This window comes from Symphalangus syndactylus, chromosome 4 (genome assembly GCF_028878055.3).
Source record: "Symphalangus syndactylus isolate Jambi chromosome 4, NHGRI_mSymSyn1-v2.1_pri, whole genome shotgun sequence".
In the NCBI taxonomy this organism is placed as follows: domain Eukaryota; kingdom Metazoa; phylum Chordata; class Mammalia; order Primates; family Hylobatidae; genus Symphalangus; species Symphalangus syndactylus.
This window is the reverse complement of record NC_072426.2, coordinates 80,069,875-80,120,693: the sequence shown is the minus strand read 5'-3', so window position 1 is coordinate 80,120,693 and position 50,819 is coordinate 80,069,875. Positions and strand designations below refer to the sequence as shown.

The window sequence follows — 50,819 nt, the reverse complement described above, 5'->3', positions numbered from 1 at the left end:
AGTAGAAATCATAAAGAAAAAAGATAGTCACAATAAAGTTAGTTTTTTATTCATCAAAAAGTACCATCAAAAATGGGAAAAGACAAACCACACTGGTCTTGATGGGAGAAGATACTGCAAACATTAAACCAATAAGAACTGGTATCCGGAATATGTGAAGAATCCCTATGAACTGGTAAAAATGAACAAAAAGACTGGAGATAAATCATAACTACAGTTCATGTCTAAAGCCCACTAAATTGGCAAGAATTAATAAGCCCGACAAAATTAAGTACTGTCAAGGATGCAAAATGAACTCACCCAGTGGTGGAAGGTGGTCCACTTTGGAAAGTTAAACATGTGCACAACCGATGGCTCAGCATTTTTACTCCTGGAGGAATTCTGGAATACTTACAAGAGATGTTCACAACAACACGCATGTAACAGCAAAAGCAAACCACAAAAATCTACACACAACCCAAACAGTTACCAACAAGAGAATATAAAAACAACTTGGAAACAACCGAAGTATCTACTAACAGTAGCATAAGTATAGTAGTACATTCATACTGAAGGGGTTAAAATATGCCATTCCGGCATACTATTTAAATTAAAGACACATGAAAAACAGCAGGTGCAAAAAGGTGATTGACCTTTGTGCTGTTTCTTAAGAGCAGGAGATGGATTTCAGTGTGAAAGACACTCTCTGTACTAGAAGGAAAGGCAACAAACATCTTTATCTTCAATGACAAGAAGTTTGAGACCAGGAGAATATTGTACAGACCTTGTTAGAATAACTATTTTTTAAGCCTCCCACAAAATATAGTCACATTTTCACAGTTTACTAGTCTTTGTCCAATCCAGTATGTAAGTAACTGACTCTACTTCTTTTGGTTTTATTTCTTTATAAGGGCTCCTGCGCCACATAAAATTTGTATTACATAAATTTATATGCTTCTCTCTTGTTAATCTATTCTATGCCAATTTAATCTTCAAGCCCAGCTGGGACCCTGAGAAGATGGGAGGGAGTTTTTCCCCTCCCTACAGTACAATGAAATACTATTCAATAATAAAAATGAACTAACTTTGAGAATAATATGAGTGAACCTCAAAAACACTGAATGAAAGAGAATATATAATGAAATAATAACGTATATAAATTCAAAGCCAGGCAAAACAGTCTATTGGGAGATATGTAGCTGGGAAAACTAAGAAGAAAAACAAGTAAAAACGATCATAAAAATCAGAGCGTGACTGTTATGGAGAGGGTGAGCACAGGTGATCAAGAAGGGGCACAAAGGGCCTGTCCCCTGGTAATGCCCCATATTTTAACCTGAACAGCTGCGGCACTGGTCATTTTTAAAGTACACAATTACATGTTATACGTAATGTTCTGTCTTTATGATACTTTACAACAGAAATAAATTTATCACATTTTCACTTAACTTTTGGTAATAAAATACTTTATTGGTACCATTTAATAAATGTCAAAAACGTATAACATTTCCATTGCTTAGCTTCCATCTCTAAACTTAAAGCTAGTTTAAAAACAACAACAGGAACAAAAGTAAACTCATTTGATTCTCTCAAAAAACAACCTGTAACTTACCTCTGCAAATAATTAAGTTCTCTCACTTTAAATATCATAATTCACTGGTCTTCATAATAAATAATTATAATAATATATAAAAGGAGACAGTGGCCTGAATTATTTTGCAGAGAACATTTCACACATCTTTTAAAAAAATCACTAAAATACCACAACTTAAAACTTGTAAGAATAATTAGGTAAGAGTTATTGTAATATTGAATATAGCACCTAGAAATTTGAAATTTGTAATATTTCAGATGATATGATTTACTGAGAAAAAGAGTAATGATTTTTCTTCAGTGAATTTTCAGGGATTTTCAACATAGGTCTCTTTGAAAAGGGTTAAAAAATTTATGCATACTAGGAATTGACCTGATGGTAACAGATCCATGTATGACAAATAATGTAGTGCAGTCCTATCTGAATATAATTTCTTCTTCACTTTGTCTCATTAATTTATACCTCAATTAAAACATTCTATATGCAAATGATACATTTCTCTAAAACATTCCGTATTTCAGATTTCCATTCAGACTATCTTCCCCTCCTCCCTTTTCTCAAATCAGAGTGATCTTGTGGCATACCATTTGCTTTTTCTCTCCATAATGAAACTCTTTTTCAACTCAAAGTATTATAGTAATGCAAATACGAATGTAGCATATATTAATATATTAGAAAAAAGGATAGTAAATACATATGGATCCATGCCAAATGAGAAAACTGAAAGCAAAAACAAACAAAACCATGCTATGCTCATCTATTCTGAACCACCATGGGAAGACCCTGATAGAGCTGGCTCACATAAACTAATGTTCCCAGACAGAGCTAGGATCCTGTACTCCAACATAATTAAATGTTCTGTTAAAAATGTTTCTGTGTTCTTTTCTGTTTGTTCAAAATAGTTTACAGCAACTGACTACTAATCCTAATCCTGAACATGATAATGTAATAACATTATATTTTAAATCAAGCCATAGATTCTAACCTATTTTCTACTATTACCCATTTGCTTAAAAACAGACTTTCAGGGGTGTAAGCAACAGTAAGTTAAGGAGTTTTTATTTCTACCTTTCTCTTGCTTGATTGGGGATTTCAGATGTGTCAATTAATTATCCTCTACTTCAGTGGAAAAAGATTCTTCAGGCTATCAAATCAAGGAGGCTGACTCAGGGGCAGGCAGGTGAAGATACCCGTCCACACACTATGCTCATAACACTCCATCGCCTCTGTAAGAATATGCTGCTCTCCACCCAACAGTGGCCCAGCACATTCCATCTGCTCCACCTAGATGCAATCAGGACACCATGCAATCCCACACACAATCAGAACATGGGCACCAGGTAGAACTAACTCAAAACAACTTTTGGGACAAACACAAGATTTCAACTTGTCAATTATTCCATAGTGCAGTATTCTCACAAAACAGAGACTTCGTGTTGAAACATTTGTTTTTTCTTCTCACATCAAGTTGAATTGCTAAAGTAATGTCAGAAAGAACATGAAAAATAAACATGTCTTCTCCAAAAGAGGCACTGCATCTGGAAGTAGAAGTAAGGCTAAATAAATAGTGCTGGTTTGTGATTCACACAGTAACGCATTAATTATGATTTCAACCAACAGCTTCGCTGTTTGTCCTGTATGCCTGTTTATGAAGATGCGTCTCTATTTCCTCCCTGAAGACCAGCATTCCCAGGTGGGAGTGAGAGGCCTCATTCATGGCTTTAGACTGGATGCACATGCGGTACTGCTCGGGGGTCAGCTCATCAGCACAGCGCTTTTCATGCCAGAGGTGGAAAAGACCAGGAACCGGAGTCCGAATCACAATAAGGTCACCATGTAAGTATTTTCGATAAAGATGAACATCTTCTCCACCCCAACCTTTCACTTCCATGTCAAATCCACCTGTAAGATCAAAATTCACACTATAAATAACTGCCTATTATTAGCCAGAGCACAGGGAATATATAAAGGTTTAAATGTTCTGCTTCAAAAGGGATGGGATGGTTCAGCACAAAGATAGCACGAGACACGTGGCATGGAGGAGTGACTTCCAGTCACTGGAAGTCCAGTTTTGAGCTGACACTTGGATTCAAGGAGCTCAAGGTTGGTTGTTGACAGTATCAAAATGGGGTTAAATATTTAAGAACACTTTGTAAATTTCAAGGTCCTGTAGAAAATCTACAGAAAGTCAAATAAAGGAGAAGAAAATACAAGTCACCTATAATCTCACCACCATTAACTTTTTATGTTTTCTTTCTTTCTTTTTTTTTTTTTGGAGACAGGGTCTCACTCTGTCACCCAGGCTGGAATGCAGTGGTGTGATCATGGCTCACTGCAGCATCGACCTCCGTGGCTCAGGTGATCCTCCCATCTCAGCCCCCTGAGTAGCTGGGACCACAGGCGCATGTCACCATACTCGGCTTTTTTTTTTTTTTTTGGTGGAGATGGGGTATCACCATGTTGCTCAGGCTGGTCTTGAACTTTGGGTTCAAATGATCCACCCACTTGGCCTCCCAAAGTGCTGGATCACAGGCATTAGCCACTGCGACCAGCCACATTTTCTATCCTTTGAGACACATGCTTTTCTGGGCTATAGAAAAACTCCCCAGAGGGGAAAAAGAAGAAAGGGCCAAGCTGGAGATATAAATTTGAGAATGGGTCCATAGATTATTTAAAGCTACAGGAATGAATGAAATTACTGAAGGAATTTGGAAGGAAAACAGGGCCTAGGTCTAAACACTAAGAAATGCCAATTTCTAGAGGTTAAATAGAGGTAGAGAAAGTTAAGTCAGGAAATGAGATTGAGAAGTGGCCCTAGGTGAGGGAGAAAATTCTGGAAAAGGTGCCATCGTAGTAGCCATGTGAAGGAAGTGTCTTGAGGAAGAAGTTGTCAAGTATGTGCTATTCAGTGAAGAATTTAAAAAGAACAGACTGGACCTGGCAGCATAAATGTTACTTATAAACTTACCCAGAACAATTCTGATAGAGTGATGAGGCAGAAGGCTAACTGGAGTGGGCTGTTGCGGGAAGTCAGGGACCCCGAATAGAGGGACCGGCTGAAGCCATGGCAGAAGAACATAAATTGTGAAGATTTCATGGACATTTATTAGTTCCCCAAATTAATACTTTTATAACTTCTTACTCCTGTCTTTACTGCAATCTCTGAACATAAATTGTGAAGATTTCATGGACATTTATCACTTCCCCAATCAATACCCTGGTGATTGCCTGTCTTTACTTTAGTCTCTTAATCCCGTCATCTTCGTAAGTTGAGGAGGACATATGTTGCCTCAGGACGCTGTGATGATTGCATTAACTGCACAAACTGTTTGTAGAGCATGTGTGTTTGAACAACATCAAACCTGGGCACCTCAAGAACAGGATAACAGCAATGTTCAGGGAACGAGGGAGATAACCTTAAACTCTGGCTGCCTGTGAGCCGGGCAGAACAGAGCCATATTTCTCTTCTTTGAAAAGCAAATAGGAGAAATATCGCTGAATTCTTTTTCTCAGCAAGGAACATCCCTGAGAAAGAGAATGTGTCCCTAAGGGGAGGCCTCTGAAATGGCCGCTTTGGGGACGGCTGTCTTTTATGGTCATAAATAGGGGATGAAATAAGCCACGGTCTCCCGTAGCACTCCTAGGCTTATTAGGACGAGGAAATTCCCGGCTAATAAATTTTGGTCAGACCAGTTGTCTGCTCTCAAACCCTGTCTCCTAATAAGATGTTATCAATGACAATGCGTGCCCGAAACTTCATTAGCAATTCTAATTTCGCCCCAGTCCTGTGGTCCTGTGATCTCGCCCTCCCTCTATTTGCCTTGTAATATTTTATTACCTTGTGAAGCATGTGATCTCTGTGACCCACACTCTATTCGTACACTCCCTCCCCTTTTGAAAATCACTAATAAAAACTTGCTGGTTTTGTGGCTTGGGGGGCATCACGGAACCTGCCAACATATGATGTCTCCCCTAGACACCCAGCTTTAAAATTTCTCTCTTTTGTACTCTGTCCCTTTATTTCTCAGACCAGTCGACACTTAGGGAAAATAGAAAAGAACCTATGTGAAATATCGGGGGTGAATTTCCCCCAATAGTAGGCAGACCCATAAAACGGGAGATAAAGTCAAGACTATTTTCAAGCCAGGTTCAAGCTAAACAACTAACATTTTAAAGACGCAGGGAGAATGCAAACCAGATATTTTTGAAGAGCTAGAAAACTGATTCTTAAAAACCTAGAAAAAAATTCTTTAATTAAGAGTGAGGCTTCCAAATTAATTCTATTTTTTTAGAGACAAGCTCTCTGTCACCCAAGCTGGAGTGAAGTAGGATGATCATAGCTCACTGCAACCTCAAACTCCTGGGCTTAAGCAATCCTCCTGCCTCAGCCTCCTCAGTAGCTAGAACTACAGGTGTATGCCACCACACCTGGCCAATTAAAAAAAATTTTTGTAGAGACAGGGTTGCACTATGTTGCCCAGGCTAGTCTCAAACTCCTGGCCTTAAGCCCTTCTGTCTTGGCCTCTGAAAGCATTGAGACTACAAGTGTTAGTCACTGTGCCCAACCATCTGTTAAACAATTTTCTTTTTTTTTTTTTTTTTTTTTTGAGCCTCCCAAGTAGCTGGGATTACAGGCATGCACCACCATGCTCAGCCAATTTTTGGTATTTTTAGCAGAGATGGGGTTTCACTATGTTGGTCAGGCTGGTCTTGAACTCCTGACCTCAGATGATCCACTCACTTCGGCCTCCCAAAGTGCTGGGATTACAGGTGTGAGCCACCGTGCCTGGCCCGCCAAATAATTTTTATTTTTCAGAGATGTGGTCTCACTCTGTTGCGCAGGCTGGAGTGCAGAGGTACAATCATAGCTCACTGCAGCCTCCATCTCCTGGGCTCAAGTGATCCTTCTGCCTTAGCCTCTTTAGTAAGTGGAACCACAAGTTTGAGCCACCATGCCCGGCTCCTGTCAAATAATTCTATCCCACTTAATTTCACATTAACAGGATGGACAATAAACTGAAGATCTCTGAAAAGTATTAAACAATCAGAGCTTTACTAAATGCTATGTCTGATACATATCAGCTTTTCTTCCTTGTAGATATAAGCTCTTAGAATATTAGAGATGGTACATATACTTAAAACAAATGGGGCATTCCCAGTTTCTGGTCTGGCATGTCTGGAGCTAGGAAGTCATCACTCCATCCTAACAAGTCAAAAGCTGAACACTGAAAAAGCAACAAGTCCTCTTAGGTCTCTCACAGAGAAGTGAGGTCACAGGGTAAACCACCGCCCTCAAAACTGGTGAGACAGATAGGCAGATACAAAGAATTCCAACTTACTGGAGCAGAAATCTCTGTGGGAACCAGTACCCAGGTAGGAAAACCTGAACTGTAATTGACAAATTGCTGGAGGCTCAGGGGAGGCAAGTCTGAGCGTTAAAAATTCCAGGGGGACCCGGTCATATTGGGACCCCCATACTCATGTGAGTTTTACCTCTAGGAGCTCTATCAGGTCCTTGGTGGTGAAGATCAGAGAAAAAATCTCTTAATGGGTCCAGCAGTGGGGAAGGGGAAAAGGTAATCATTTTAAAGTATGCTACAGCATGTTGTCATTATTAACAAAGCCTGTCCTTAGGAGAACTTATTTAACCGGAGCCTAACCTGCTGGGGTTTTATCAGTGCCTAACTGACTTGGAGGAAGAAATCTACCCAACTCCAGCCCCTTCTAGTCATCCTGTCCAGGAGAGGAGGGGAGATTGAGAAGCATGTGTGAAATTCAGAGTCTGGGATACAGGATCACTAAGAGACTGAGACTTACTTATGGGACTACAGAAGACTTCCGCTCCCTCCACACTTCACCACCACATCATCAAAGGCCTATTTATTGCAGTTCCTTTTACCCAGTATATCAAGTCCAACTTTCAACAGAAAACATGATAAAGTATACTAAGAGATAAGAAAAACACAGTATGAACAGACAGAGCATGTACCAGATCCAGATTCAGATACAGCAGGGATGTTGGAATTATCAGGCTGGGAATTTAAAACAACTATGATTAATACGCTAAGGGCTCTAATGGAAAGAGCAGATAACACATAAGATGTGTAATATAAGCAGTGAGATGGAAATTCTAAGGAATTTAAAAAAATGCTAGAGATCAAAAACACTGCGAAATAAATGAATGCCTTAGATGGGTTCATTAGTAGACCGGACTTAGCTTAAGAAACAATCTCTGAGCTTAAGGATATGACAATAAAAATTTCCAAAACAGAAAATCAAAGAAAAAAAATGACTGAAAATAAAATGAACAAAATATCCAAGAACTGTGGGACAACTACAAAAGATGTAACATATGTATAATGGGAATACCAGGAGGAAAGGAAACAGAGAAAGGAACAGAAGCTCCAAATAAAGAGTCTAAGTTCCAAACAGGTGCAGCTCTTTTTCACCCAGCCTACAGCAACAGGGTGGAGGCTCCACTTCCAGGTGTGGCCAGCTGAGAATACTGGGGGTCCTCCTGCCCCTACCCAGTGTCCTGCTCATAGGGCAGAGGTGGTCACTCTGCTTAATGATAAGTGTGTCACTGTCCCCATCCTCAGGGCAAAACCTCATGGATTTTTTCCCAGGGGGAGAGGCAGTCCATAAGAACAAAGTGCTCCAAAGTTCTTCCCTAAGGAACTGACTTTATTTAAAATAGAATGTAGAGAAGTTCAGAGTTTAGAGAAATTCCAGCCTCTTGAAAATAATGGATATTTTGGTAGTAAGCAATTAAGAGGAGGCTGGTAACTCCAGGAGGGCAACAGCTAAACTGTAGGCCAGCTAATTTACTAGAGAGAACCACAGAGAGAGATAGTAAGAATATACCTCCTGGGGTCTGAACAAATTTCAAAGACTTGCTGCAAAAACTATCCCTGCAAAAGGGCCCAATTTAGTAGGGACAGATTATGGAGCAATTTATGTCCCAGAGCATTGTCAAAAACAAGACAGCGATTAGTGAACAGTCAGTGGAGTCTAATAGGAGTGATACCAATGGAGGCACGGAAAGAGATAAAGACAGCCCTGCTAAATCCAATGCCATCCTAGGATAACTGCACAGGCCCTGAGGAACAACAGCAGAGGCTTCATATTGCCAAAAGGTTGGGGGAGGAGGATGAAATAATTTGTTAAAATAGTCCAGCCATGTCAATAAATAAATAAACAAGGAAAAAAAAATCAAGCTGTGGTGGTGGAGGGAAATCAGTATCCAGAGTTGCCACAGTATATTACCTAAAATGTCTAGTTTTCAAAAAAGAAATAATGAGGAATGCAAAGAAACAAGATGTGACATACGCTTAAAAAAAAAAAAACCCAGCAAGCAACAGAAACTGCCTGTGTTAGGGCCCAGACGTTAGTTTTAACACACAAAAATTCCAAAGCAGCCATTATAAGTATGTTCAAAGAATTAAAAGAAGTCACACTTAAAGAAGTAACAGAAGATGACAATGTTTCATCACATAGAGAGTATTAATAAAGAAATTATATATATCAAAAGAACCACACAGAAATTCTGAAGTTAAAAACTATAGTAACTGAAATAAAAATTCATTAGAGTAGCTCAACAGTAGATCTAACAGAAAAAAGAATTAGGGAACTTGGATAGATCAATAGAAATTATGCAATCCGAAGAACAGAGGGAAAAAAGAATGAAGAGAAATGAACAGAGCCTAAGAAAAATGTGGGATACCATTAAATGTACCAACATACATACAGTGAGTGTCAAAGGAGAAAACTGTAAGAATGGAGCAGAAAAAGTATTCAAAGAAATACAGTCAGCCCTCCATATGCATGAGTTCCACATCCCATAGAATCAACCAACATGGTTCAAAAATATCAGGGAAAAAAAAGTAAAAAATAACAATAAATATAAAATTTTAAATACAGTATAACAACTATTTACATAGTATTTACATTGTATTAGGTGTTTTTTTTTTTTTTCTTTTTTTTGAGACGAGTCTCGCTCTGTTGCCCAGGCTGGAGTGCAGTGGCGCAATCTTGGCTCACTGCAAACTCCGCCTCCCAGGTTCATGCCATTCTCCTGCCTCAGCCTCCTGAGTAGCTGGGACTACAGGCGCCCGCCACCACACCTGGCTAATTTTTGTATTTTTAGTACAGACGGGGTTTCACCTTGTTAGCCAGGATGGTCTTGATCTCCTGACCTCATGATCTGCCCGCCTCAGCCTCCCAAAGTGCTGGGATTACAGGCATGAGCCACCGTGCCCGGCCTGTATTAGGTATTATAAGCAATCTAGAGGCGGTTTAAAGTATATGGGCAGATGTGCACAGGTAATATTCAAATATGTATATTTACATAAGGGACTTGATCGACCATGGATTTTGGTTCCACATGGTATCCTGGATCCAATCCCATGCAGGTACTGAGAGATGACTATAATGGCTGAAACTTCCTAAATTTGATGAAAAACGTTAATGTACATATTCAAGAAGCCCAAGAAACTCCATAACCCAATTAAAATGGGCAAAGGATCTGAACAGACATTTCACTAAAGATATACAAATGGCCAATAAACACATTAAGAGATGCTCAACAACATTAATCATAAGAAAAATTATAATCAGTCACAATCAATACCACATCCACTATCATGGGTGATACTAGAAACAAAAAAGACAGATAATAACATGTATTAATGAGGATGTGGGGAAACTGGAACTCTTAAACACTGCTGGTGGGAATGTAAAATGATGCAGCCATTTGGAAAACGGTGTGGCAATTTCTCAAAAGGTCAAACACAGGGTTACCATATGACCCAGCAACTCTACTCCTGGGCATATGTCCAAGAGAACTGAAAATCTATGTTCACCCAAAAAGTTAAACACAAATGTTCACAGCAGCAGTATTTATAATAGCCAAAAAGTAGAAACAACTCAAATGCATATAAACTGACAAATGGAGAAACAAAATGTGGTATAACCACACAATAGAACATTTTTTGGCTATAAAAAGGAACGAAGTACCTAACACATGTCACAACATGGATGAACTTTGAAAACATTATGTGAGTGAAAGAAGCCAGTCATAAAAGGCCACATATTGTACAATTTGCTTTCTATTAAATTCCCAGAAGAGGCAAATCTATAGGAAGTAGACTAGTAGATGCCTAGGTTTGGGTGGAAAGAGGGTTGGTAGGATGTGAGGAGTGATTGTTAATGGGTATGGGGTTTCTTTTTGGGGTGATAATGCTCTAAATTTGATGATGGTGATAGCTACATGACTTGGTTAACCATACACTTTAAATTAATAAATTTTATGATATATAAATCATCTCTCAATAAAATTGTCATAAAAAAGAGATAAGGAACTCAAAGCACTCAAGACACTGAAAAAAATGTACACAAATCTATTTTTGAGGAATAGTGAAATGCTTCTTGCTTAACTAAGCAAGAAATCAAGGAAAAGAGCATCGGTTTAATTTAACGCTCCTTTTATTGTTATTTCCTGATTTTCCATTATTCAAGTGTTACAATGATAAGGAGACAAGGTGGCGGGATTTCCAAAACAAAAGGCTGATTATAAAAATGAATGTGATATGGACCTAGAATGTATATAAAATATATTCTATGACTTCTATGCTGTAGAAAGGTAGCTAGCCCTAAATGAATCAGAAGACATGGAATTAGGTTTTAGCCTGCTTTATTAAACTATTCTTTGCTTTATATTTTGCTGGGTAAGACTGAAGCTGGGGGCTGGGCATGGTGGCTCACGCCTGTAATCCCAGCACTTTGGGAGGCCGAGGTGGGCAGATCGCTTGAGCCCAGGAGTTCAAGACCAGCCTAGGCAATATAATGAAGCTCTGCCTCTACAAAACAAATACAAAAATTAACTGGGTGTGGTGGTGCATGCCTGTGGTCACAGCTACTTGGGGATTGAGGTAGGAGGATCGCTTGAGCCTGGGAGGCAGAGGCTGCAGTGAGCCAAGATCGTGCCACTGCATTTCAGCCTGGACATCAGAGCAGCACCCTGTCTCAAGAAGAAAAAAAAAAGACTGAAGCTGGCGTGGAGAAGGATAGTTAGAACAAATTATTCATGGGCCCTCTTTAGGCTTAGGGGAATGCATGACTAAGGTGTGATTCCAAGATGTGCTAGAAAGGGCAGATCTTCTTTCATTTGTATTAAATACTGGGATTTTGTGTAACAGTTCACCAGACAAGTAAAGGAGGTTTCATCTCAAAAAAATGTGAAAGTCCTTGGTCTAGATAACCAAGATTACTCCCAGCTGTAAAAACCCATGGGCAGAACAGTAAAGTTATAGAGAAAGCTTTTGTAAGAGTACTCTAAACACCTGCAAATATGGGTAACAAGTTAAACAGGTATTTTTAAGAACAGGTGTTTTGATTTTAAAGGAACAAGTAAATATTATACTTTATGACCTCTTTTTTCCTATTCAAAACATTAATTATAAACTTACTTTGCCTTTTGTATATCCAGTTTCTCTTTTTAGCTAACCTTAGACACTCATAATTTAGTAGGAAAACACTCAAATCTGAGACCTTTTAGCAAAATACCATTAAGTCTGGAGTAAATAAAGTCCTATCCTTAAATGTAAAGTATACTTACCAATGGTCAGGAAATCTGAACGATACTGACAAGTCATTCCAAAGCCAAAATCTCGCCAAAAGCCAGAATCCTTTTTGTGAACCTTAGTTAAAAAAAAAAATTTAATTCCATAAGAAGCAGAAGTTTTAATCAACGATGAAACAAATTATTTTCTAATGTATACTTTTTTCCTGTCATTTATGTGACTGATTAAGGATCACATGCATTTATGTTATTAAATCCTTACAAAACAAATAAAAATAGAACTCAAAGCCTGTACAAGGTGCAAGCTGAGGTTACTAATAATCATTGTGGTGCCTGACTTCAAGGGGCTTACATTCTAGGACAACAGTTGCATAAACAAACTGTAACACACAGGATCAACCTTACACAGTAGACTTTATCTGGTGCCTACTCAGCATCCATTCCCCCAACCCCCTTCCTGATTGGTACAGTTTTGTTCTGGTAATTACCTGGCCCTGGGCAGCCCATGAATTCTGGGAAGCTGCTGTCACCAGCAGATTCAGAGTGGACCATGAGTCTCTATACTAGTGAGACAGTCTCACCCCACTTACCATAGGAACTGGCTCACTAATAGGTATTTGAAAAAAATCAGGCCAAGTAGGTAAACCAGGGAGGTTGTTGGGAACTTTGGAAAACAAAGCTCCCTCGTTCTTCTAAGAGACTCACTAGAAAGGACACTTGGTCGTAGGGGAGGGTGAGCAAACGATGGCCTCTGGCTAAATCTGGCCTGCTGCCTGCTTTTGTAAATAATTTTAGTGGAACGTAGTTGTGTTGATCTGTTTACAAATTGTCTATGGGTGCTTTCACAGTGCAGTGGCAGAGCTGAGTAGTTGCAGCAGAACTGTATGGCCTATAAAGATTAAAATATTTCTTATCTGGCTCTCTACAGAAAACATTTGTTGACCTCTAGTGCAGGATGCAGCTATGAAAGCTTGGAACTGCCAAAGTCCTTTTCTACCATGTGAGAAACCAAGCTTTAATATGAGGCTGTCACCACTGAAGTCTAAGTAGAGAAAGAAATATAAAACCAGGGCATTGATGACACTGAGTCCTTGGAATCACTTCTGCTTACAAGTTGAAGCCTGATAAACCTCTTTCATTTTATTCATACTTTCAACAAGTGTTTAATCTTTTGGATATGGTTCTAGTAACTGGGGCTTAGCAGTAAACAGAGGTGACAAAGTCCCTGCCATCAAAGCGCCTTTGTTTGGGTGGGAAAATAGTAAATAAATAAATACACATTTTAGGTGGTGATACATGCTACAAAGAAAAGAGGCAACAGCTATAACTAGGGATGGGAAGCTGCTAGTGTGTGCTACTGTGGTATGTACAGAAAGCAAGAGTGTATGGATGTGGAATGTGGAAAAGATTTAGGTCAGAGACTTCACAGAAGTCAGCAAGTGATTGAATGGGCAGGAGTGGGGAGTGAAGGAGAAGGATCAACCAAGATGACAGCAGGCTTCTGTCCTAAACAGTGGGTATGTAATTGTGCCATCCCCAAGATGAAGCCCAGAGGAAGGGCCAGCCCAGAGAGGAACAACATGGAGTTGGTTCTGGCCATAATGAATCTGAGTGATCTGTAAGGCACCTACACAGAAATTCCTGCAGATAGCAGGAATATCAAGGTCTGCAGAGGGGACAAATTTTGAGAAGAGTGGGCACAGTCTGAAATTGCTGCTGTACAGAATAGGAGAATCAACAGGAAAACACATAATGAACCAGGCAGCCCTGAGGGCTCAGCTCAGATTGGAGCTGATGGATGAGGTTAGCATTTTTCTTTTCCATTTTTTTTTTTTTTTTGAGCTGAGGGGGAGAACTTCTTCCCCTTCTAGAATGTAAAGCTCCCTGAGGGGAGGACTTGTGGATTCTGTTCACTGCTATATTCCTAGCACCTAGAACAATGCCAGGCACATGGCAAGCCTTCAATAAATACGTGTTGAATAAAGAAATATATATAGAGACATAATTTTAGTGGCAAAATGAATACTAGACTCTATTATCCTTATTATTTTGAGACAGAGTCTCACTCTGTTGCACAGACTGGACTGCAGTGGCACAATCTTGGCTCACTGCAACCTCCACCTCCCGGGTTCAAGCAACTTCCGTGCCTCAGTCTGCTGAACAGCTTGGATTACAGGTGTGCACCACCACACCCGGCTAATTTTGGTATTTATAGTAGCGACGGGGTTTCACCATGTTGGCCAGGCTGGTATTGAACTCTTGACCTCTGGTGATCCACCCACCTCAGCTTCCCAAAGTGCTGGGATTACAGGTGTGAGCCACCACTCCTGTCTCTAATATTCTTATCTCTTTGTTAAAATATAACCCTGATACAAAGTATTAAAAAGCAAAACACCCACTCTGACATCTCTACACCATGCCAATTCTGATTACATAAGTACTATAACTTTGTAACTTAGTTTCTCTAAAAATTCTTCAAATATTATCAGACTTGGAGAAAGGAATCATTGGTTTTGTTTGATTTTTAAAGCAACACATTTTCACAGAGGAAAGTAGAAGGAAAATCAAATTGTCCATAATCCTCATTGTTAATATTTTCTTGCACTGTTTTATCTGGCCTCCTAAGCATGTGGGAGATGCAGTTATCCACACATAACTTATATACCCAAGCCTTGGCCTCTCACAGAATGCCAGATCCCTGTAGCCAACTAGCAACTTGGCACCTCCCCTTGGATGTCTGATAAACAACACATGCCTACTATGGCTCCAGCTGAATCCCGATCTCTCCTCTCCCATTCCTTTCCTTTGCTAATTTCCTATATCTAATCCAACAGCAAGCTCTGTCAGCCCTATCTCTGAATCATATCCATACTTTTCTCCGTAATTATAATACACTGTCACCCAAGCCACAATCATCTCCCCTTGTCTACTGTGAAAGCCTAACTGGCTGCTGCCAGCTAGAGCCACACACAATCCATTCTCCCTCCAAAGGCTTTCCAACACACTTAGCATAAAATCCCAATGCCTTCCAGAGGCTTAAAAAGCTCTACATGCCCTGGCCCAGCTATGTGCCCCTCACCGGCTGTGCTCCAAACACCCTAGGAAACCCAGTAGCTGTTCTTTCTGCCTAAACCACTATCCCCCAATCATGGCCTAGCTGGTTCTTTCCTGTTCTTTAGACAGCTCTGCTCAACTTCATCTCAGAAACACCTTTCTGACCAAACAAGCCACAGAAACCACGTAGTCACTCTTTGCAACTCAGTCTGTTTTAATAATCCACGTGGCATGTATTATCTGATTTTACTTTCTGTCACCTCCTAATAAATAAAGATCCTCACGAGCAATAGCCATATCTGTTAGGGTCTAAATGTCAGGGTGCCAGTGGTGGATAGTGCCTGGCATCAAAGGGACTCTCAATATTTGATGAATATAACAGAGGCAGTGTGTGCAGTGGACAGGGGTGGAGGCTGTGGAGCCACATCACCTGGCCTCCTGGGCCTACTCAGGCCAGTGTGTACTTGGACAGGCACTCAACTGCAGCACAGCTGTGAAAAATGGAGCAGTAACAGTATATACCTCAGAGGTTGTTAGGAGGATTAAATGAATTAATGTGTCAGCAAAACAGAACAAGTACCCTGCACATAGTAAGGGGTTCATAAAAATATTAGTTATTATCATCATTCAAATGTTACCTAAAATATAGATACGCTATTTCCCGCTTTTTAGCTTTACATTTTCCTCTTCATTTACACTGCTGTATTTACATTTCACACTTTCCTTGATATGCAATATTCACCACAGAATGTACCATAATTCAATTTATCCTTTTATTATTAGAGTTTTGCTTGCTTTTAATGTTATCAATTTATGCATATTACCATCATGTGCTCGATTACTTCCCCAGGAAAGACTGCTGGGGGTGGAAATTACTGGATTGGAGGGGTGAATCTGTTTAGAACTCGACCCAGAGAACGGGCCTGAATCCCCAACAGGAGCGACAGAGGAGCTCCCATCCCCCAGTCTTGCTCACATGGCTTTGCTTTTTAAAAGCAGTGACCTAACAGCAGAAACAAAGCATTATACTGCTGTTTTATTTCTAGTAAGGCTATTTAAATATGTGAATTATCAACTGTCTTACCCATTTTTTCCTTCTCATTTACTTCTAATATAGCTTTAAACATCAAGGAAAACAAGATTTTGTCTTTTAAGTGAGGAGACTGAAGCTTAGAAAAGTTAAGCAACTTGCAAAGGTTACAAGTGGTGAAACTAGAACTTGAAGTGCTTAAACTTAAGTTGCTATGCAACACCTAGAATGAATCAGCATTCAAATCGTTCTTCCCCTATAACCCTCCAAACCAGGCAAGAATATTAGCATGCTTTGGCCGGGTGCGGTGGCTCATGCCTATAATCCCAACGCTTTGGGAGGCTGAGGCCAGCGGATCACAAGGTCAGGAGTTCGAGACGAGTCTGGCCAACATGGTGAAACTCCGTCTCTACTAAAAATACAAAAATTAGCTGGGCGTGGTGGTGTGTGCCTGTAATCCCAGCTACTTGGGAGGCTGAGGCAGGAGAATCGCTTGAAACCGGAAGGTGGAGTTTGCAGTGAGCCGAGATCATGCCACTGCACTCCAGGCTGGGCAACAAGAGCAAAACTCCGTCTCAAAAAAAAAAAAAAAAAAAAAAAAGAATATTAGCATGCTTTTACCTTCCCTTCACGCTTATATGTTGACTTTATTTACCTCTTCTTTTTGTTTGCTTTGAATTAATTTTAATATACAACCTTTTATTTTGGAATAATTTTCGATTTACAGAGAAGTTGCAAAACAGTAAAGAGAGTTCCTGTATACCCCTCATCCAGTTTTAGCTTCCCCTAATGTTATCATCTTACATTGTTGTGGTACGTTTGTCAAAACTAAGGAACCATCATTGCTATATTACTATTTAACTCAACTCCAGACTTTATTTGGATTTCACCAGCTTTCCCTTTACTGTCTTTTTTTTTTCTATTCCATGACCTAGTCCAGGGCACCACATTGCATTTAGTTGTCATGTCTCCTTAGTCTCCTCTTGGCTATGATGGTTTCTCAGTCTTCCTTGTTTTTGATGAGCCTGACAGTTTTGAGGAAGAATGGTCAGGTATTTTGTACAATGCTCCTCAATGTGGGCTTGCTGCAGCTTTCCCTGTGACTGGACTGGGGTTCTATGTTTTTGGAAGAGGACTGTGAGCTAAAGTGTCCTTCTCATTATGTCATGTCAGGGGTACATGGTATCCTTTGGTTAAGGTGTCTGCTGGGTTTCTCCTGTGAAAAGTTTGGTTTTTCTTTCCATACTATGTTCTTTGAAAGTGAGTCCCCTAGTTCCACCTACTGGAAGAGGGAGTATCTACATAAGTTATCTGGAATTCTGTAAGGAAGATTTGTCTTTTCTTTCCTATCTAGTCACTCGGTATTTATCTGCTCATTCACTCACTCATTTATATCAGTATAGACTCATGGCTATTTATTTGATGCTTTGGGTTATAATCCAGGTTTAAGTTATTTATTTCATTGCTCAGGTTGTTCCAGCTTGGGCACTGGGAGCTCTTTCTGTTGGCTCCTGTGCCCCTTTGACACATTCCCCCTATCTTTTCGTTGAGTGCTTTCTTACTTTCTGGCACTGTAAGATGCTCCAGGGTCTTCTTGTATACTTTTTGCCCCTGCCCTGGAATCAACCATTTCTCCGTGGACCTCTGGCTCCTTTGATTGGAGAATAGTATTAGAAACTAAGATTTGGAAGCTGAGTGTACTTGTTACTGTTAGGGTGTTACTGGTTCTAGGCCCTCTCAGTTGACAGCTAGGTAATACACATAAGTATACCATGTACATAACCCTCTGACATCTTAATCTCAAATTGGTATTAATTGGTTTTTATTATGTCAACATAACTATTTACACTAGTACATCAACAAATGTTTAGACTTAATTTTTTTTTTTTTTTTGAGGCGGAGTCCTGCTCTGCCGCCCAGGCTGGAGTGCAGTGGCGCAATCTCGGCTCACTGCAAGCTCCGCCTCCCGGGTTCACGCCATTCTCCTGCCTCAGCCTCTCCGAGTAGCTGGGACTACAGGTGCCCGCCACCACGCCCGGCTAATTTTTTGTATTTTTAGTAGAGACGGGGTTTCACCGTGGTCTCGATCTCCTGACCTCGTGATCCGCCTGCCTCGGCCTCCCAAAGTGCTGGGATTACAAGCGTGAGCCACCGCGCCCAGCCTAGACTTAATTTTTTTGGTTGTTCACCACTATTTACTCTCAGGTCCTCCTCTCTCAATGTATACATTTATCATTTTGCTGGACTTGATTACAAAGGTCTGTGAGAAATAAATTCTGAGTCCTTGAAAGCTCAAAAATGTCTATTTTGTCCTAAAATAGTAGGTTGAATATGAAATCAAAGTTACTTTTCTTCAGAATTTTCATAGTATTACTTTATTGTTTTCTAACACCAGTGTTTTCAAAAAGAAGGCGAATGCCAATCTGATTGTCACTCCTTTGTGAACAAGCTGGGTTTTGCTATTTTTAGTGTCTCTGGAAGCTATTAGAATTGTGCCTTTACTGTTGTTCTCCAAACAACAGAAGATTGGTTTCTGCTTAGCTCTGGAAACTTTTCTTCCATTTCCTCCACTCAATATTCTCTCTTTTCTGAACTCCTATTAATAATTTGGGAGCTTCTGGCTTGATTTTCCTTGTCTCAATCTTTCTCTCATGTTATCTCGTGAACTTCACGTGTCCAGCTGGCTTGTCTTCCAGCTTAAAAATCTGATTCAACTGTAACCATTCTGCTATTCAGACCATTTACTGATTTTAAAAATATTTTCACAATTCCCAAGTTCTTATTTTTTAAAGCAACAAATCCTGTTTTATGAATTTAACATTTTCTCTAATCTCCCCAAAGATATATTTTAAAATTACTTTCTATCTGTATTCATATACTCATGTGTTAATTTTTCTGTGTATTAACACTTGGTGCCTCTTTCATAGTACTGTTTTTCCTCAAATGTTTGGTTAGTCTTGGTTAATTGCTACTCATTTTTGTTTCAAGTATTGTTCAGAAGTCCATGGCTGTTAGCTAAGATTACAATGGCCTATCTCCAGTCACAGTCAAGGAGGTTAGAACAGGGTCTCAGGGGGAAATTGCTAACAGTAGCTCACTTCTGTAGTCTAGGGGCTCCCTAGCCACCCCGACCAGCCTCTCCAGCTCCAGGGACCACACACACTGCCTTAGACTGAGGGTCAATCCCTGTGATGACTGCTTCTCAGCACACCTATAGAAGCATGTTTATTCCAGGCTCCCTCCATTCTGTCTGCTATGAGCTCAGAGGATGCAAAGCAGCCCCATCTTCACTCACTGTTCTCTTGAACACGTTCTAGTCTGTTCTCTCCTTCAGAAATCTTATGCTAACTGCTATCGTCTTATAGAATGTTCTCAAAACTTATGGCTGCTAACACCTTCTCTCATTTTCCAGTACTAATGTACCCTTTTCTTTAGAATAATTCACTGTCAGATATGGCAGATGTGGGTGCTCAGTTTGCCATTTTGAACCTAGTTGTATTTATATTCATAATACTGGCCTACAGATAAGGTAGAGGCGTGTGTGTGTGTGTGTGTGTGTGTGTACTATGCCAAGTGTTGATATCAAGATAATGGTGGCCTCATAAAATACGTTAAGTACATCATATGGTGCTAATATTACCTGCTCTTTGAGAGTTTGGAAAAGCTCATAAATTAAAACATTGTATTTATGTACCTACAGGGTAACTTTTTGATAACTTTTTTAAATGGCTCTTAATTTCTTCAGAGCTTCCACCTTTTTTTTTTTGTTTTTTTGAGACGGAGTCTCGCTCTGTCACCCAGGCTGGAGTGCAGTGGCATGATCTTGGCTCAATGCAATCTCCGCCTCCCAGGTTCAAGTGATTCTATTGCCTCAGCCTCCCGAGTAGGTGGGACTACAGGCTCGTGCCACCATGCCTGGCTAATTTTTGTATTTTTAATAGAGATGGGGTTTTACCATATTGGCCACGCTGGTCTCGAACTCCTGACCTTGTGATCCACCCGCCTTGGCCTCCCAAAGTGCTGGGATTATAGGCATGAGCCACCATGCCTGGTCCACTTGCACCTCTTTTATTCATAAAATACTAACGTGAACTTGGCCTGTGTTCATATTTTATAAATTCTCAAATCTTTCATTTTATTTATAATTTAGAAAACTTACCCTATAAAATTGATCTATCTCAATGTTTTCATATTCTAATTTCCAATGTTTTCCTTTTTACCAGAAATGTGTCTACTTTATGATTAAATTTTTTGTACATAAACATAAGCTTCTATATTTCTCAATCTATTGTTTTATTAACTTCTGCCTTTATTACTTTCTTTGAAGTTATTTTTTATTTTTTTAAACATCTTAAAGTGACTTCTTAATCATTTCTTTTTCTTAGTATTAACAATAAACAATTAAATTAACAATAAAAGATTATGTTAAAAGCAATTTGGTATTCTGAACTCAATTCTGAAACAGGACATTAGTAGAAAAACTGGTGTAATCCTAATAAATCTGTAGTGTACTTAGCAGTAACTTACCAATATGAATTTCTTCACTTTGACAAATGTACCATGGTTACATAAGATGTTAGCATTAGAGGAAACTGGGTGAAGTATGGAACTCTCTGTACTGTCTTTGCAACTTCTCTAAATCTAAATTATTATAAAATAATGTTTATTTAAAAATTTTAAAAAGCTTACATAAAATTAGCTTTGGCAATAACTGTAGGTTTTGATATATGGCATTTATATTCCATGACTTTCCAGGTAATTTACCAGAGTATACTATTCCCTCTTATTTAGCAGAGTAGATTTAATTTCTAGTTAGTAGGGTTTTTAAAATCAAATTTTTAGTATTAGTAAAAATAAGCCGGTAGAAATGACTGTACAATTTCCACATTCTGGGACATGAGGTTTTCCTTTATGACCTAAACTCTGCTCCCCCTACATTTAATTCTGAAGCAATAAATGTGAAAAGCATTTTATTGGGGGTATAAAGAGGAACTATGGAAATGTGTTTACAACAACTATAGTTTAACACTTTGCTCTGGAAATAACAGTTTTTTATTGAAACTTTGTTTTCCACTTACACAACAAACATCTAGAAAAGATCTTTAGAGTCTTTCATAACTGAAAATGTGAAAGTCTCACCAGCTGCTGCTCCACAGGTGGTGGCACTTCCTGGTTGGCATAAACAATGGCAGGATTGTAAAGACTGAACACCACAGGGTAAAACACCTTCTTACCTACAAATTAAAATATAGGTTTGTAACATACAAAGAAGTTATGAAGAACTGTTCTTTATTGCAGTATCTATTAAGTTTTATCAAAGTCTTTCTTATTATACATGATTTTATCTATATTTTTTAATATTCAGGCTACAGAACATCATGTTAATTTGATGAATATGATGATTTTGTAACATATCAGTAGGTTAACTATAACCTTGCAAAAGAAGAGAGGAAAAAACAAACTAAAGGGTGCTTCACGTTTATTCCCTTTGACTTTGGGGAGATATGTATTCATTACATGAGTCATTTATTACTCATTATTTCATTTAATCAGTAGTAATAAATGTAGATTAACCTCTGATAATCACTATGAAACTTAGAAACATCTGTTAAATCCACCCATCAAAAATGAATCATTAGAAAGAGTAAATTCAAAGAATACTGTACAATGAATAGATATGCAGAGAATAATGAAAATATAGAATAAATCTGAACCAAAATCTGGAAAAGTCAGGAAGATAAGGGTTAAAATTACCCGATATAATAGCCCTTGGAGAAGACCTTGTCATCAGCATTCAAACTGACTGATCTAAAAGGACCATAAAGGCTAACTAGCCCATCTCCCCTCAGGAGAGGGAACCCTTGCTATAGCTGGCTTCAATCAGATATGATCACATGAAGTGTTCAGTGATTGTCAAGAAGTGTAGGAGTAACATGGCAACCTTTTTATTACAAGATCCCTAGCAGATGCTCATTCTACCTTTGTTCAAATACATTTAGGGATGGGGAGCTCAATTTTTCCAGAGGCAAATCTATTTCTGGATATAAAATATTTCTTTTAAATTAAGCAAATATGTCTCCATCAACTTTCACATTTTGCATTTCATGCTGTAAAATAAACCTAACCTTCATTTATTCATTAGGTTTTCAAAGAGTTCCTGAAAACTATCTCTAACCTAATTAATAAGAAGACAATCATTTGCATATGAATAGTTCTACATAAAAAAAAAAAACCATTTGCTATTAGATTCTTTAAAAAATTTTTATTTTTATTTTTTGAGACAGAGTCTTGCTCTGTTGCCCAGGCTGGCGATCTCAGCTCATTGCAACCTCCGCCTCCCAGGTTCAAGCAATTCTTCTGCCTCAGCCTCAAAAGTAGCTGGGATTACAGGAACAAGCTACCACGCCCGGCTAATTTTTAGTAGAGATGGGGTTTCAACATGTTGGCCAGGCTGGTATCGAACTCCTGACGTGAGGTGATCCACCCGCCTCGGCCTCCCAAAGTGCTGGGATTACAGGCATGAGCCACCATGCCCGGCCTCTTTAATACTTTTAATTCTTTTAAATGAGCTAAAAAGCATTCAGCCACCATGCCCGGCCAAAAATTTCATTTTTAAAGACTAGGTCTCACTATGTTGCCCAGGCTGGTCTTGAACTCCTATGCTCAAGTGCTCCTCCTGTCTCAGACTCCCAAGGTGCTGGGATTAAGGTGTGAGCTACTGTGCTCAGCAGCGCCCCCCAGTGTTTTTCTAATTGACTAATAAAAATGGTGTACAACATGATGTTTTGCTACATTCATACACTATGAAATGACTAAATCAAGCTAATAACCATATCCACCACCTCACATAATTAACATTTTTTTTTGATGGTAAGAACATTTTTTAATGCTACTATTGGCTTAGCAATTTGTAAGTATACAATATATTGTTATTAACTATAGTCACCATGTTTGTATAACAGATTTCCTGAACTTACTCATCCTGTTGAGATTCTTTAATACTTTTTTTTGAGACGGAGTGTCGCCCTGTCGCCCAGGCTGGAATGCAGTGGCGCGATCTTGGCTCACTGCAAGCTCCGCCTCCTGGGCTCACGCCATTCTCCTGCCTCAGTCTCCTGAGGAGCTGGGACTACAGGCGCCCACCACCATGACCGGATAATTTTTTTTGTATTTTTAGTAGAGACAGGGTTTCACCGTGTTAGCCAGGATGGTCTCCATCTCCTGACCTCATGATCCGCCCACCTCGGCCTCCCAAAGTGCTGGGATTACAGGCGTGAGCCACCACCCCTGGCCTCTTTAACACTTTTAATTCTTTTAAATGAACTAAAAAGCATTTAAAATTTGATTTCAAAAAATGTCATCTTTTCATTAATTTTTTTTTTTTTTTTTTTGAGACGGAGTCTCACTCTGTCACCAGGCTGGAGTGCAGTGGCACGATCTTGGCTTACTGCAACCTCTGCCTCCCAGGTTCAAGCAGTTCTTCTGCCTCAGCCTCCTGAGTAGCTGGGACTACAGGCGTGCGCCACCATGCCCAGCTAATTTTTGTATTTTTAGTAGAGATGGGGTTTCGCCATGTTGGCCAGGATGGTCTCAATCTCTTGACCTCATGATCTGCCCGCCTCAGCCTCCCGAAGTACTGGGATTATAGGCGTGAGCCCCTGCACCTGGCTATCTCATTAATTTTCAAAAAATATCTACAACTTAAAGCAAAGTATAGTAAATCACCCCAAAATGCACAGTCTGGAGATCAAGCACTATCTGCATCTAGACTTCCATGTGAGTGTGTGTGCACACATGCATGGGGGTATGTTTGCAGATGTGGACGCTATATGCCCAAAGCTGAGTGCTTCAGACTCTCACACACATCTCCATACCATCTGCTTGGCTCTTTTTCTGATCTGCACTGCTCCCGCCTCATCAATTTGTAGATATCCTGTTCCTCTGCATTTCTATATTTGGCTTCAAATGTAGTCACGGAAGTTGGACCCAAGAGAACAAGGGATATGAATTTCAAAGGGTCAAATTTTCAATTTCCTATTTAGTATTCCAGTTAAATTATGCCTAATATAACTTAAAAAAAAATACTGGGGTTTAACTAAAACTTCTCCCTCAAAATCACTTGATTCAAACTATAGGACATGCTGACAACGTTCTAAATTCTATAGTCAGCTCATCTACCAACATTTTACGCACCTGGCTCAGCATTTAACCGGCAGCTGTTAAGGAATTCGGCTGAGAAATAGATATCAACATCACAGAAAAACATCAAGACCTCTCCCTTGTCCCAAGCTCGGGCACCCACATTTAGTCCTCGTCCACGATTAAATTCTTCATTCAATGAGACCAAGGTGTAATTGTGAAAATTAGACTCACTATGAGGAAAGCACACACAACAAATGGTAAGTCCCACTTAAAGTTATCTTCCTTCGACACAGCTTACAAAATATGTTTTACACTTCAAATATTTGATTATATTGGTTCTACATTCACACAGGGAAAGAAAAATCACAGCTTCACGTGTATGATTATCATCAGGGAGAGATATTCACCAAATGCCCACATTTGAGGCACATGTTGGTGGTATGAGGCTCCAAAAGTGTTAAAGTGGCCACTGACCTTTGGAATCTTAAACACCTTTTGGGGTGATGAAAAATACACAAATGGAAAAATAGCTGTAATGTCTGTTAATAAATAATGCATTCTAAATGGATAACACACACAAAGATCACTCTCCTCTTGCATCCATTAGGTCTTTGCACACATGTCCCCTTATCAGAGGGATCCTCCCTGATACTACTTGAGAAGCAGCTGCGACCTCCCACTCCTTCGTCTCCATCCTCTTCCTCAGGCTGTTTTCCTTTATATTGCCAGACATGTTTGTTCCAGTGTCTCTCCCACTCTGTGGGAGCAGGGATTTCGTTTTGTTCATTACTATGGACACAGTGTCCCCTGATGGAGTAGGAGTTCAATAAATATTTGCTGAATGAATGAATGAACAGCAGTTCTGAAAAATACATCGCTCATGTCTGGAGTAGTTAGAGAAGATGTTAGAAGTGGAACGTGAGTTATGCCTTGGTTAAAATGTTGAATTCAGTGGTGAGTGTAAAGGTCATTCAAAATAATTATTCTCAAAGGCAAAGAGGTAAGAATGTAGAAAGCATTTTAGAGAAAAGGGATCAGACAAATCAGATTGGTAGAAAAGGACCCTAAAATGGGAACAGTGAGATAAGAGTCAAAGGAATCCTAAAATGGGAACAGTGAGATAAGAGTCAAAGGAATCCTAAAATGGGAACAATGAGAGAAGGGTCAGACTGAAGAGTACCTCCCATGCAAGGTTAAAGAAATCGGTCAGTATCCTAAAGGCAAAGAGAATCAGCAGGGCTTTTCTGCTAGGGCAGTGTTTCTCACAGTGAGGCCCCCAAACCCACAGCATCAGCTTCCTGTGTTAACGTGTCAGAGAAGCAAACTCTCAGACTACACCCAGACCCACTGAATCAGATGCTAGGGCTGGAGCCAAGCCTCTACATTTTCACAAGTCCTCCTGGTGATTCTGGCACTGAAGTTGGAGAATCACTCACTGCACTAGGGTGCAGCCTAATTTAAAAAGTAACATTTTAGGAGGATTATGCTTACAGCAGTACAGAATGGGTAATGGAGAGATGGAACAAAGGCTCAAATAGTGCATGGAGTGGACTCCAAGTGCTCCGAGTGCTTAGGACTCTTCTCCCCGTCTTAAGGAATATAAATCTCTCCTCTGTTGGGGGAAAACTGCCCATTGCCACCCCACATACTCAGCATCAAGTGGAGGCACTGATCACAGAATACCCCTCACTCTCTGCCCACCCCAACCACAGTAATTTCTTACGGGTGGAGACCAGGCTTAAGCTGGGCCAGTCCCAATACCCCCACCCCACCTGGCCATAGTGATTGGCTCAAGAGTGGGCAACATGTCCTTCCCTGGGATTTTCTCAACTGGAGCTGGGAGAAAGCTCTTTCCTCTCTGATGGCAAAGCTGAGAAGATGTGAGCCCAGAGCCGCCAACAGTCATATCCCTCACCATGTGGAAGAAGCCAATCTGCAACAGGAGAATGAAGTCAACATGCAGAGAAAAACAGACAAGGAGACGAGAATTTTGATGGTATTTAAGTCTCTGGTTCCAATCCCTGAGAAACCAGAGTTGTTTTGATTTTCTTCTCCAAATTTGGTTGTAACAATCCCTTTATTTCTGGGAGGTATCCAAGATTCTTCAATACTGCTCCTATTTTCCTCAAGCAAGCTCAAGGTAGGTTTACACCATTTGCCACAGAAGTGTCTTGACAATACTTCAGTATTACCAGTGTGAGCTCGTGGCACTTAGTAGGTGATCTAAAAACACTAAGGAGGGACAGGAAGGGAAGAAATGGAGGGAGGGGGAACCAGGGTTAGGGTGGTGGCAGTAGCAAGGAAGAGATAGAGAAGAGGTCCTGTGAATTAAGTAGGAACTAACTAATTAGAGGTAACTGGAGGCAAAGAATAAGTAAAAGACTGTGGCTCTCAGAAGTCATGCCCAGATGGTGAAAATGGTTTTACTCTGAACTGAAAGAGGGCTATCAGGAGGAGGAGCTGGTGTAGGGAAGGGGAAGACAGTGAGTCGTGTCTATATACATCAAGACTCTTGAGAATCCCTGCAGGTCAGGGACTCAGATTCACTCATCTATGCCCACTCTTCTTCCAACTACCCCAGTCAGACTCCCAAGCAGTGTACCTGGAACACAGTAGGTAGGACTCAATGAATGTTAGTTGAATGATTTGAGAAGAATGGCTGATCAAATGTAGGCTCTTGGCAAATGGCCGCAACTGGCAGAAAGGTAAAGAAGCAAGTAAAGGATATAGAGCTGGTGTGGTTAGAGATGATAATCAACCTAATAGTTTACATTACATCATACTTACATTTACAAAATAGTTACATTTTACAAACACAAGAAGAACATTTTGAGACAGAAATACTGGTTAGGTTGTCCAAGGTAAAAAAGCAATGAAAAAGAATAACAGAAAAGAATTTGGTGGTTAAGTCATATCTTTGGGCCCATGATTTAGAAAGAAAAAGGCTGAGAAGCTAAAGAATTAATAATTAAGTACTAAGGGATTACTAATTCATCCATTCAAACCTCTGAGCATCTACTATGTGCCAGGTACTATATGACTTGCTTAGTTATGAACTACTGTCTCGTGATATTGAGCTGTGAAAGGACAGAAACATAACATTAGCGGCTGGGCACTTCAGAGTTGAGTGGGAGTTTCTTAAGCATATGGGAGACCTCAGCATTGTTAGCAAGGGGAGAAGAAGGAGCCTGAGGAAATGGAAGGAAAGAAAGGTGACAAAAAAGAGACAAGTTCAGAAGATGATTATGTCAAAGTGAAGGAATTAGATTTTAAAAAAAGGAAAGAGCAGCAAATACACAGAGGGTGAGTGGGCCACAGAGAGAGCATCATGCCAGGCTGCCTGCTAAGCAGTGAAGGGAAGTTGAGTCATGTAGGGTTGCATGTGAAATGAGGAACTTATCATCACCACCACCACCCACATGCTCAGCCAATTTTAAAATTATAGTTACTAAAAATTATTAACTCATTACATATCTGAAATTCTCTGTTAGCAATGTTATATATCAAGGACTTCGCTGTAGATGTGGTTCACCAACCTTGTGACAGATTCTAGGATAGACTTGACTTTAGACAGTCCTTCTTTACCAAAATATACCACTGTGAGATGAATCTTCTTGTCTTGATGAATACAAACATCCCTAACAAAAATGAAAAATAAAAATTTATTCAAGAAAACATGAGGCACTATTCATTCAGAAAGCAACCACAGGAAGCTTTAACAAGAAAATGAGGCATTACTGACACAGCAGTAAACATAAAAGTGGCAATACTGATGAATTATGGAAGGCACAAGGTCTATGCCTGAATGAGTGCACCCCTTGGAGGGCCATGGAAGCAGTCTGACATCGTTGCCATATTTCAAAACATTTTTTGAACTTTTGCTTTTGGATTGCTTTCAGAAGCAAATCACAAGCTATTCAAGGAAATAAACTCAATTGGTTCAGAACCAAATAAATAAATACTGACCTTTTGGATTAAGAGTTATTTTGTCTTCAGACTGGCTAATTCCAAAAATTGTAACTATCATTAAGGAATAAATATTTGCCATGACTGAGATTACTTACTGTAAATAGTAATGTGGCCTTTGAAAGTAATTCCAAGAAAGGCAATAAAAAAATGCTTTAGGAAATCAGATCTCAAGTGAGCTATTTGGAACAGTAAATCTCACTTGGAAGTATGACTGCCAGACATTCAGCTGCAGGACAGTTTTAATTAACTTTTTAAATCCAACAATTTCAATATGAGAATAAAGACTAGGATCACAAAGCATTAAACTAGTATATCAAAGTATCTAAAACATTAAAAATATTAAAAGTATTAAAAACATGGAAACTGTTAAATCAAAAAGCATCATTTTCCACAAATAGTTTTCATAATGTGTAGATAATTATTTAACACTTCAGCATTTTAAAATAACCAAATTTGACAACATAAAAAAACTTTACAAATTCTCTGCTTTGCAAGATGAAATAACTTTCTCCAATTTTTAGTTTAATGTTTGTATGTCTAAATGTATTTCAATTAAAAAACTCAAATCATTCTCTCAAGGGGATTTTCTTGTGAGACACAAGTATTCTGTATCTTGATTGGGGTTGTGGTTTGTGAGTGTATACATTTGTCAAAAGACATTAAATCCTAGCCTGGACAACATGGCAAGACCCCCTCTCTACAAAGAATAAAAAAGATGGCATGCACCTGTGGTCCCAGCTACTTGGGAGTCTGAGGCAGGAGGATCACTTGAGCCCAGGAGGTTGAGGCTGCAGTGAACTGTGCTCACTCCACTGCATTCTAGCCTGGGTGACAGAGTGAGACCCTGTCTCCAAAAAAAAAAACAAAAAACAAAAAACAACCAGTCATGATACCTACATCCTTAAAATATGTGGATTTTACTGCATGTAAATTATTCCTTAGTAAAGTTGATTTTTTAAAAATTCAACTTGTCTTAAAATGAATTTACAAACAATTATCAAGGCCATCAAATTTAGTTTCTAATAGGTGTCACTCTCAATTTATTTCATAGTTCAAATTGTCTATAACACAATATACTACACATGCTTTAAAAAAAGAGAGAATATAAAAAAAAAGTTCCCCTAAAGCCTATAAAATTATTCTAAGGAATTATAATCAGGGAAGATAAATTAAGGAAATCTGAGTAAAACGTGATTTTTTTTTAGGAGAATGTAGCTTAATCATTAAGCCCTGACAGTTACCTGAAGTTCTGCATAAACTGTACAAATGCTTCAGTTCTTTCAGCAAGTGGCACAATGATATTAATAATTGATCTAGTGATGTCAATCATCTCACTCTTCACTTTCATGAGAGGTCCAAAAGGGCGGAAGAGGGTCACATGTCTATATTCCATAAGGTCTGCTTTCTTAAAAAACAGTTCATATTGCGTGCCCTTATCTCTCTCAGTGCGATAATAACCTAAAGGAAAGAGTTAGGAACAAAGACATCTCCATGTCAAAGTTTACAAATTCAATGAGAAGACAGATTTTACTCACTTAAATGTAAAGGGTATTAAACCAGACCTGCAGGATTTTTACCTATTTGTAAAAATATTTATCCCCACTGCACAGTAACAATTACTCACTTAAAAGAAAAGGTTAAAAAAAAATGTTCACTGTTCTTTTATTCAATCTATAAAATATACTACAAATGACAATTATTCCTTTTTACATATGACTTTTTAAAAATACTAGAGCCTATCAATATGGTAACCATGATAAATAAAGAAATTACTTCTAGCAATATTAAAATCTAGACCCAAGAGCCAAAATTTCTATTGGTTTAGGTCAACTAAAAGAAATCGAGTGCCTTCATGTCAGTTATGTGATACAAAGAGTGCCACGTGGTCTCAATTTTGAGGATAGGGCCAGTCTAGTGAAGGAGACAGAAAAATAGACAAATAATAACAATATAGTGCTATGTGATATATATATATATGTGTATATATGTGTATATACATACATACATATAAAATCACTGACTAGAGTGAAGTCAGACAAAGAAAAATTGGTACAGATTTAAACACAGTGATTTGAGATGCCTTTGAGAGAAAAGCATGAGCATCTACGAGGCAATCTGATTTTTTTTTTTTTAGACAGTCTCTCACTCTGTCACCAGGCTGGAGTGCGGTGGTGCAATCTTGGCTCACTGCAACCTCCGCCTCCCGGGTTCAAGCAATTCTTCTGCCTCAGCCTCCTGAGTAGCTGGGACTACAGGCATGTGCCACCACGCCCAGCTAATTTTTGTATTTTTAGTAGAGACGGGGTTTCACCATGTTGGCCAGGATGGTCTTGATCTCTTGACCTCATAATCTGCCCACCTTGGCCTCCCAAAGTGCTGGGATCACGGGAGTGAGCCACTGCGCCCAGCAGCAATCTGATTTTTAAGTATGGCGCTCAGGAGAGAGAAGGTTAGACCTACAGATGTGTGAGTCACTCAGTCAATATCTGGGTATAAAATGGTGAATAAAATAGACTTGGTTCCGACTCTCCTAAGGCTTACAGTTTAGTAGGAAGCACAAGCCAGGAAATGGGCAACGCCACATACTGTGACAAGCAGTATGAATGTACAGGTGACAAGAGCACACAGAAGTATGCTGTCTTAGACTTGAGGTTGTAGATGCCTTCTCAGAAGAGCTGAAGTTTAGCTAAAGTTTAGAAGAGGGATAGGAATTAGTTGTCATTACTAATTATTAGTAATTATTCTCCCTGCAGTGGGCAGACAGTGGCATAGTAGAGGAAAAGTGAGGAACAGAATATGTTCCATTTAGAGAAAAATCCTGAAGTATCAGAATCCAAGGAGAGTTATAAGACAAAAGCAGGAGCTGCAGAATATAAAACTGGCACAGGTCCCTTTCTTTTTAGGTAGAGCTGATGTGAGGACATTTTACACACGTTACTTAGTTATCTTATTTCCTCTGCAGCTTCCAATTCTGCCATAAGCTACAAACATACAGTTAGAAGACAAAAAAGCTGAGCTTGCAGAAAAATCAGAAGAGTTTTGAGAAAAATAATCCATCAAAAATGGCAGGAAGTGACAGCAGAAAAAAGAGGAGGCCACAAGGAAAGGCGGCTGCAATGCCACTGCAAAGCATTAATGCCCTCCCTGATGGCCTCCAAAGGCCTCAGTGTATTATAATAATGCTACAGTGCAGCAAGTGATGGCCATGATGATTTGCAGTCAAAAAGTCTACATGTGCTATACCAGGGGTCCCTAACCTCCAGGCCACAGACCGCTACTGGTCCGTGGCCTGTTGGGACTAGGCGGCACAGCAAAAGGTGAGTGATAGGAGCCTGGCAAGCATTACTGCCTGAGCTCCGCCTCCTGTCAGATCAGCGGCTGCACTGGATTCTCAAAGTACAGCAAACTCTGTTGTGAACTGCGCATGCGAGGAATCTACACTGCACGCTCTTTATGAGAATCTAACTAATGCCAGATGATCTGAGGTGGAACAGTTTCATCCCAAAACCATCCTCACCATCCCATGGAAAAATTGTCACCCATGAAACCAGTCCCTGGTGCCAAAAAGGCTGGGGACCACTGTGATACAGTTTATAGAATCAAGCAAAGAGAACTTTCAAGAAACATTTATTTTTATAATGGTTTAAGTCAGCAATTAAATGTTTAGCAGTGAATGTAAAGGAGATGGGTAGGGATCTAGAATTATTACTGTTAAGATCAATCAATAAGTATCTTAAATTTTATAGCAGTGTTCTTCAACCTCTGAGTCATATCCCATCTTGATACATAAAAATTCCATACCCTTTCTGAAATATGTATTAGGAAAACAGGTATTTCCTTACTTTTCCAAATGCCAAATATACTTTTTAAACTATGTATAACCCCTTGTTCAGACATGCGCTTCTCCTTCCTCCAATACGAAAAATAGCTAAGAGTCTACTAATTTTTTCTTTCCTTTATCAAATGGTTTTCAAGTTTTGAGTTTTAGTTTACACATTTTTAAAAACATAAAAAAGAACACCAAGATCAGATAAGTGAGGAATATAAACATACACATGCAACAAGAGCTGTTTTATTCTATTTCCCCAGTCCTTATTCTCCATTTTTATTATGATCTCATACCTTTTTCCAGAAGGCCACTTAAAATTCTTGGTGCAATGAAGTGCGAAAACCTTAAGTGTTTTAATACTGTAGATAATGACTGACTTATATTACCAGCATACAATACTAGCATTTGTCTTACTAACATAATATTGACCAACATATTTTTCACATTACCTTCTACGAAGTCATTTTCATTAAATATCAGTTTCTCTCCAAGGGGACCCTCCTCATCTTCTTGTTCATCATCTTCATCAGGATTATTAATGACCTCCAAGCCCGCTTCAATAACTTCCACCAATTCATCTCGTTTGTCTTTTCTAACTGGCTTTTCTTCAGGATGGCGAGTGAGACCCATTTCCAATTGAAATACTTTCATTAAGGTAAAACTTTCAAAGGGAATGACCCCATACTCACTCGGTAGTTTGGCCCCTATGCTAACTTCAGCTTTGTCAATTTGGGAATGAAGAAACTCTAAAAGATCACTAGGTGCTTGCTCTTTGTTGCTCTGATAGCCTATGCCATTAGCCCCTACATTCTTTCTTTCTTGCAATGACTTCATCTTCTCACTCATTTCTTGTAATTCTTGTTTTAGTTGGGCAATTTGGCGTTTCAGACTGGTTGCCCTGGTTTGATAATGTTCTTCTTGTTCCTGTAGGAGGGCTTGATAATACTCTTTACCATAATTTTCCCCAACAACACCAGGAAGAGATGCATTTCCATCAGTCTGGGGGGCACATTCCAGGAGGTACATAAATAATACCAAACTGCAGAGCAAAGCGAGGCCCAACAGCAACCAGTGGGTCCGGGTGTGAAGAATCAGTCCTCTTCTAGGCATTCTTATTAATGTGTATTTGCCTAACAAAATAAGCTCTTTGTGTGTTCATACCTTTAGTAAAAAGTTATCAAAAATTAAAAACAAAATCAGAATTTCCATAAAAGTTACCCAAATAATTCTGCCGTAGCTTTAAGTTTTTCTTTCTTCAGCAGTCATGACTACTTGCAGAAATGGGAAATTATGTATACTTTCTGTATTGTTACCATGATATCCAGAATAAAGCAATCTGATATATAAAATCCATTATATTGGTAGTGATTTTTCTGAAAGACACAGATCAGAATCAATCAGAATTTTGTTCCCTTAAGGATATCAAATTTGTTTGTGGCTTGAGTAAACTTAGCTACGTGACTACTATATGCAGAGAACTATGAGAGGTACTAATATAATTTAGAATATTCAGTAAATACTTGGAGAATTTTTTCTTTTTTGAGATGGAGTCTCACTCTATCACCCAGGCTGGAGCGCTGTGGCACAATCTTGGCTTACTGCAACCTCTGCCTCCTGGGTTCAAGTGTTCCTTCCATCTCAGCTTCCTGAGTAGCTGGGACTACAGGCACCTGCCTACCACGCCCAGTTAATTTTTGTATTTTTAGTAGAGACAAGGTTTCACCATGTTAACCAGGCTGGTCCTGACCTCAGGTGATCTGCCCGTCTTGGCCTCCCAAAGTGCTGGGATTACAGGTGTGGGCCACTGAGCCTGGCCTGGGAGAATTTTTAAAAATAGCTTACAAAACAATAAATTATGTATAATACTTTTAACTAATGTCTACACGGCTATAACTTGAATCAAAGAAACATTAAAATTACATTCAGCATAGTCTGTATTACATATATTCTACTGTTCTCTAATTATTTGAAAATTATATTGCCTATAACTCTTTATTAACATAGTATTTCAATTACCGCACCATTTCCCAACTAAAGCTTATGACCATTTGGGAACTGAGTTTATAGAAATTGTTTCTGTTATAGCAATAAAGGTTTACTGGAGAGAGAGATTTTCTTCCAGTTTATTCAACTCAAGCATTCTACCTCATTAATTTCTACTGCTCAGCTCAGCCAATCTAGGAGCCTTAAAATTGTGGGGGAAAGAACAACTTCAAAAGCTCACAGACATCTGAAAAACACATTAGGAAAACATTTTTATATCCAATGTCCTCCAGTAGATTATTTGCACATTAGATCACATAATTCTTTCCACTGTATTACGCATCAACAGATTTCCTACAAGTCTACAAAGGTTTGGAGTCTATATAAAGAAAAAACATGAAGAATTTAATCATCCTTATCAGCAGAGAAAAAAATTCAAAAACCATTTATACATTTATAAAATTACATGCTATCGTTCATGCCACAACCAGTTGTGCGAACTCTTCCATGTCTTTAATGATTCTTAACTCTAAAAATAGAGGTTTAACTCAGGACAAGGGAGGCAAGGAGACCTCCACTGCAAAGAGAACTTCCGTTGTAACAAAGTGCTTGTTGAGAAGGATAATGTGATACAACAGCAGGCTTTTAACAGTAATGGTTTTCTCACTGCAGCAAAACCTGGAAGATCACTACAGGTTATCAGTCCTAGCCACTTTTTTAATGAGTACAAAAACCTGGATGCTTTCTGTGGCAAATGCTGCAATGCGTATTTTTTTTTTTTTGTAACATGTCTGTATAAAACATAGGACAAATGAAAACTTCTTATGGCCAATATACCACAATTAATGGTCTTAACTCTCCTTATTTATTATTTTAGTAAACGAAATGATAACCAAGTATCTTGAAAAATTTAATTCACTACAAGGGAGTCTTTTTTGTTTGTTTGTTTGAGACGCAGTCTCGCTCTGTCACCCAGGCTGCAATGCAGTGGCGCGATCTTGGCTCACTGCAAGCTCTGCCTCCCGGGTTCGTGCCATTCTCCTGCCTCAGCCTCCCGGGTAGCTGGGACTACAGGCGCCGGCCACCACGCCCGGCTAATTTTTGTATTTTTAGTAGAGACAGGGTTTCACCGTGGTCTCATCTCCTGACCTCATGATCCGCCCGCCTCATCTCCTGACCTCATGATCCGCCCGCCTCGGCCTCCCAAAGTGCTGGGATTAGCCACCGCGCCTGGCCAAGGGAGTCTTTTACTATTACAGCATCTCTCTTACTGATTATAAATCTTGTTTGAGTGATGTAGAAAAAAACAAAAAAACAGTTGGCTTTAAGAAATACCATCTAATTAAAAAATAAGAATACAAAACTAGTATTATTTCCAGGACTTAACCATACCTCAAAACCATAATCCCTAACATAAGAAAACACTTGAATTTCATTATTTAAAAGATAAACCTAGCGGTATCTGTTTTAACTATTACTAGCCCATTTATTAGGAAAAAGAACTGAAAATGTGGAGACATAATCTTGTATAATAAAGATATACATACATACTTTAATAAAGCTACACATACTTAAGCATATTATACTCAAAACTGAAGTGAAACTGGGTAACAGAACTACCACTATCTTTTATTAATATGGTACCTCATATGTTTTCTTTATATACACAATGTATTTTAGACTATGAGCTATAACTCAGACAATAGGTCACTACTGAAGTTTTACTTTTCAATAAAATAGAATGGAAAATATCAGTGGCAGTGTTAAAGCTAAGGTCATCTTTCTTCCTCTTCCCTTTAAGGGAAATACAGGTTTTGAGATATCCTACTTAATATTACAGTTGAATATTTTCTGATAAAATGAAAGAAAGGATAGTGTAATTACTTCAGAATGTAAATGTTAGTTGCATAATTCTGTGGTTATTAAAAACGAAAGATTTCAATAAAAATCTTGTTTGCCTAGTTCCCGAAAGAAACTCTTAGGCCATAACCTAGAAGATTACATTATAACTGTTCTATCATATAAATATATTAAGAATATTATAGAAAACATTTTTCTGTTGTTACATCTTGATTGTCATCATTCTATGAAATGTGTTTGTATCATGAGTACGGTTCATTCACAGCCCAGAGTTAATCCCAACAAGCCTTCTAAGCACAAATGCAGATAGTTAAGTGTTTTGAGGAGAGAAAAGGATAATGTGAAGATGGGAAAATAAGCTGTTAAAGGTATGTAACATGAAGCCAAAGATATCAGGATTGAAAGAAACCTTACAAGCCATCAATTCTAACTCTCTAAAACTGATTAAAAAACTGACTTCTTTTACAACCAAGATGAAGTAACGGGTCAGATTTACTCTCAGATTTGCTCTCTTTGGTTGTCTTGAAACAACCAAAAACAAACAAACAACTTTTCCTGCCAACAAACCCAAAATATGAAACAATGATTTTCAAGATATTTAACATCAGGTAACAAAGGACAGTGATCCCCAGAGAAACAAGTGGTTGCCAGCTTACTGCCTTAGTTTCTGAGCCACACAAGGAGGGGAACCTAAGCAGAGCCCAGCAGATTCCCTGAGTTGATGGGATGCAGCTCACGGTCTGAGGAGACCAAGGTATCTAGGATTAAAGCATATAGTACCAGAGTGGATACAGCTGCACACAGAGAGAACTCCAGAAATCTGAATAGGATATCCCATGGGTATTTGGCAGAGCACTGATCAGTGAAGGCTTATGAGGCAACTAACGGGCTAAGGAAAGGACCACACACAAAAGTAGAGGACACAGAACCCAGCATTCATACAGGGCCAGGATTAGTGCATGTTCCCAACAGACAGACTGGAAAACCTCAAAATTCCCAGGGCACTGGGTAGAGCACTCAAAAAAGTCTTGTCTCAGTAGTGGGAAATAATTAGCTCTAGACTAAACATGGCACTAATCCTGCCAATACATCTTAAAAGCAAGACTTGAAAGGATCACATTATTTCCAAGTAATAGCGCAACAAGCCTTAAGAATATTTATAAGAATATAGAAATATCCTGTACTCAACAAAATAAAATTCACAATATCTGGCATCTCAACAAAAATTACCAGGCATAAAAAAATATGATCCATAATGAAAAAAATCAACAACTAAAACTGACCAATGATTAGAACTGACAGATATGGGAATCTGCAGAAAAAGGACACCAAAACAGCTATCATAACTGTATTTTAAAAATGATGTTTATGTTCAAAAATTTAAGTAGAGATATGAATGACATAAAAGAGATCCAAGTTAAACTTCAGGAGATGAAAATTTCAGTGTCTGAGATGAAAAATACACTGAATGGGATTAATGGCAGATTAGATATTTTAGAAGAAAATATTAGTAAACTAAAGATGTAGCAACAGAAACTATGCAACATACAGAAAGAAAAAAAAAAGAAAAATATAAACAAAGCATTGATAAGCTCTGGGACAACTTCAAACAGCCTAATATACATGTAATTGGAGTCCCCAAAGAAGGGGGAAGGAGTCAGGAGAAATACTTAAATAAATAAGGCTGAAAATTTCCCAAATTTGATGGAAACTATAAACACACATAAGAAGCTCAACCAATCCCAAATAGCCATAAAGAAAATTATAGCAAGGTACATGATAATCAAATTGCTCAAATCCAATGTAAAGAGAAAATCTTTAAACTGGCCACATGAAAAATGCACATCACATACAAGGAACAAAAGATAATAATGACAGATTACTCTTTAAAAACTGCAAGTAATTAGACAGTGGAACAATTATCTTTAAAGAACTAAAAAGAAAAATATGCCAGCCTACAATTCTATACCCAGAAAAATTATCTTTGAAAAAGGCAAAATACTTTCTCTACATAAAAAGCTAAAGGAATTCATCACCATCATACCTGTACTAGTCTTTTAGGCAGAGGAACATAATACCAGAAAGGAATATGGATTTATACAAAGCAATGAAAAACATCATTAATGTTAACTACATTGGTAACATAAGATTTTTGCTCATTATTATCTAAATCTCTTCAAAAGATAACTGAATAAAAGGGACAAAATCCTAGAAAGATAGAAACTAACAAAACTGATTTAAGAAGGAATATCAGATATGAATAGACTTATATGACAAAAGATTGAATTAATAATAACAAAAAAACTACTCACAATGAAAAGTCCAGGCCCAGAGGCTTCACTGGTGGAATCTACCAAACATTTATTTATTATTACTATTATTTTTTTGAGATGGAGTCTCGCTCTTGTTGCCCAGGCTGGAGTGCAATGGCGCGATCTCAGCTCACCGCAACCTCCGCCTCCCACGTTCAAGGGATTCTCCTGCCTCAGCCTCCCGAGTAGCTGGGATTACAGGCATGCACCACCACGCCTGGCTAATTCTGTATTCTTAGTAGAGATGGGGTTTCTCCATGTTGGTCAGGTTGGTCTTGAACTCCCGACCTCAGGTGATCCACCTGCCTCAGCCTCGAAAAGTGCTGGGATCACAGGCGTGAGCCACCACACCCAGCCTAGCAAACATTTAAATAAGAATTATTATTATTAAATAAGAATTATCTTCACAGACTCTTCCAAAAAATAGAAGAGGAAGCATTCTATAAGGTCAGTATCATCCTGCTACCAAATCCAAAGACATTAAAAGAAAACCATAGGCCAATATCCTATATGAATATAAATACAAAAATCCTCAACAAAATACTAGCAAAATGAACCCAGCAATATATAAAAGGAATCATACATCATGGCCAAATAAGATTTATCCCAGGACTGCAAGGTTGGTTTAACATCTGAAAATCAACTAATGCAATATACTGTATCAATAGAAGACAAAATTCACTTGATCGTCTCAACAGACATGGAAAAAGCATTTGACAAAATCCAACACCATTTCCTAATAAAAATCATTCAATAGGGGCTGGGCACGGTGGCTCACACCCGTAATTCCAGCACTTTGGAAGGCCGAGGTGGGCAGATCACAAGGTCAGGAGATAGAGACCATCCTGGCTAGCACAATGAAACCCCACCTCTACTAAAAATACCAAAAATTAGCCGGGTGTGGTGGTGGCATGCACCTGCAGTCCCAGCTACTCAGGAGGCTGAGTCAGGAGAATCACATGAACCTGGGAGGCGGAGGTTGCAGTGAGCCGAGACTGCGCCACTGCACTGCAGCCTGGGCAACAGAGCGAGACTCCATCTCAAAAAACCAAACCAAACCAAACCACACATCATTCAATAAACTAGAAGAGACCTTCTTAATCTAAGAAAAGGGACCCACAAAAAACCCATAGCTGATGTTGTATTTAATGATGAAAGACTGCATGCCTTCCCCCAAGATCAGGAATAAGACAAGGATGTCTGTTCTTGTCACTTCTATTTATATTGTACTAGAGGAGGTTCTAGCCAAGGCAATTAGGCAAGAAAATGAAATAAAAGGCATCCAGATTGGAAAGGAAGAAGTAAAACTATCCTTATTTGCAGATGATATGATCTGTATGCAGAAAATCCTAAGGAATTCACTAAAAATCTATTATAACTAATAAATGAGTTCAGCCAGTTGTAGAATACAATATCAATATACAAAAATCAATTGTATTTCTATATATTAGCAACAAGCAATCTGAAAATGAAATTTAAAAAAATCCTGTATACAATATGGCATCAAAAAGAATAAAATAGGAATAATGTTAACAAAAGAACTGCAAGACTTGTATTCATAGAAACTACAAAACATTGTTGGAAGAAATTTAAGATTTAAATAAACAGAAAGACACCACACTCATGATTGGAAGGCTTAATATTGCTAAAATGGTAATATTCCCCAATTAATGCACAGATTAAACACAATCCTCTTCAAGAATCCCAGTGGACTTCTTGCAGAAATTGGCAAGCTGATCTTAAAATTTATACAAATTCAAGAAACCCAGAATAACCCAAATAATATTGAACAAGAAAAATGAAATTGGAGGAAAACACTTCCCAATTCCAAAAATTACTACAGAGCCACAGGTAATTAAGACAATGTGGTATGGCATAAAAATAGACATACAGTCAATGGAATGGAACTTAAAGCCCAAAAATAAATCGTCACATTTATGGTTAGTTGATTTTCAACAAGAGTAGCAAGGCAGTTCAATGGGAGAAAGAATAGTTTTTTTCAATAAATAGTACTGGGACAACTGGATATTCACAGGCAAAAGAATGAAACTAGACTCCTACTTCACACCACATTCAAAAATTATCTCAAAATGGGTCAAATATCTGAATGTAAGAGTCAAAACTAGAAAACTCTTAGAACAAAACCTATGTGTAAATATTTGTGACCTTGGATCAGGCAACAGCTTCTTAGATATGACACCAAAGACAAAACAAATATTACTTGGACTTCATCAAAATAAAAAAACTTGTGTTGCAAAGGACATCATCAACAAAGTGAAGAAATAACCCACACAATTAGAGAACATTTGTAAATCATTTGTCTTACTTTAAAAAGCAAAAAAAAAAAAAAAAAGATAACTCGACAAGCAAAAGATCTGAATAGACACTTCTCTAAAGAAGATATATAAATGGCCTATATAAGTACATGAAAAGATGCTCAACACCATTAGCCAAAAAGGAAATGAAAATCAAAAGCACAATTAGACACCACTCCACATCCACTAGCATGTAATTCAAAGTGAATCACAGACCTAAATGGAAAACCTAAAACTATAAAACTAAAAGCAAGCATAGGATAAAATCTTTGTCACTCTGAATTAGGCAAAGATTTCTTAGATATGATATTTAATAGCATAAATGATAAACTGAATTTCATCAAAATTAGTAATCTGTGCTCTTTCAAAGACATTGTTAAGAGAATGAGAGGACAAGTGATGGACCTGGAGAAAATATGGGCAAAGCATGCATCTTATAAATGACTTGTACCAAGAATATATTTTAAAATGATCAAAATGAAATAATAACAAACACAACTCAATTAAAATGTGGGAAAAGGCCTGAACCCTTCAAATAAACACTTGAAAAAGATGCTCAACATTGTTAGTCATTAGGGAAATGCAAATCAAACCATAATGAGACACTACTACACAGAAGGGCTAAAAATAGAATGGCTAACATTAAAAAGAATGACAACAAGTGTTGTTAACGTGGAAGGAGTAGAACTTTCATACACTGCTGATGGGAATATAAAGTAGTTTTGTTAATAAGTTACGAGCTTAACAAGTTAGATTATTTTCTTATTAAAAAAAAAAAAAGACAGGATCTTGCTCTGTTACCAGAGCTGTAGCGCAGTGCCTCTATCATATTATAGCTCAATGCAGCCTAACTCCTGGGCTCAAGTGATCCTCTTGCCTCAGCCTTCCGAGAGTACCTGGGGCTACAGGTGGGAGCCACTACACCTGGTGGGATGGCTAATATTGAGTGTCAACTTGACTGAACTGAAGGATACAAAGTATTGTTCATGGGTGTGTCTGTGAGGGTGTTGCCAAAGGAAATTAACATTTGAGTCAGTGGACTGGGAGGGGTAGACCCACCCTCAATCTGGGTGGGCACCATCTAATCAGCTGCCAGCGAGGGCAGAATAAAGCAGCAGGAGAAGATGGAAGAGCTGACTTGCTGGTTCTTACGGACTTCATCTTTCTCCCGTGCTGGATGCTTCCTGCCCTGGAACACCAGACTCCAAGTTCTTTAGCTTTTGGACTCTTGGACTTACACCAGTGGTTTTCCAGGGGCTCTTGGGCCTTTGGCTGCACAGACTGAAGGCTGCATTGTTAGCTTCCCTACTTTTGAGACTCGGACTGATCCACCACTGGCTTCCTTGCTCCTCAACTTGCTGATGACTTATCATGGGACTTCACCTTGTGATGGTGTGAGTCAATTCTCCTTAATAAACTCCCTTTCATATATACATATATCCTCTTAGTTCTGTTCCTCTAGAGAACCCTAAGACACTTGGCTAATTAAAAAAAAAGATTTTTTTTTTTAGAGAGAGTCTTGCTATGTAGTCCAGGCCAAGTTTCTTAATAAGTTAGTAAGCCTACTCATATGATCCAGCCATTCCATTCCTAGATATTTACCTAAAAGAAATGAAAGCACATATTCATACTATTAAAATAAGATGGAGACCAGGTCTGTAAATCCCCTGAACAGACAAAGCCAGTTAAGCCATTAAAACAACCTTGACCTTGCAAATATAAGCAATAGAAGCAAAACTTAATTTGGGCTGTTTGCAAATGTAAACTTTGGTTATTTTTTGTCTATGCCTATATTAAAGAAAAATTAGGCTTGGGCATGGTGGCTCATGCCTGTAAGCACCTTGGGAGGCTGAAGCAGGAGGATCACTTGAGGCCAGAATTTGAGATCAGCCTGGGCAATATAGCTAGCGAGACCTTGCCTCTATAAGAAATTAAAAAATTAGCCAGGCATGGCGGTGCATGTCTGTAGTTCATGTTGTCCTGGTTACTTGAGAGGCCGAGGTGGGAGGATCACTTGAGCCCAGGAGTTAAAAGCTGCAGTGAGCTACGATTGCACCAAAGCACTCTAGCCCGGTCTCTTAAAAAACAAACAAACAAACAAACAAAGGCTATGCCAATTAGAAGCCATCAACTAACTTATATAACTAGGGACTTTCCAATAGGATGGACTAAACAAGGCAACTATATAAATACAATTAATCAAATTTTTTTTTGCCTTGCTTCCTTGTTCATCCTATAGAAGTCTTCCACTTGCATTCCTTTGGTGGAGTCCCAAATCACTTTTGATTTGTTGCTGTCTGATTCATGAATTGCTGTTTGCTCAGACAAACTCTTTAAAATTTTATTCTACCTCAGTTTATACTTTAACAATACCAAAACCTGTACACAAATGTTCATAGCAGCTTATATATGTAGAGCCCAAAACCAGGAACAACCCAGTGTCCACCAACAGGTGAATGGACAAACTGTAAAACAGACACACAATGGAACACTGCTTAGCAATAAAAAGGAATAAACTCTGACACATGCTTCACCATGGATAAATATCAACAATTACTCTGAGTAATAGGAGCCAGGCAACAGAAGTACTTACTATATGATTCTATTTATATAAAATTTTAGAAAATGTAAGGTAATTTGTAGTTAACTGAAAGTAAATCAGTCAATGATTGCCTGTGGGAGGTGGTACCAGGAAGGAATTATAAAAAGGGATGAAAAAACTTTTGGGAGTAATTGATTTGCTCATTACTTTGGTTGTAGTGATGATTTCACCAGGTGTACACATATGTTAAAACTTATCAAATTGCACACTTTAAATATGTGTAGTTTATTTTATGTCAATTATACCTCAATGAAGCTGTTTAAAAAATAAAGCCAAGTCAGATTCAGTAGTGGTGCCAAAAAGGCATTTGTAAACAAACAAACAAACAAACAAACAAACCCTCCAGTTTGTTTAGTGAAGTATAAAGATTTGTTGATTACGAGTTTGCATTTAAAAAACAAAACTAAGCCCCTCATCTCCCCAAAAATAGAGTACTACATATTTACATATCCCTCTAAAGGTCTTACCATATCTTTTCTCTTTGCCTTGTGACTTGGAGACAACAGAAGTGTTAAAGATAGTTAATTCTACAGCACTGGTCCCTTACATAATAATATGACCCTTAAAGAGTTTCTACTCAATCTTGATTATACACAATTTTTGGTACTACGAACACAAATGTTATGCATCATTTCCAGGACATGTACATTGCATGCAGTATGTCAAGCTAACCTGCAAGACTAATCTACTGCCCTCTGAAAGATATAATCCATTTGAGTCTATTATAAAACATATTCCGTATAATCTCCCTAAATTTTCTGCACAGAACAATTTCTCATTAAAGTTTTCAAAAACTAAATTTATAATTTTGAGTTCATTTTTTACAAAGCAAAAACAAAGCCATGCAATTATTTGGAAAACATAACCAGTCAGAAAACTAAACCATTATGAAGTGTAAATATCTAGGAAGGAGGAGATCAGAACGTTTTATTTCTTGATAAGTTCTTGATTACTTGATGAGTATTGCAGTGATGCATGGGTTGTCAACATGCTATTGAATAAGTGGTCTGTAAGTACTGATCATCTGAAAGCAGCACTTTTTCAACAAATACTTGATTACCTACTGTGTGTCAGGCACTGTGCTGAGTACCAAGGACAAGTAATATCAAATGGATCCTTTTGACAGGGTGTTTCTGGAGAAAACTATAATCATGGTACCTGGATTTCAGCAAGACAAAGGAGAAAACAAGTTAAAGAGTCAAATGTAACAGCTACTTAATAGCTATGTAATCTTGGGCGTAACACTTCACCTCCCAGGGCTTCCTCTAAAAAATGAGGCAGTTTTGCCTGACGGTCAATGTTCCTTCCAAGATACTATGATTCCTTTAGTTAAACCAGACACACACACACACACACACACACACACACACACACACACACACACACACATTTTTGGAGAGCAAACTTGATTTAAATGCACAGGCCATTTAATCCAACAATTCACAATTCCACTTTCCTGATTCTATACTACAGAAGTATCCATTCTACTATATAAAGTCACATACATAGGATGTTTATCAGTGTTATACGTAACAGCAAAATAAAAGTATAAGCAACTTAATGTTCATCAGTAGAGGAAAGGTTAAATTAACTGAAGACATTTATACAACAGAATATTTTAAAGGAATTAGGTACATCTTTATGTGCTGATGTAGATAATACCTACAAAATGGTGTTACCATGTTGCAAATATTTTTTCTCAGTTTGTCTTGTCCACAATAGGCTTGGGAGCCAGATGGCCTGAATTCAAAGATCTGCATCATGGTTTCCTACTCTTCATTACAGACAAATTCCGTAATATATGCAAACTTCAGTTTCCTCCTCTGTTAAGTGGGAATAATTACAGAAACTACCTTAGAGTATAATTATAACACTTATTCAAGTAAAACATGACAAGCATAAGTGCTCAGTAAGTGTTAGATATTATTTCCTATTAAGCAAAGTTTTGTTGTTGTTGGTGGTGGTGGTAATAGACTTTATCAATCTTTTCCTACTTCTTGATTTTAGCTTCCCTACCTGAACTAATCCTAATAAAAGTAATTTTTCCCTCAAATAGATAGCTAATTCTTGCCATTTATCATGCAATCCATGCTCTTGTCACTAGTTTGAAATGCCACCTTTATCATTAGCAAAATTCCTATATATGCATAAGTCCATTTCTGACCTCTAAACCAGGAATCAGCAAATATTTTAGGTCAGAGAGTAAATGTCACAACCAGTTGATTCTGCCTTTGTGGCACAAAAGCAGTCACAGATGATATGTAAGTGAATGAGTATAGTTGTGTTCCAAGAGACATTGAAATTTGAACTTCATATAATTTTCATGGGTCATGAAGCATTATTTTCTTTTTCTCCCCAAAGCATTAAAAAGTGTAGGGCTGGGCACGGTGGCTCACGCGTGTAATCCCAGCACTTTGGGAGGCTGAGGCAGGCGGATTACGAGGTCAGGAGTTTGAGACCAGCCTGAGGAACATGGTGAAACCCCCGTCTCTACTAAAAATACAAAAATTAGCCGGGCATGGTGGCATGTACCTGTAATCCCAGCTACTCAGGAGGCTGAGGCAGGAGAATCACTTGAACCCAGGAAACGGGGGTTGCAGTGAGCCAAGATCGCGCCACTGCACTCCAGCCTGGGCGACAGAGTGAGACTCTGTCTCAAAAATAAATAAATAAATAAACAAATAAATAAATACAAAATAAAAAAATAAAAAGTGTAAAAGCCAGTCTTATACTAAAATACTAAAATAGGCAGCCAGCCATACTGGCAACCCCTGCTTTAACTTCTAAAAAATTTTTACACTTTAAAAATTTCACAAAATAAATACATGTGATAAAAAGGTTAAACATCATATAAGGGCACACAACCCCAATCCCTGCTGTGAGCTGGTAGGGAAGAAGAGTGGGGAACAGTCAGCAAACCTAACACATCTTTCCATAAGCTCTCAGAAAAGGCATACTTCTTGTTCATCCGCACTGTACAGACAAAGAAACAGACCAGAGAGGGAAGGGTTGATCTATATTTGCCTGTCCTTTGTCCTCTGATACTTATTTCTCCCTGGCTCAGGCTGCCCAAGACTCTGCCTGGACATTCCTACCTTCAGGATCTCTGTTATCTCTGTGGTTATTTCTTCTTTTCCTATTTCTAATGCCTCCTGGAACTCCTATTAGATGTATATTGACTTTTCTAGATCCACTTTGCATGTCATGGCTAGTCTTTCCCACTTTCTTTTTCTTTCTTTCTTTCTTTTTTTTCTTTTTTGAGACAGTTTCACTGTCAGCCAGGCTGAAGTGCAGTGGCAGCCTCCACTGCCTGAACAGCTGGGACGACAGGTGTGCACTACCATACTGCTAATTTTAAAAATTATTTGTGGCAGGGTGCGGTGGCTCACGCCTGTAATCCCAGCACTTTGGGAGGCCGAGGCAGGTGGATCATAAGGTCAGGAGATCGAGACCATCCTGGCTAACACGGTGAAACCCCGTCTCTACTAAAAATACAAAAATTAGCCGGGCATGGTGGCGGGCGCCTGTAGTCTCAGATACTCGGGAGGCTGAGGCAGGAGAATGGCATGAACCTGGGAGGCGGAGCTCGCAGTAAGCTGAGATCGCAACACTGCACTCCAGCCTGGACAACAGAGCCAGACTCCTTCTCAAAAAAAAAAATTATTTGTAGAGACAGGGTCTCATTATGTTGCCTAGGCTGCTCTCAAACTCCTGGAATCCAGCAATCCTCCTGCCTCGGCCTTCCAAAGTGTTGGAATTACAGGCATGAGCCACCACACCTGGCCCTTTCCTACTTTCCATGTTTAAATATTCAAGAATCAATTGCTTTTTTTCATGGCAGCCTGTATGTGTTCGGTAGGCATAATACCTTAACAAATTTGAAGATACTAATACTTACTTTAAAGTTTTCTTTTGTCTTACATTAGCTCCACTGCTTCAGTGCCTAGCTTTTTTATTTGTTTGGTCTGAAGCTTCTCTTAGATGCTACCGATTTCCCACAAATATTTAGTGATTTTTGTTCACATTATAAATGTGCTAGTAGTATCTCAGTCCATATGAAAATCACTGTACTCCTGCTGTGAATTCACATTTGTAACTAGCCCTATAATTCAATTTTACACTTATACCTAGTGCTTTGTAGCATGACAATAACAATGTAAGTTCTTTGACTTGCAGTCCCATGATTCTTCAATCCACTTTCAGTCATATCCTTTTGGTATTTCATTTCCTCTAAAAAACCACTAACTTGAGTAACACAGTTCTTAAGTAAATGTTATGCTCAACTTCAGAGTCAGATCCTCACCAGCTCTAACAGACTTGTCTTAACAGTTAAACAAACAATGACAGTCCGACAGAAGACGGTCAGAAATGTGCAATTCAACGGGTAAATAACATGTTAATGAATCAATCACTTACGTCTTGAACTCATAATAGTTATGCTTTTTTTTAAACCAAACTTGAATGTTATATTAGTTAAAATAACAAATTCTATTACATTAAAAAAAAATGACTCCATGTTGGTTAAATTTTCTGCCTTTGGTTGGTAATGGTATGGTTGGTAATGACTCCATGTTGGTAATTTTCTGCTTATGCCATGACTCAGTCATTCTATAGCTGACAGAAATGTATACAGATGCTCACCAAGACATTTAGTTTACAAGAATGTCCTCAGTACTCTTTTTTTTTTTTCTTTTTGAGACCGAGTCAGGCTCTGTCGCCCAGGCTGGAGTGCAGTGGCATGATCTCGGCTCACTGCAACCTCCACCTCCTGCCTCAGCCTCCCGAGTAGCTGGGCTTACAGATGCCCGCCAGCTCGCCTGGCTAATTTTTGTATTTTTAGTAGAGATGGGGTTTCACCATGTTTGCCAGGCTGGTCTCTAACTCCTAACCAAGCGATCCACCCGCCTTGGCCTCCCCAAGCGCTGGGATAACAGGCCTGAGCCACCACGCCGGGCCCACAGTATTCTTAATATCCAAAATACATCATATACAAAAATTGGGAACATAAATGGCCATCAACTGAAGCGTAGTCACATATTATTCAACAGACTATTACACAGTAATAATACAATACCATGAAATAGCATGGGTGTGTCCCACAAACAATATGCTGAGAATACTATGCGATTCCATTAACATGAAGCTCAAAACAGAGAAAACTAAAAGCTGATAAGAGAAGTTAGAATACAGATGGGAAAACAAGGATATAACTGACTCGGAAGAAGCACAGGAAAACAGGATGATGGAAATGTTCTACGGTTATAATTTGATATATCTGGTGGTTCCACAGGGTAATAAGTATGTAAAAATTCATTGAGCTGTACAATTAAGATTCGTGCTCTTATTGATTTCATATGTATTTTATGCCTCCACAAAAACAAAGAGAAAAATGCAGCTTCTAAACTGGTTGGAACTGTGCTTATTTAGGCCAAAATCCTCTCAGCCACAAATATTGGAAATCCAACATCTTTTTTCATTCTTTTAGTTACATGACAACTTTAAACAAATGGTACAAGAATAATAATACAAAATGAACGCTAACAGTCCTAAAATACTTGGCTTCTTACTTCCAAGATCGAAGCTACTATTTTAATACAACATTCAAAAAACAACATTAATTACCAGACGTGAAGGCCCTGCTCCTGCGAGCCTTGAATGACGGTGAAACGTCACGACATCCCACATCTATCTCAAAAGCACGCTAGAAAATGCCTTCAAGTTTAACAAGCCAAGGACTGAGGAAGAAAAGCTTCAGATGTATAATCAAACTATCATACCGCCAATACCATCATCACAAACAGAAGTATCACTGTCGTGCTTCCTGCGTTGCTCAAGGGTAGAGTCATTTTTAAGGTGCATTCTCCGACAACGCCAGAGGCTCCCCGTCTCCTCCGCCCCACTGAGCCCTCCGCGACAGAGCATCTTTACCGGCGTTCGCTCTGCCATCTACAAATAAAGAGGGGCTGCGGACAGAACTATTTTAACGCGATGACGAGGTCACCGCTGACTAAAAAAGTTTATCCACTGAGAGGAGCAGAGATGGCGATGAATAGGTTAAAAAAAAAAAAAAAAAAAAAAAAACAACAAAAAAAAAACCCAACACTGACAAGCGAACCAACCGTCTCTGGCCGCGCTTTCCCTAAAACCGGAGCCGACTCCGGCAGGCTCATTCCTGAGAGACAGGGCTCCCCGCAGGACCCGTCCGCGAGGCTACCCCACTCGCCCAGACAGGAGCCCGCAGCCCCGGCGTCCGCACCGCCCGGGCCGGAGCCGGCGGGAGTCGCGGACCGGCGGGCGAGGCCGGGCCAGGTACTCACCGCGTTCGCCCGCTATGCGCTCCGCCGCCTCCAGCGCCGCGGGCACACCCAGGCGGCGCCTCACGCCTTGCGGCCGCAGCCGCCGCCTCAGCCACCCACCCCCCCGGGCGCGCCGCCGCGCCTGAGCGGCCACTTCCGGCGCGCGCGAGGAAATGAGGCCGCCGCGCGCCCGCGGCCCCGCCCAGGAAGCTCCGCCACTGGCAGCTGGGTACTGATTCATCACAGACGTGTTAAAGTATCCGTGTGTGTGCCTCCGAAAACCGTTTGTGGAGGCAGCAGAGTGCCCAAGGCAGGAAACCGCTCCGGCCTAGAGGCGCCCCTGCCCGGACTCGTGGACTGCAGCGCTGTCCCGCCCGGGAACCGATCCTGGGAGTCCGAGCGGGGCCGCGGGGCCTGCGTGGCAGCCGACCCGAGGGCTTCGGGCCGCGGAGCTGTGGAGCGCCCTTTTGCGCTGGGCCGCCGGCAGCCGTGAGCGCATCACTGCATTTCCCTGGAGGAGTTCCCTCATCTGTTGAATGAGGGAGTTGAGGCGGACACGCTGGGGAATGGCTTCGAGCTCACACACTGATTTTCGTGAGTGGAAAGAGAAGCCCTTTCCTAGGCGTCTTCCATGCCACTGCGTGTTTCAGGGTCCTCCCCGGGCTCTCTGTCTCCCACGCCACCCCGAGCACGGCCTGAGCCGGCGAGCGAAGGCACGGCGGCGCCGAGAGCCGGCTCTGGTAGGCGCCGGGCGCGTCACCGCGTCCTGGCGGGGGAGGGGACGCTGGGAAGCCCTCCAGAAAGAGGAGCGGCCAGCGAGCAAATTCCCATCTGCCACGCACCGCGGAGGCTCGCCCTCCGCAGCCAGCATTTTCTTTGTCCTCCTAGCCCTACAAACGCTGGGTTTCCTTTCTCATTCGTGGACTTTTCTCCCTGGATCCTTCTTACTGCTCCTACCCTGTGGCCGCACGTCTGGCACACGCGCGGCGGGCGCTGCCTGAATCCCCGAATCCTCACGAGCCCCTGTGCAGCGGCCATGGCCCTCAGCTAGCGGCGGGGAGACTGAAGCGGCAGGGTCAGGGTTAGTTGCCACATGTTTTAAATTGCTATTCAAATCTTCCATTAGAATTGTTTTTATTTATTTATTCATCTATTTTTTGAGACAGGGTCCCTCTCTGTCGCCCAGGCCGGAGTGCAGTGGAGCGATCATGGCTCACTGCAGCCTCCCCACCTCCGACTCCAGCGATCCTCTCGCCTCAGCCTCCCGAGTAGCTGGGA

At 39.5% G+C, this 50,819-nt stretch overlaps 1 protein-coding gene across 11 annotated transcripts; it reads right to left on the bottom strand.

Moving 5' to 3' along the window:
- Positions 1-1,425: 1,425 nt before the first annotated feature.
- On the bottom strand, positions 1,426-49,695 carry CSGALNACT2 (chondroitin sulfate N-acetylgalactosaminyltransferase 2). Of its 11 annotated transcripts, none has more exons than XM_063637372.1 (10): positions 49,563-49,684; positions 44,912-45,068; positions 44,306-44,403; positions 32,623-33,546; positions 29,586-29,802; positions 27,912-28,013; positions 24,427-24,605; positions 21,373-21,467; positions 12,186-12,267; positions 1,426-3,472 (listed from the first exon to the last, which is right to left on the bottom strand). In XM_063637372.1, the coding sequence occupies exons 4-10, from the start codon at positions 33,281-33,283 to the stop codon at positions 3,180-3,182; spliced, it is 1,629 nt and encodes a 542-aa protein (XP_063493442.1). In that variant the 5' UTR covers positions 33,284-33,546; positions 44,306-44,403; positions 44,912-45,068; positions 49,563-49,684; the 3' UTR covers positions 1,426-3,179. The 11 variants fall into 11 exon arrangements, 10 of the variants coding, with proteins under 10 accessions (XP_063493442.1, XP_063493441.1, XP_063493445.1 ...); XM_063637371.1 differs by having other exon boundaries at positions 44,310-44,403; positions 49,563-49,662; XM_063637375.1 differs by lacking the exon at positions 49,563-49,684 and adding an exon at positions 48,868-49,534 and having other exon boundaries at positions 44,310-44,403.
- Between the last annotated feature and the right edge of the window lie 1,124 nt (positions 49,696-50,819).

Excerpts from the sequence above, each read along its gene's own strand:
- CSGALNACT2 (XM_055275233.2), bottom strand. The coding sequence starts at position 33,283 with ATGCCTAGAAGAGGACTGATTCTTCACACCCGGACCCACTGGTTGCTG. Across the intron at positions 28,014-29,585 it reads CAGTTTATGCAGAACTTCAG|GGATGTTTGTATTCATCAAG; the intron begins GTAACTGTCAGG and ends CATTTTTGTTAG. Across the intron at positions 3,473-12,185 it reads TTCAGATTTCCTGACCATTG|GTGGATTTGACATGGAAGTG; the intron begins GTAAGTATACTT and ends TTGATCTTACAG.